The 64763-nt window shown below is 31.4% G+C and overlaps 6 protein-coding genes and 1 long non-coding RNA gene across 8 annotated transcripts; 4 read left to right on the top strand and 3 right to left on the bottom strand.

Moving 5' to 3' along the window:
- Positions 1-8141: 8141 nt before the first annotated feature.
- Positions 8142-8876, top strand: LOC133693248 (uncharacterized). The gene is made up of 2 exons (XR_009842105.1): positions 8142-8330; positions 8638-8876. It is a non-coding gene; the product is annotated as an uncharacterized LOC133693248 (long non-coding RNA).
- A 1281-nt stretch (positions 8877-10157) lies between these two features.
- On the bottom strand, positions 10158-15924 carry LOC133693392 (MLO-like protein 8). Its single transcript, XM_062114595.1, has 15 exons — positions 15429-15924; positions 14879-14936; positions 14520-14737; positions 13192-13308; positions 12890-12950; positions 12672-12760; positions 12463-12537; positions 12297-12385; positions 12148-12197; positions 12011-12051; positions 11761-11934; positions 11562-11597; positions 11391-11458; positions 11157-11217; positions 10158-10805 (listed from the first exon to the last, which is right to left on the bottom strand). Exons 1-15 carry the CDS (start codon positions 15615-15617, stop codon positions 10392-10394), a joined length of 1740 nt encoding a protein of 579 aa, XP_061970579.1. The 5' UTR covers positions 15618-15924; the 3' UTR covers positions 10158-10391.
- Positions 15925-37071: 21147 nt separating this feature from the next.
- On the top strand, positions 37072-42562 carry LOC133695288 (protein PIN-LIKES 7). 2 transcript variants are annotated; one of them, XM_062117205.1, is made up of 11 exons: positions 37072-37542; positions 40072-40362; positions 40446-40525; positions 40667-40791; positions 40886-41007; positions 41105-41320; positions 41418-41531; positions 41649-41749; positions 41836-41888; positions 41996-42181; positions 42269-42562. In XM_062117205.1, exons 2-11 carry the CDS (start codon positions 40228-40230, stop codon positions 42391-42393), a joined length of 1257 nt encoding a protein of 418 aa, XP_061973189.1. In that variant the 5' UTR covers positions 37072-37542; positions 40072-40227; the 3' UTR covers positions 42394-42562. The 2 variants fall into 2 exon arrangements, with proteins under 2 accessions (XP_061973189.1, XP_061973191.1); XM_062117207.1 differs by lacking the exon at positions 37072-37542 and adding an exon at positions 39615-39845.
- Positions 42563-42713: 151 nt separating this feature from the next.
- Positions 42714-43461, top strand: LOC133695289 (protein STRICTOSIDINE SYNTHASE-LIKE 4-like). Its single transcript, XM_062117208.1, has one exon. The coding sequence runs from the start codon at positions 42928-42930 to the stop codon at positions 43459-43461; it is 534 nt and encodes a 177-aa protein (XP_061973192.1). The 5' UTR covers positions 42714-42927.
- A 1431-nt stretch (positions 43462-44892) lies between these two features.
- LOC133693488 (protein STRICTOSIDINE SYNTHASE-LIKE 5-like) lies at positions 44893-48361 on the top strand. Its single transcript, XM_062114707.1, has 4 exons — positions 44893-45673; positions 47067-47374; positions 47612-47744; positions 47868-48361. The coding sequence occupies exons 1-4, from the start codon at positions 45224-45226 to the stop codon at positions 48144-48146; spliced, it is 1170 nt and encodes a 389-aa protein (XP_061970691.1). The 5' UTR covers positions 44893-45223; the 3' UTR covers positions 48147-48361.
- A 1904-nt stretch (positions 48362-50265) lies between these two features.
- Positions 50266-53214, bottom strand: LOC133694767 (isovalerate--CoA ligase CCL2-like). Its single transcript, XM_062116456.1, has 2 exons — positions 52654-53214; positions 50266-51926 (listed from the first exon to the last, which is right to left on the bottom strand). The coding sequence occupies exons 1-2, from the start codon at positions 52996-52998 to the stop codon at positions 50463-50465; spliced, it is 1809 nt and encodes a 602-aa protein (XP_061972440.1). The 5' UTR covers positions 52999-53214; the 3' UTR covers positions 50266-50462.
- A 3166-nt stretch (positions 53215-56380) lies between these two features.
- On the bottom strand, positions 56381-60572 carry LOC133695204 (isocitrate dehydrogenase [NAD] regulatory subunit 1, mitochondrial-like). Its single transcript, XM_062117082.1, has 4 exons — positions 59729-60572; positions 58749-58988; positions 58149-58227; positions 56381-57066 (listed from the first exon to the last, which is right to left on the bottom strand). The coding sequence occupies exons 1-4, from the start codon at positions 60242-60244 to the stop codon at positions 56792-56794; spliced, it is 1110 nt and encodes a 369-aa protein (XP_061973066.1). The 5' UTR covers positions 60245-60572; the 3' UTR covers positions 56381-56791.
- Between the last annotated feature and the right edge of the window lie 4191 nt (positions 60573-64763).

Below are 64763 nucleotides of genomic sequence, written 5' to 3'. Positions count from 1 at the left end.
AGAGACGACATATTATGTGCCCCAGAGAGAAAGACTATCCGTTAATTCCATGGGGGTGGAGTGTAGGCTCAAAACAACCCAGAAAGCATGAGAAATGCTAAGTAGATATTCTTCATAAAAAAGAAGGCAATGAGGTCTTCTAATTAGTAATTATACCTAATTTTAGGACCGAAGAAGAACTGTTATTTGTCTGGCATTCAATTAACGAGGTTGAAAGAAAACGGATAATGTTCAGTGAATTGTTGTTGGCAGAAATAGCCTTGCTAAACATGTGCAAAGTCTAGCAAACAGGCACTCTCTCTCCCCCTCCTTATCTTGACTCCCACTTCACATCCAATTGAAATTATCTTCTCCTCTCCTGGGCAAGCATTCAAACATCAGTTGGTGGATATCATGGTAAGAACATGTGCCAAATTTTCATAATTATTGGCGGGGGTTTGCTTAGGATAGAGGCGTGGTTCGGTTTTTGTTGTTGGATCACACGGAAAAAACAATAAAATAAAAAACATGTAGTTTTTATATTTAGCGAGGTGTGGTTTGTGTTTTAAGAAAATTATATCAAAAAAAAAAAAACTAACCATATTTTTGTCTCAAACATACACATCTAATGAATAGTCATTAGGTCATGTCAATATTGCCTTGATACATATCTTGTGGTGATATGAATATATTGAGTTGCATTTCTTAGGGCAAAGATGAATAAAAAAGATATAATTATGTTTGTTTTATAGTTGGAAAATATTTTTGTAAAAGTTTTAAATTAGTTTTTTAAATATTTTTAATATGTTGATATTAAAAATAAATTTTAAAAAACAAAAAGATATTATTTAAATATGTTTTTAAATAAAAAAATAAAATAACAGTAATTGCGCTCATAATTGAGGTGGATGTCAAGTCCAAAATTGACAAGGATGCATGAGACCTCAGTGTGTGACATGACCAATACCGTCATGATAGGTAACTGATGCCACGTGCATATCGATTCAACCGATAGTAACTAGCTTTATTAATTGAAATAGCACCCCCAGTTCCGTCTGTCGAAGGTAAAAGCTGATTAGTTTGTGTCATGTCATCGTGGAATTAAATCCTATGGTACGGTACTTTTCCGAACAGTTACTAACAGTTTATTTTTATTATTATTATTATTAATATAAATATTCATGTCAGTTTATACCTAACTCAATTAAACAACTGGAACTCATAATTATTAAAAAACAAAGACAAGAATTGACCAATTAATCTATTCGTTAGAATTAATTACTAACATTTTGATAATTATATATAATATCTAGTGTAAAAAAGAAAAAAATATCCGATTAACCAAATAATTTTCTCTACCCGGTTAGAAAAGAAATATACAGAAAGTACCATAAAACCGTACCATCTGCAAACATGGATTGAGAAGTCTTTAAAAAAAGAACTTAAAGAATGTACAGGGAACATGGGCTGTCATGTTCTAATTATTGTTGATGGATTATAATAAAAGTAAAGAAAAAGAAAATGCGGCTCAATGGTTTTTATTGGATTTGAGCGTCCATTGGAGGGATCAATGGGCACACAGACTACCTTTGAGTTCAGCTTTTGGATTCTAGGGATAGCGATCAGGCAGTTTTAGAAGCATCATGCGCACCAGCAAGGCTATGATATTTTGTCTACCGTGCTATTATCCCTTTTGTTTGTAATTTTTGTTTTAAATAAAACTTCGTATTTTTTAATTATTTTTTTTATTAAATTATCATGTCTACATGATATTACTCGCGAGTTTTAATGACCTCACTTGATTTTGATAATGCTTTGTTTTTTAATATTTTTATTTATTTATTGTTTTCTCAATTTTATTATTTTATAATTTGATTGGTGAGATTTGACGATTTTTTTTTTTGTTCTTTTTTTATTATGTAAAGTTGTTGAATTTTTTTTGCTCTTTAAAATACAATGATAATACTTTAGCATTATGTTTTTTAAGTTGCAAAGAAATTAGTACAGCCCGCGGCAAAGTGCGCTTTTAATCTAGTAATAAACTAAATTGTGACCTAGCACACATGTAGTTTTTAAATCAAAAGAAAGAAAAAAGAAGAAGGAAAATAGACGTAATAAAGGGAAAGAATATGAGATTATTAAAAGTGAAAGGAGTAAAATTTAAAAAAAAAAAAGAAATTTAAAAGAAATGGAACCGTGGCCATAAATTAAAAAACAAAATTATTTGGACATAACAAAACCATGGGTCTACAGTGTTAAAAAAACAAAAACACAAAAACTGCTAGCATACATAACTATTTGGGCCCAGGGCCGAAAGCCTCCTTCTGCCCCCCGAGGCCTCCGTCCCTGATCGTGCGGGTCTCCAGCTTGTGATCCCAAAGCTTTTATAGACTTGGGCTGGTTTTTGCAAGCTATGGTAAAGATTCTGTAACTCTAGGCTTAATGACTTTACACCCACGGCCTTAACTCATTTACTTTTTTATGAAATCAAGTTATGGTTTTGACTAGTTTTTTTGACTCCCTGGTTGTTTTTTTTTCCTGTAGAAAAAGAAAATTTAAGTTTTTTTAAAATTATTTTTTATATAAAAATCAAAAATAAAAATAAAAAAATCTATGTGTATATCTAATAAAACAAATTGAAAACTATATGTGTTACTAAATAAATAAAAAATAATTAATGATAAATAAAAATAAAATTCATTAATAATAAATAGAAATTGTTCAAAAACTTTATTTTTTATTTAATTAAATAAAAATAAAAATAGACATATATTAAATTGATTAAATAAAATAAGAGGTAAAAAAATATTATGAAATTTTACACATTACGAATATTATCTGAAAATAGATATATTGAATATACATCTTTTTTCAACGTGTTTTTTTTTACATATAAAAATATTAAGCAAAAACAAAATCTTATAAATGCATCTAATTAAATAAATCAAGAATAATTTGTGTCAATAAAAAAAATCATTAACGATAATTAAATACGTATCTGAAAAAGTCGAGAGGCAAATATATATCAAGATATTTGATCTCAAAACATGAATTATTTATTCGATAGTGTACAATGACTATGTTTATTAAAATTATTATTTTTTATTTAATAAAATGATAGTAAAAATAAACACACATAAAATTGACTGAATAAAATTATAGAGAAAAACAATGTCTCCCAATGTTTCACTTATTATAAATACTATAAAAAATAAAAATTTCAATAATATATAACATAAAATTTTTTAAATGAATTAAAATAAACTCTTCAAAAATTAAATACATAAAACATAATAAGAAAAAACCACTATTTAAAAAAAAGTTAAATACAAAAATAAAATAAAAATCAAAGAGAAGGGATGTTTATTGAAATATATTTTTAAAAATTATTAAGAAAAATAGATATAAAAAAGAATGATTTTTTCTAAAATGAAAAATTACAAAAAAAAAAAAAGAGGGAAAGAGGCCAAGTATTGTTGGCCTGGGTAAGCAATGTTGGTGCCTCGTCCATTAAAGGAAGAGCCCACATGCGGGCCTGTAAGAGAAAACTGTGCTTGAGCCCTATTTTTAAAATAAATGACACCAAGATTTAGATGGTCAGAATCGATGAAAATACTGATTTTTTCTCTGTTGCCAGATTTTAAAAACCTTTCATATTTCTAAAATAAGGGATTAAAAAATAATAAAAATAAACTTTTATACTAATGTTAAATTGAAAAAATATTAAGGGATCAAATATATATATATTACAAGTTGGAGGACTAATGTAAACATTTTGTGCGAATAGTAAAACCATCATCCATTAATAATGTTTTTTTTTATGCTTTATCTTTCAATTTTATTTTTTGTGAACAAATTTAATTCAATTGTTTTTGCATTTATCCCAAAAAGGGTGTCATCACGTCAAAGAATTAAATTCACACACACAATAAAACTGGAGTGAATGAGCAGTGTTATGTGTACCTAATATTTAGCCCACATGTTTTTTTATTTATTTATTTACATGGGGTGTCCGGACCAGCTTGCGCGCACCACGACTATTCCCCACGGCCCACTGGACATCCTGCAAGCCCAGGGGCAGGTTAGGCACCGCGGGGGTGACAGGCGTGCACATAAAGGGTCGAACTCGGGAAGGTCGAACTCGGAACGGGAACGGAACAAGTTACACGATTGACCATAGCAGCTAAGCCCTCAAGTGCAATGTTATCTCTTGCATCTCTAAGAAAAAAATAATTATTTGTTTGTTTCGATTACAAGAAAAAGGTTGGACCCAAAATCTCTTAGGGCCCACATGGATATATACGAATTAAATTTGGAGATGAATTCAATGGATACTAAATGTGATATTGACCATCATACGGTATAAAATTAATTTTTAAGAAAGAACCATATGTTCTTTCGATTGACAAGGAAGCAGCGCTGCGTATAAAATAGCATTTCTTTCCTGTTCCCAATTGTCGTGAGTTGATTTGATTTATGATCCCATCCAGTCTCCAATATTTTATGGCCATCGTTGATGAAATCACGAAATCTGGGTAATCCACCTGATGATGCTAATATGATCGTTTTGTTGATTAGATTATTGATCTGGAACCAGCAGCAGGCCTCTCACGCTGAAGTTTCTGAGACTTCTATAGTATAAAATTATAAGAATATTTTGAGCTTTAAATCTTGATCTGCTCACAAGAGCCAATGAGATTCAACCTTCTTTTTTTTTATGTGATTTAGTTCAGTTCAAAACAGGTGATATACATTAAAATATATCCTTCAATTCATTCTCGGCTGGTCTGCTTCTCGTTTGTTTTATAATTTATTTTATCTAAGTCAACTCTCTCTCTCTCTCTCTCTCTCTCTATATATATATATATATATATATATATATATTATTAAATAAAAAGATCGTATTGAATTGTGATTGATATGTAAAAACATATATAATAAACCAAGTTGTGATCTAGCACACATGTAATTTTTAAATCGAAAGAAAAAAGGAGGAGGAAAATACATGTAATAAAGGAGAGAGTACGAGAATGAAAGTGACAGGAGTAAAATAAAAAGAAAAGAATTATCTGGAGATAGCAAAACCATAGTCCTCTCTTACAAATTTTGAGCTTCTTTAATCATCATGCTAGATTCAGTCTTTTCGCTCACCGATTCATTTGTATTTACTTACAGCTAATTTGTTTTATAAATATAAAAGGTTCCTCATATTCTTTCAATATTGTAAATAAGCATAATACACAAATAGATATATAAAAAAAACACCCAAGTTATTACAAAAACTAAACTTCATTTTATTTATTATTTTTTTGGTTAAGGATTAAATATGATCGGAGTGTGGGATAATTGACGTGAAAGTAGCTTCCACATACCTACTACTCATTGACTCGTTCCAATAATCCCAGTGTCATTTTCAAGTGCTCGGAATTTTTTTGTTAAGGATAGTGATAAGATCTGACTTTGGGATAATCGACATGAAGATGAAGGTACATGACTCCTGCTCTTCTCGTTGACATGCTCCAATAATTAATTACTTTTAACACTACCAACATCCTTAATAAATATTATTACCATTCCAAACGTTAATTACCACTAGCAAACATGGCTTTCTTTCCAGGACAAATAAAGTCTGATATTTATAAAATGTCTGAATTAACTTTTAGCATCTGAATTATATATTTATATATATATATATATATATATATATATATATATATAAATTGATACCAAAATATTAACAAATATCACTTAATTTAGTAAATTTTGGCTGATATTTATACATTTGTTTGTTAAATAGTTGCTTATATAGCTGTCCTGAAACCATTAACGAGGTCAATTCTGTCTAAAGAATATATAGAAACCTGGACATAAAAGTGCTAAGCACTGAAAGCTCTCTCACGTTAAGATAAGAACGTATAAACATACTCTGTCCACTTTTTTCATAGGACCGTGTCAAATTAATTGTCCACTTGTTTTTTTCGGATTACATCTATTAGGCCTGTTATTTTTTGTATTTTAAAAGTATATAAAAAAATATTTATTTTTTATTTTTTTCTTTATTTCAAATTAATATTTTTATATGTTTTTAGATTATTTTGATGTGTTTATAGTAAAAATATTTTTTAAAAAATAAAAAAAATTATTTTAATGTATTTAAAAAAATATTTTAAAAAACAATCATCATTATACACTCAATAAAAAACAATTATTATCACACTCTCAAATAACCCTGTTCATCCTACCAATAACTTTAGCTAATTTTCCACACTCACAGTCCATGTCTATGGGTAAAAAAACTAAAAACTAAGAGCCATCAGTGTACTTATACTGTGTATCAAGGCTAATTCAATCATAAATGGCTATAGTGTAATGATTTTTTACATCATGAATTGCTGGCTATAGTATAATGGTTTTTTCCCCATCTCAACACAAGCTAAAGAATGTAGATTGAGAGGTAAAATAGTAATTTTACTTTAAAATAACTTTTTAACTTGCTTTTTTATTTAAATTTGATTCATATGCTTTTGATTACTATTTATTTTGTTTGAACCAATTAATAAAATTAAAATTGTTTTTCAATCTCATCCTTCAACTTTTTCATCTATCATATTTGATTCTTATTCTTTTGATTGTTATTTTTTTATCATTTTTTTGATTTATTTTATTTTTTAATTACATCCCTTGTTGTTTTATTTTATTTGATTTTTATACCAAATTTGATCATCGTTCTTTTGATTGTTACTTGTTTTGTTTTAGATGATTATATTTCATGATTTATTTTTATATTTCCCTGTATGAGATTATTCTATTCTCATTGTCGTGTGATTTTTAATATTTTGATCAAGCTCTAATGGATAATCATAAATTGATTACGATATTCATTTTGTATTTTTAAAACATAATAAAAATGAGATTTTATTAATTTTAGAAAATATGCATGAAAAATTTTCAGGATTTAGTTGTATGTATGAAAACAAAACTTTTTTTTTAATAAAGAATTTTTTAATTTTTAGTTTTTTTAAAAAAAATTAGATATTTTAATATCAATTTTATATTTTACAGTGTAAATCTAGGTAAGATATAATTAGGCTAGATGTAGACAATTCATCAACCACACAAATAAAGAAGAATGTGTTTTCAATTTGCAAAAAATGGTACAATTTTGTTAGAACCTAAACTTTTAGATATGATTGGCTTAAATGAATTTTTATGTAAGGTTAAAGAGAAATTAGGTTTTTTAATTAATTTTTTAAACTTTATTATAATTTTGATAAAAGTAAGATTCCAACAAAAAATGCCAATGATTTTCACTTATGTAAAAATCCTACTAAGCTAATTTAAGCTTATCGGTTGAAAGGAATTAGTTGGGTAAGAAAAGAAAAGAAAGAAAAGATGTAAGCACACTGCCTAGGTAGTAGGTGGTGGCTGCTTCTCAATGTCAACCAATATCTCTCGTACGCGTGTGACCGCAAAGTTTGAAAAAATATTGCTTAGATCCGCTTTTTTTCTTTTTAGACATTGTTTTTTATATTTTTTTTAAAATTTTAATGTTTTTAAAAACTTTAAATTAATATTTTTTTAATTATAAGATGTTTAAGTATAGATATTGTAACATGCCCTTTCTATTCTAAAAATAAAATAAAAAAAGACAATACAATTAAACAGGAAAATTAATCCAGAAAATTTATTATTTAAATTCTGACTTGGTTGATTTTAAAGTTAAATTTAAAATATATTGATTTAATAAAAACTAATTGATTTTATAGAATTTTAGAAAGCTAGTTAAACCATGTTTAAACCAACACAAATAAATAAATAAATAAAAAGAAAAAGAAACAACATTGTTTTATTGTGGAGAGAATTGAGTTTTATATATATATGATGGTATATATATGGTGGTATTTGGGAGTATAGTAGTGGCTACTTTTTGAAATGTTTTTGGCTTGAAAATATATCAAAATAATATTTGTTTATTTATTAAAAATTATTTTTGACATCAGTATATCAAAATAAAAAAAAATAAAAAAAAATTTAATTTGAAGTAAAAAAAATAAAAATTATTTTTTAAAAAAATATTTTTAAAATGCAAATATAACCGGACTCATTTTTTTTAATTTATAATGAGTCATGTCCGACCGAACATTTGGGTGACGTCCGAGTAATTAAATTAACTGCTGTGAATCCTAATGACTCCCTGTCTATATAAACCAAGCTAAGATGGTTGGGATTCACAAGCAAACGTGATTTCTAGCTAAAAGAAGCAATGTTTTTCCTCACCTTCAACTATTTCGTGATCCTCATCCTCACTGCTGCGGCGTTTCTTTTACGACAATATTATTTCTTCAGTGCAGGTTAGTTCTTTGAGATTCATTCAATGACCTGCAAGCATGTATAGTTCTTTCTCAAGTCACCACACAAAATGATCCTTTGTATTAATGCAAAGATGGGATCTTAGTGGTCTCGATCGGTAAGAATATTCTGATAAATAAGCTGCCGCTCTCCTTCTAATTTTGTTTTCAATACCTTGATTTCTTGATATATAAGCTGTAAATTAATTAAGCTGTCTTGATATATATTATGGGGTTGATCATGCAATTTGTCTTTAGTCTCAACAGAAGAGCTTTGTAAGAATTCTGAATTAACGGCATCAATTTGCAGATCGAGTGAGCAGGAGGCAAAAAGGAAATGGGAAGCAGGGGGTTCCTCCTCCATCTCCAGCTCCGGAGGCAGAAAACACGAGGCGAGCTTTCCCACCTCTCTACTTGCCTCTCGGACTAAATCACTTTTAGTTTAATTAGTTGGCTTCATCATGTTATTACATATAAGCCTCACTGCACAAGCAAATGTATTAGATACTCGATCTTAAATAAAAGATGCGTGTTCGGTGCTTAGTTCAATTTACCCCCCTCTTTGTTTTCTTTTTTATTTTTCTCCTCCTCTCCCTGTGTTCTTGTCGAGCTATGTCTATACATAGAAACAAAAAGAAGGGCTTCCAAGAGCTCAAGGTTTGGTAGGCAATTTCAGTATCAAGCTCTCAATGGGTATATGGTGGTGATGATAAAAATATTAAACAGGACGGGATTTTTAGCCAGTGGTATTTCGAGATATTAGCAGCCCGCCCTCTGTATATTATCGATATAGGAAACTCGGACGGAATTTTTTGCTCGGACACATTCGTTTGATTTTCAACGGTAGCGAGGAGAACGATAACTGTGAACATCATGGTACCGTCTGTATACACTGGTCCCTAAGAGCCACTCGTCATACTTCAGTAACCATCTTCGTCACAAGCCGACATTCCTTGTTTAATACCCTTTGGCCAATTTATGGAAGGGGTTATGGTAGTTCTTGGCTTTCTCTCTCTCTCTCTCTCTCTCTCATTCTCTCTTTTTAAAGGTTCTGATTTTGATCGTGATGCTCGTCTACATATTATTAATTGAATGCAAATAAATTTTGGTTTTTAATTATTTTATTTGTTTGATAGAAAAACAATTGTGGATAGAAAGAATAGAGACATAGACATAACCAAATTAACTTTTTGTTCACAAATGTTATTTTAAACCATTCATAATTTTAATCTTTATCCTTATATTTATATTTGGATAATTGATTTTAATTAACTTAATTTTTATTGTTAAATCTGAGAATTAAAAACTATAAAAGTGAAGGCCATAAATATATAAAAGAAACATAACAAGAGAGAGGTTATATTTTATTATACTTTATCTTTGATTTTATTTTTTGTTGTATTTAAAATAGATTAGTTGTATTTATATTATGTAATTATAAAAACAAAAATCATATATATATATAAGAAAAAAATATTTATATTTGTATTTATCTTTTACTTCTTATGAAAAATAAACTTTTCATTTTAATTTTCAATTAACGTTATATATATATAATTTGATAGTTAATATATTTTTAATTCATCATATTAAATAAATACATTGTATTTTCATTTTTCATTTAACAAATTTTATGATATCAAAACTATATTTAAAATATTACTGTCTTCTTTTTTATATATTTGAAATTAACTTGAAATCCTATATTGGTGTCTTCTTTTTTATATATTTGAAATTAACTTGAAATCCTATATTGGTTGGTTTAAGCTAAGTTAAAGAAAGAAGAAAATACCAATCAATTATATAAATATATAAAAAAAAAGAAAGAAATTAATGTTAAAGTAATTCAATTAACACAAACCAAATACAAACATGAAAGAAAAAGAGACTAGAATTCTCCTTAATTTGTATTGTTTAACCTAAATACAAAAAGATTTATATAATAAAACAAAATAAATATATTATTTAACAATTAAATCCTGTATTTCACTATCCCACTATCCGAATCTACAATTTTCCCTCAGAAATTGATACACAAGAGGATGATTCATCAGTTTATGCAAACTACGGTTCTTTTGGAGGGGCAGGCTTGACAAATGAGAAATCGTCTTCATTTCCGGTTTCTTCTTCCTCATATTGTTGCACGTTAACTTCAGTTGGGTGAACATCATCATGATCATCATCCACTCTTACGATAAAGCTGGTAGTTGCTGTTGTGGGTGACAATGCCTCAGCTTCTAAATCGGACACGTCTTGATCATCATAAGAGTATGATGACTGGGTTGAGTGCCCGATTGTTTTGAAACGTTGCAATGCGTGCGAGGAAGAGACGGTAGACACAGTCGGGCTCACACTTCCGAACGTCCGAGCAGGAGTCTTTCCTCCTTTCCCATGCCTCTTCTTCACAGCCATGTGCCACTTCTTAAGAGCCTTGGATGTTTGTTCGTCGAAGACTGATTTCTTCATCCGCGAACCCATCTGAGAGGTGGCCAATGATAAAGATTAGTCTCCAGGAAACCATAGAAAGCTTCGAGAAATAAGCGTCAGGAAACAGAACGAGCACATAACGGTACAGAGTTTATCTACGAATAATGATACAGGTTTTCAGGGGAAGAAAGCATTTTAGTTCCAGCATCTTTTAAGTTTTGAATGATATTGAAACAAACACCATCGTTTCTAGTAATGGGGACATGATTTGTTGGTTGATCAAAGGCTTGCTTTTGGGAACAAATAAACAATTTGAAATTAGAAGTTTCTTTTGTAAGATTGTACTTGGTTATGTTTGTTCCATCTCAAGCTTCTAAAGATACCAGAGGGAGTTGAAGTTACCTGAGTTACAAGGGCATACAAAGGAAGTGTGATGTAGCTGCACAGAAATAGAGCTCCAACCCTGCAAGGTCATGGAAATTTAGTCTATCAGTTCATTTTAAAATAAAGACTAATGTCCAGAGCATGGTCTTTTTCCATGCTGAAATTAGGTGACTGATCATGATATCTTCTATAACATGTTTGTAATGGATTTATCGCTAGAAATGGCCATCTGCTGAAATTACAAAAGCTTACCCCAAAGCAACTTTGGCTATAACAATATCGAAATTGTCATGGAAGCAAGACTTCAACCCAAATGAATACTGCATGTGTAAACATACATGTTAAGCAAAGGATGTAAGGAGTAAAGAACAGGAGCAGACAATACATTATTGCATAACAGAGTTGCTGAAAAGAGTGAATTACCCATATCCACAAGAAATATGTTATCTGGAATGCATTCTGCACTCACCATGAAATAAAGAAAATGGCAATTAGCATACTTACAGTTAATTCCTATGAATAAAGCAAAGAACCTTGATATTCAAAGAATCTTAAGCTAACAATTCCGATGTAATTATAGGTTATGTAAGGATTAGTATCTGTAGAGGACGCCATACAGTACCTGAAATAAAGCAAAATGGATAAGATGAAGAAGTAACTGAGGTCGACCAAACCAAAAATATTTGTCTGAGCCTTGCACAAGTGGCATCCCTTGGACTACTGCATGTCTGTCCTTGATTTCAAGAGCCATCTTCATCATAATGGCCTGAAGTTTTGTCCCAACTGCTAGGATAATCTGCAAAAATGAATGGTCAGAACAATGATGTTTGCTCTCAATCTGGAAAATTTATCACTGAGAATAGATTTCTTACAATCACAGGTATCATTGAAGCCCAGAACAAAGATTGCCATCCTGAAAGGGACACAGCACATCAACATATTAGACTGTCCTCAAATTCAACTTGTAAGTGCTTTATGCTCTAAAAATTTCCAAAGAAGAGGAACTTACCATTAACATTCAGGAGCAAGAAGATAACAAAGGATGCCCACAGAACAGGACTGCCAAAACATCAAAATAAATCAGGATATATAAATATTTGAAATCTTGTGAAAAACCAAAGAAATATAACATGAAGAGAGAGAGAGTTGAACCATTACCTTACTCCCACAACTAACTTGAAGTCATCTTCCAATGACCGTTTGAGGTATTTACGGAAGTTAAACTTACTTCCAGGAGCTAAATGGACCTACATAAACATGGCACTGTCAAAAATAAAGTGGCAATCCAGCACTTGAAAAATGAAATCTGTGTATGAAGACTCACTGTGATAAATCCATTGCGCAATGTCAAGTAGTCAGACCTGCTAACAGACCTGAAAAATTGTTGAAAGAAGCATCCCTGCAATAGATACAGACAAATTTAGACCATACAGTGCTACTGAACACACCAAACATATTTATATATATATATATATATATATATATACAAGGAAGAGGAAGAACTTGGTGCTAGTTAAGTGATATATTTCTTACAACGTAAAAGAAGAACGGAATTCTACTCCAGAAACTGGTGTGTGCTCTCACAAAAGATGTCTCGTGAGCAAGCCTGAATCTTGAAGGATCTGTGCATAAGACAATATCCAATTGAGCATACAAACCCAGATAAGCAAATATGATGTTTGGATTTAATGAAGAAAAGTTAAAGCTAGAATATAAAGGTGGAATCTAGCCTTTAAGATAAGACAGCATACCATTTGAGAACTCATAATCTTGGGACAAAGTCTCCAGCTCCCACCGCTTCCAGGCACGACTCTGTAAAAAGTAACTAATTACTACTAGCTAAGAATTTGACCTGGTACATCACATTACAGGTCAGGGAAAAGATAGTTTGTCAACTGGCTTGTCTACCTAGATTTAGACATTAAAATTTTTTTCTAGTTTATTCATTACTATAGATCTTATTTTCCAGTAATGCACATAACCAATTCAGGCAATTAGATGCGTGTAAATAGCATAGCAAAACAAATGTATTATAAAAAGAACATTTCCATACCTTCAGTCTCCCAAGTGTCATGGTAATAACACTAAATAACACATGAAAAATTGCTAGAAAGAATATGAGGATGTGTAATTGATGCAATCCTTCAACAGATATGAGCTGTTCATACCCCTGCAGGAAAAAATCAGAACGGTTATCATTTTGAGCAAGACATGTTTCAATGTTATTCTCTCATACGGTAACAAAGAGAAATTTTAGGATCCTACCAGATTAATGTGAGTAAATAAAAGTTAGTATAAAAATTGATTACTCTAAAGCAAGCAACACCAAGTAGATTACAGGAGTATGGCACTAACTAGTGGAATGGTTATCTAGTTACAACACTTGAGTTATTGTTCAAAGGCATGAAGCAATGGTACCTTCAAATATTTCATAAACCGAGACTTGGATAAACTGCGGTCTCTATTCTCACAACTTATCATGCAGCTCCCTATAAGATGCCTAAATGTTAGATAACATTAAATTTCAATACCAGGAACTAATATCATTTAGCAGCGGGCAGTTTCTTCTGTTGCTCTAGATTTATTCAAGATCCCACAATAGCATGTATACTTTTAATCAAACTTGGCATGTTCTAAGATCACTAGTTCCAGAAAGCCTATTCAATGTTAGTTCTGCACTATACCGAACAGCATCAATCATCAATCCCATTAAACACTAGAATGTGTCACTTCGATCAGCTTTCCCCCGCATTTTCTACCATATTTATCACTTTGTTCCTTCAATGTTAGTTCTGAAATGTCATGGCCTAAGTTGTGAAGGTAATTATCTCAAAATGCATCAAATACCAACCAATTAACTTCTGGAAATCTTATTTCACGAATCAAAATGTATTTCACGTTACTCTCAACATCAGAACAACTCTATTTCATTCCAAAAAACATGTGTGTGTAATTTGGCATGCCTCATATATGTTTGCTGGCAGGGGTTTTTTTTTCTTCTTTTTGTGGCACTTCTAATTATGCAACTAAACTAGGTGGCCTCATGCAAATACATATAAAAGCATCAAATATCATATAATTTAGTTTTGGCATGCCAGCACCTACTCCCCCACCATCCACAATCCAAAAGGAATTATTTAGAAAGCATTCTTTTAGTTGTTTCCAGTAAAATGATGCTTTTAATTGGTTGTCATTCAAACAATTTCCAACCCTTCTTTTATACAAGATTATTACTGATACATTTACAGCACACAAAACTTGCATGCTAGTCATGACAGAAACTTTCGTCAATAGTCTACCACTTGCACATTTACCTATAGCGATGAGAAAATCTTAAATTATCAACCATGAAGAACCAAGTTTTGCAGCATATACACTTACATCTTTGCATTTCACTGCACTCTCAGCACCAGCTAGAAATCTACGATCAAACCACAAAAGTGCCCTGCGATGTTCCCCTTCGGTGCTGCTACTTTTTTCACTGCCTTCTTTCTTACAAGGCAACATGGTGCCTGCAACATCTTGGGGAACACAGATTTTTGCAATATAACTCTGCCCAAAAGTCAGGAGCAGTGATATGAACCCTAGAATCATCAGCTCTGCAATAATCATTCCAAACTCAGAATTTCCTCATAACAATCCCACTAAAGGAGTACATAAAAAAGCATTAAGAAAAAAAGTTAAGGCTAAAGGAGAGAATCATGATCATTAGTATTAGTATATAAAGCTTAGTTCTTTACCAGCTTTAACCTTCTCCAAGGCTTCAAACAAAGCTTTCTTATGCTTTTCTGTAAACCACTGAATTGAAAAGAAAAAAAGAAAGAAAATCATCGAGTTAGGATTTAAAGACTCAAATAAAAAAAAATCATAAATTTGACAGAAACAAAAACAATTATTTTAACCAAGTAAAGTTGACATTAGAAGAAACAAGAATAAAGGAAAACAAAAAAAAAATCATTTTTATCATAGCAGTAGTGGGAAAATTGAACAAGATTCAAGCAGGAAAAAAAAAAGGAAAAGAAATATGCACAGTTTTATTCATGACTTAAGAGTTCTTAATTCTTTTTTAAATAATATAAAACAGAAATAGCATTAATGGTTTAACCCCACCCCCCGAACAGCAACAATGAAGAAGAATTGAAGCGAATTAAAGAAGCAGGATGCTAAAGAATTTGGTGATGTTAGTATCCAACAAACTCTGCTACGAAGAAGGCAAAACAGTAAAAGAACATCAAGTACAACTCAGAAAAATTAAAGAAAAGCATTAAAGACACACAAAAGAAAACTTACTGTTCCGACTTTGTGAAGAATTTTTTCCAAGAGAATAGAAATGATGATGATAACAGCACAAATACCAGCAACAGCCCACGTTGGTGTTTGATCAAGCTTCCTCGTTGTATCACTACTCTCACTTGCTGCACCAACCACTACAACGCCTCCATAAACAGTCCATAAGGACAGGCCTAACAACACTTTCATTTTAAGACCAAAACAGTGGAAAGAGACGTAAAAAGAGCGGAGAAACGAGTGAAAAGGCCAGATAAAAACGATGGGGTTGTTTTGTCTGAAATGAAAATGAAAGCTTATGTCAGAACAGAGAGCATATATAGCTAAAGAACTTTGGATCCAGAGAGGTTCAGCGCAGCCAAGGCAGTTCAAACAAACACGGTTTGATTTACCATGGAGATAACAAAACAGCTGCTGAGATTGTTATGTTTTGACTACCTTTTATTGTTGATAACTTGGATTTTTTTTATTGAGCTAAAGACTACCTTGGCTGAGCCGATGGCTTCTGTGCATACATAGTGCACAGCTAGTATTATACGTCATACTTTTTGTCCAATTCCACTCAGTTTTTGGACCAGCCTCGGGAGCAATCATTGTGCTCTTCTACCTGAAAATCAGCCTAAATAGACCACGACCATGGATAAAGCATTTAATGATTCCATCTTAAGAATTAATTAGTTTATCATCTTTGATATTTCAATATATACAAGAACTATTTGTTACGATTAATTAATGACTTGGAAAGAATGATTTTTTTTTGGTAATTATAATATCAATACGGATGGATAACTTGCCCAAAATCTGAAATGAAATAATTTAATTTCAATTTACAAAAACTACTTTGAAGATATGTACCATTAAAATAGAAAAATCGAATGAATGCAATTTTTTCTTAGATGATTGATATTAAAAAATAAATTTTGTAAAAAATAAATAAAAGGATGAAAATAAAAAGAAATAATGAAGAAAAATAAATTTATTACACCAAAATGCCATGTGAATTTTGTTTAGTCTCAAAATATTCTGAAAAAATCAATCTTAAATGATGCAACTTAGCTTAGTAATTAAAAAAAAGATATATTTTATATTTATAGGTTTAAATTTTAGGATAATATCTAAAAACAATTATTAAGTTCATTTAAATATATCAAACAAATACTTATTTGAAAAGAGATTAAGATACAAGTTTTTTTTTTAATTTACATAGATTATTCAGATCAGCTTATATGTATCTTAATTAAATTGACTCAAAAAATTCATCTAAGTTGATTAAATCTCAAACTAGAAAAAAAATTATAATATATTTTTAAATGAACTTTTTATGATTATAATTATAATTATAAATTAATTTATTTATTTTTCTCATGGTATATAATAACTCAGCAGCGACATCTCTAAATGTTTTCTTGAAATTCTTGTGGCAATAACCCAATGTGTAGAATTGAGGACAATAATTAATGTACCAGAAAAGGCTGTCTGTGCATATCGTCTATTATTTTGACTTATGCTTCTCTGGGTGGTCCACATCTCCTGACACATTATTATTGTTATTCTTATTATTATTATTATTACTATTATTATTATTATCTTTGGTCAGATGGTCTCCCGAAGGCTCTGTCCCGTCAATCTTGCTGCTCAGTCTAATAAGTTGGCTCTAACAATGAACCAAGCCTTTTATTCCATTTGAAGCACCTGATATGAATATTTGGTATTGATGGAGGTTTTGTTGTTATAATTTGAAAAATAAAGTTTGAGAAAAATATTTTTAATTACTGTTACTTGAATTAAAATGTGTTTTGTTAAAATTATTTTTATTGAATAAAAAATAATTCAAAAATATTTAATTAAAATTACATTTTAAAGTGCTATTAATAACAAAATAACTAAAAACGACATGCAATATTCTCATAACTTTAATTTCTATATGAAGTATGGAAATATAGCAAAACAACATTAAGGTCTTAGTTATAAAGAAATAATAATTATGTTTGTTTATTTTATGAAAATGGTTCTTTAAATTATTTTTTAAATTTTCATGTGTTTGTTTAACATTAAAAAAGTTGACTAATGAAAAATATTTTTCAGTCAAAGAAAAATTTGATTTTATTTTTCCGAAAGTGTTTTCCTTTTATTTTGGATAGAAAATACTTTTTAGAAATTATAAAAAATTCAAAAATATCTTGCTATTTATTAATTATGTCAAGTTTAGTCTTCAATCTTTTGATTGATATATATTTTGTTTTGAATCTTTTTTTTTTCAATTTCATCACCTAGAATTTGATTTAATTTGATTTTTATACCAACTTCGGTCCTCTTTTTATTGTTATTTATTTTTTTCTTATCTTTTTATGAATTTAAAATTTTTATCTATCAGATTTAGTCTTCATTTTTTATTGTCATTTATTTTATTTGAAATAATTTATGAAATTAAATTTTTATTTTTATTTTCATCCTCTTTCATTATTTTTTATCTGTCAGATTTAGTCTCTATTCTTTTAATTTTTATTTATTTTATTTGAAAAAATTTATGAAATTAGATTTTTTTTTTTCCTTTCAACTTCATCATCCTTCAACTTTTTTATCTGCAGATTTGGTCCTCATCCTTTTAATAAACTTGAAAAAAAATTAAAACATTAATAAGTTACTTTTCATCTCATTCTCCATGACATAGCCAAACACTGAAAAATATTTTCTAATTCATTTTTCATGACACTACCAAACATCAAAAAATATTTCACTTTTCATATAAACCACTTTCCAAAAAAAAACTACTCTTCAACAAACAAACGGGGCATAAATATACCAATTACAAAGTTAGTCGAAGTAAAAATGTAATAATAATAATTATTATTATTTATACATATCCCAAATATAAACTAGGGGTGTTTATGGATATAGTGGGTCCAGTTTTGACCCATGATCGTATCCAACCCAACTTTTGATATTTTACAAAATATAAATTCGATCCATTCAAAAAGCTATTGGACCCTAGCGGGTTGAATATATCGGGTTGGGCTAAAATCTTTATGAATATTACAGATATTCAAGGTTGGGTATATTAATTTTCTTATTCTTCGACGATCATAAAAAAATATTGTGAAAGAAACTTCAAAAGAAACAACTATAATTTTTGTGAAAGTTGGGCTAAAAAAATATTGTGCGTTAGATAAGACAACAATCAGGTTTTTTTTGCCACCAGAAGTGTTCACACGTACCACCAGAATAGCACGAAGGACTCTGACATGCTACCGCGTGTATGGCATACGTTAACATATTTTAGTGATTTGTTAATATTTTAATAAGTCAAATTACAAAAAAAAAATGGCCCAAGTATATATCATTATTAAAAAAAAAAAAACATGAGACAGAGACAAAAATGCCCTCCAAAGTCATTTTTAAATTTTGAAAAGTCAAAGGTTAAATGTGTAATTTTACTGTGCAAAACAAATTTAAAGACAAATAAACCCATCTCTGCAAGGTTATTTTTTTTAGTAGTCAAGGGTATATGCGTTATTTCACTGTGTAAATAAAAAAAGATGAAAAAAACCCTTAATGAAAGACCTTTTTTATATTTCAAGGGCGAAAGAGTATTTTTACTGTGCATTTTCAAAGTTGAACAATAAAATTGTCCCTATTCAATCTATAAATAACATTTGTATCTCCTAGAAAAAATTATCAAGAGCAATAAAAGGTAAAATAGTCATTATACTGTTTGAATCCATAATAATTTTTTTCTTTTTAGATTTTTTTTTAATGATCCTATTCTGTTTTCATATACTCAACCACCATCTATTATCCTTTTAGTTGTATTACAATGCATCTTTCAATCATGTGTTTTTATCATCCCAATTGTTTTGTCGTACACCTCTCGATCACATATTTTGTCATCTCAACTATATTATCATTCCACTTTTCTATGATTGTCATTATGACAGAACATGTGAGAAAATCTAAAAGTAAGCCAAAGGTTGATACCTTTGAAATTCAATATAACCACTCTGGCATTGTCACATGTCCATTAGCAATATATGTGTCGACATGCAATTGGGTTGGCTATGAACAATGAACCTCCCCTAAATGGTTGTTTGTGTTGAAAAAATTGTTTAAAAACATAGTTAATGGACATATTTGAGACTAAATTAAAAAAACATTTCATTCACATTTTGGGTTAAAAATTTATTGCAATTTAATTGTCAATATAAACTCTTTAACATGGAACAATAACATGATTTAAATAAATTATAAGTGAATGAGAAATTGATTGTAAAGAACCCTTTGTTGACATGTTTTGATGAAACTTAAAACTCTCTAAAAGCTTTATTGCACATTGAAAAGAAATATGCTTGTCTTGTGACTTATTTAGTGGAAAGCTGATAAATTAAAATTGGGTACAAAGAGTACCTAAGCTTTTAGTGGAAAGCTGATAAATTAAAATTGGGTACAAAGAGTACCTAAGCTTTTAGATTGGAGAGATCCTAAGAAAAGTGAATTTTGGGATTAAACTCACACACACATGTATGTCAACCTAACCTGATGAGTTTTTTCATAATTCCTTCGACAACACTTGAACAAAATTTTCAACTCTAAAGTCATTTGATTTACTCCAGTAACTTTTAGGTTTAACTCTTGTTTAATAAAGGGTAATCAAAGTTGTTAATGAAGGAATTCCATGAGCTTTTGATTCCTAAAATTATCTATATAATTCCGTATTGTTTTGGCAAAATTTAACACTCTTCTTCACCTTAATTTCTAGCATCTTTTTTTTTGTTTCAAAACTTTTATTTTCATCTATATATCTTCTCATAATATAGATCTTCGATTTAGTCCTTGTAGAGGAATCATTAAGTAGTATTTTTCATGGTTCATTGGACCATGTTTATAAGTGTACCTAAACAAGATGATGTTGTTGGAATTCTAAGAGGCTTATTGAAAAAAGACTTTTTACACAAAGTCAGGAGTAATAAAGTTTTGAAAATAAAAGATTGATCCTTAACAACAACAAAGCTTGAACAATTTTAAATTGTTTCAACAAGCAAATGTTTTTCTTTGATTTTGTTCTAATTTATTAAAAATGATATCATGTTACTAATATGTGTACTAGGATTTTATTTTAGTATTAATTGTAAATTTGATATATACTTATTGTGTATTTTAGAATTTCTATACACATTTTTTTGATATGATTGTCATAATCTATTTTTGGGTTATTTCCACATGCGACAACGATAAAAAAAAACACCATGATATAAAAAATTACATGATTATAAATGAAACATGTATGCTCAGTGGTCTAATTTTTATTTTATTTTTTTGTGAATTTATGGCTTTCTCTTCAAATTATTTTTATTCGAGAGAGAACCGGGTGTCTATAATCTCTGGCCGGCTATATTTTGCCTTGTGAATTTAATTTTCTCACTTGACAAAGGATTGGGATAGATGAGCTGAATCACAGTCCATGTCCTTCGGAATCAATCAATCAAGAAAATTCCAAACGCATGTGTCCAAATAAAATGGCATAAGTTGCTATTGTACCGATGTGTGGGTTCATCCACCACAAGAAGCACCATGCTAGGTCCCTGGAGATTTTTTTGTGTTTATTTATTTCTTAGATCACTTTTTTTCTTTCATTTTGGTGTTTTTTCATTTCTACTACCATAATAAACCTCTTAATTCTTCTTGGATAAGTTGTGAGGTCACTTCAATCACTATTTATGGTCTTTTCTTGTAATTAAATTCATATTAATAAAATCTTTTTAGAAGGCATTTGTCTACGCGGCTGCGACTGTATTTTATTTAAAACGCAGTTCGTAGCCGTTTGGTAATAACAAAAATCACTTTACTGTGCATGGAGTCCACGTATTTTTTGCGTTTAAAACGCTGGAAAGGAAAAGCTACGAAAACCTGCTTTGCATGCACTGTAGCGGATTAAAAACCTGCGGACAGTGCAATCCGCTACAGTGCAATTCACTGCATTGTTCACGAGTGAATTGCAGTGTTCATGTGAACAGTGCAATTCACTTGCACTGTTCGCAGGTTTTTTTTTTTAAGTATGTTAATTGTATTAATTTAAAAAAAAAACTAGTTGAGAGAATTAAATTCATTCGCGATGTGAACAATATTTTTTTCTTGAAAAACTAGTGTAGAGTGAATTAAATTCACGCGCACAGTAATATCAATTTTATATCTGATAATATTTTATCTAATTTTATTACATGCTCAAAAAGTTATGAAAACTGTAGTTCTTATCGGATGAATTTTGAACGTAATGGAATTATAAATAGTTTAATGGAATAATAAAAAATATTTTATATAATGTATTATTTTTTTCATGATGTAATAAGAGTAATTAATTTTACAATATTTAAATTTAAAACTATTAATATTAATATATTTTTAAAAAAATTATTTTATAACCTCAATTTCAAAAGCATTCTTAACCAAATACATTAAACTACTTTTTCTTCAACATCAATTTCAATCATAGTTTTAACCAAATATCTATTTTTTTAAACCAACCTCAACTAAAAGTACTTTTTATAAAAGAATTAACAGTTACTGAATACCAAACATATTCTTAATCGTATTGATCGGAACGCATTTAAATTTTTTTTTTTCTTCCTTTTGCTTTTTCTTTACAGATTACAAGGAGAAAAGAGATTAAATAATTAAAAAAAAAAAAACCTTGAAAGCATCAAAACTTTAATGATATCATCAATATCTTTAAAAAAAACTTAACAAAATAAATCTAACAATATTAAAAAAATCTTCAATAGTCACTTGAGTGGATTATACAGGTTTCTCGAAAGCAAATAATCCATGCCATCTTCGGGCAGCCGTGCGGCTCCTTTATCAATTATCAGTGGTGATTTTAATTGCTATTTATTTATTTATTTATTAAAAAAAAGAGAGAGGCCTTGCTCCACATGGATAGGTATGCTAGGATGATATAGGCCTGCTTGCAAAACTGGATAGAAGTGGTGGCTGGAGATTGAGTTTGATCTCCAACTGAAAAGGCAAAATCAGTTCCTTTATTACGTGCTGTGCTGTATGTGTAGACTTTTTGGGCTTCACTCATGCTATTGTAATGACCTGCTTCCTCTTACATGCGGGTTGTTTATGGAGGTATTTAACTCGTGAGTTTTAAAAAAATTATTTTTTTATTTTAAATTATTTTTTTTATTGTTTTGGTATATTGATGTAAAAAATAATTTTTTTAAAAAAAATATTATTTTAAAATATTTTTAATAAAAAATATTTTAAAAAACAATTATTACTACCTCCCTCCTCAACATATTTACTTAGATTTGTATAACGTTTGATGTCTCTTGCAGGCTGGGCTTGGTGCGATCGGTCCAACCCCGTTGTTGCAATTGCATCATTCTCAGCAAGAGGAACAAGCCTGTTGCTTGCTCTTTGTCTACAATCACAGCATGGTTTCCTGGTGGTCGCCATCCAATCACTAAATCTGGGATGGGATTCTCATTTGGGGTTTTGCCTATTTGATCCTCTTTAATGCATCATCATTCCTATCCGCCGGCATTCCACCAGCAGCCACTAGATTCAGCACAGGAACTGAAACAGAAGCCAGACCTTTAGCTTGTACAATAACATGCAATGTGCAATGTTACGTAGAATGCATATGGATCATAATGATAAAAAATAATATAAATTATATTTTAAAAAAAAATTTATTTAATAATTTAAGTTATTGAGTTAAGATAGTTTTTTGATATAGTATTAAAGTCTTGATAACCTGATGCCCACACAAGAAAGATTCGATGAGGAAGCTGCCTAAGTTCATATATGATGAGGATAAAGCTTTGGAGGTGGGAATTTGCTCTCTCGTTTATGATTGATGTAAATCATGGTTAGTAACAGTTGAAACTTTTAAATGGTTCTTCGTGGTAGCTGTGGCTAGGGGAAGAGAAATAAGTTAGCCATCCCATTATCTAAGAATTTGTTGCCTGCGTGTGGGCGCTTGTGTTACAAGTCTGTAAATTGTCATATAACAGAGAAGGCTTTTCAGAAGTAGAACCATGTATAATGCTCCTGCATGTTAACTTCCTCTTATTTTATTTTTTCCCCTTCTTGTTCACGATTTGCATTGAAATTTCTCTGGTTTTCATGTTTTGATAACAGAGGACCGGCCAAGTTCTTACTGACACAGCTGAACTCTGCTATAGATGAGGTTTCCGCTCAGCTACATCCAGAAGATGCCGCCAGTGGAATTGCAGTGGCTTCTGATGAGATCCAAGCTTCCATACAAGAAATATCTGTCGAAATCTCAATGCAAGCTTCCATTATAGCTCAAAACATCTTATTCTCTATTGGTTTGTTTCTGTGAAATCTTTTCAGCTCTTTATGTTTTTTGTGGTTGAATTTAGTTTGCTTTAAACAATATCCATAATCAGATACTCATTGTCGCAGCATCATGCTCTAGTTTTGCTTTGTTATTGTTGGAAAGTTGCCCGCCAGGAAGTTGACTCCTTCTATAGCTGGCCGACGGTTTCCGGTCCATCTATCTGGGCCTGAAAAATTTTAGAGGACGTTCAACAGTTTATGTTGCGGTCCATCAATGAACCTGTGGGCCTATTATTAATTTTTTTCGACGATGTTTTGGGCTCGGCTTTCTGGAAGCACTGGCTTGCCCTAGAGTAAATGGCTATGTTTGGATTAGTTATGCTGCCATCCCTTTTATTTATGCCTATAAGTAAAATGATGTTTTAATTTCAATATTGTGTTGGAATAGTAATAAGAAATTAGAGTGAAATTAAAAATTTCTAGTGCCCTATTTTTAATATGAAAATGAATAATAATTATAAAAAAAGTTGATTTTGTTGACAGTGGTGGCAGTAAAAATAATAAAGATGATTATGATTGTAAAAATGGATTAGTAAATGAGGGGATAGTGGGTGGGGTGGTGGAAGAGTTGTGCATTAATAATAATAATAATTTTATTTAGAAAAAATGTTATCACTATCACCAATAGTTGTGATATGACAGTGACCGAGGTAATGATAATAATAAAAGTATTTAATATATAGTAAATAAAATAATATATCATTTTAAGAACAAATTGTTCTTTATTTTTATTCACATTTTTATAAGAATGAAACTATGTATAATTTTTATTTTTATTTTATTTGTTAAGTTTCTCTGTTTTTTTTTTTCACTCGTATCTTTCCCTTTCTTTATTAAATTAAATCCAATGGTAAAAAGAAATAATTCATGCAAGATGAACGGTCCATGGTAATAAGTGAAATTTATAGCTTGAAATTTTGATGAGTTTACAAAGACAAATATGAATTAAAATTTTATGTAATTATTTGTCCATTATGTCTTCTTATAAACAAGGTATAAAAAAATCACTCAATTTTCTTTTGTCTTTACGAACCAAACATTTTCATTTTTGTCATTGAATGCATCAATAATTCTCTTGTATTCCAGAGTAATTGCAAACTAATTGAAAAATATGCGAGGAAGCGTAGCATAATCCATAGTATATTGTTCATCAACTAGATTTTGGATATATATATTAAAAATCTCATCAACTAAAAACATGATGCTTTGTCATATCAGTGGACACTTGCTTTGTCGGAAGTGACAGCCAGTTTGTGTCATTGAATGTATCAATATGATATTATATTGTCTGATCTTTCTTCTTTCTTCCTTTTTTTTACACAAAAAAAATAATTTAGAATTTGCTAGTGTATTTTTTTAACATATAAAATTAAGAAGTATATGGTGATTGATTTCATTCACTTGTCAAATCTAAAGATAATAATATTTTAAAAAATATTGAATAATTTATTAAATTAAATTGAATTAACTCGATTTAATTTGTTAAATTTACTATCTAGATCACGAGATTTTGATAACTCTATAAAAACAAATAAAAAAATAACTCTTTTACTTAAAAATGAAATGTATGTGAAACTTAATTCTCAATCAACTTAATATTGAAAGATAATATTAAAAACAAAATTCAACTAAAAAAATAAGTTAAGTATGTCCAGGTTAACTTACCAAACCTGAATCATAAGATAAGGATAACCCCATATAAAGCAAATCAAAACAAATTATGAATCTCAATTCCAAATCAACTTTAAGTTGAAGGATGAAATAAATTTTTTTAAAAAAAGACACAAAGAAACACTTGAGTTAACCGACAAAATATATGACCCAAGTCATGAGATCGAATAATCTTATAGCACACAAATCAAAATAAATTATGAAACTTAATTATCAATCAACATAATATTGAAGGATAAAATTGAAAAAGTCAACAAAAATAGGACAAAAAACCCGAGTCATTTGGCCTAACACACGAACCGAGTTAAATAAAAAAACTTATAAAACTCAATTTTCAATTAACTCAATGTTAAAGGATTAAATCAAGGTTGATACATGGACAAATCAAAACAAATTTAGGAAACAACAAAAAATCCGCAGTTGAAAAAAATCATATAAAGAAGATAAAGAAAAAAAAGTTTAATCATTAATGATATATATGTTGAATGATATAATTGAAAAAAAAATCATCTTTAAAGAAAGAAAGAGAAAATAAAGAAAATCAAGCGAATTTTTTAAACTTGGGCAAATGTCTCAAACACGTGACCTATTAAATTTTAGACCTGAGTTTAATCAAGAAACTCAATTCATAACCAATTTAATATTGATTTACCAAATTAAATCCAACAAAAAGCAACAATTAAAAAGATCCAAGAAAACTCAGGTCATTTTCAAAATCAGTAGAAAATCATAGAGAAAAAAAATAAAAATAATTTTAAAAATTTATTTCATATAAAATAAATAGTAATAAAAAGGAAACTAAATTAAAAAAAATAAAAGGGTATTAAATAGAAAAAAATTCTAACCTCATAAATTGTTTAAAAAGGACCATTTCAAATATTAAAGGAAGCTATCAGGAAAAAAAATATAAATTTAAATAATTAGCCAAAAAAACCTCAACAAAAAACGATTAAAAAAATTCAATATAACTAGGTCATTTTCAAGACTAACAAAAAATTTCATAAAAAACAAGATAAAAAAGAAAAAGAAAAAAGAACCCAGTCTTCTTGAATTTTTAAAGGGTTGTTCTTGAATTTTCAAGAAGTTAGAGAAAAAATCTAGGTGAGGAGAGAGAGAGAATGAGAAAAAAAAGAGGAAATGGTTGCTAATACCAAACCATTATAAATCTTGGAACACGTGTCATCTCATCAGGTTACGGAGCCGAAATCTTCCAAAAGTCACACTGGAAGGTGGTTTTTGGTAGCCGGACTGCCTCGCATACATTGTTTAAAAACTGTGGGGTTGTCCACATATTGTTTGCACGAGCCTACAAGTTTTTTTAAAATAATATTTAATATATATGAATAACTATTATGCTATTGAGCAACCTCTAAATTTACAATAAAATTAATGTAAAATAACTAAAAACCCCTTATAAGAGAGTTATATTGTTTTTGTATTCGATGACATCAAAATAATTACATTGTTTCAAAATAAATGAAATAACTAAAACAACCATGAATAAAAGATATTATATTTTTTATTCTAGGGTTGAAATAGTAATTTTATTGTGCAAAAAATATCCTTATATAATATATTAAAGACAAATATATATATATATATATATATATTGATAAAAAGACAAATATAATATAATATTTTTTTCAAATAATTTTTATAATTATATTACTACAAGGAATAATAATTAATGAGAATTTATTTCCTGAGAAGATATATATATGTATTAGTGTTCCGGAGATATTGGGCAAGTACGTATGCCACGACGACTAATCTTTGTAGCTGCGTGAACATGTCGCTGCCAGGGACCCAATATTATTTATTGCAATAATGCTTGGCTGGTCCAGATTATCGTGTCTAATATTGATCACGTGCGCAAGCCGAGCCTGCATTGTATGGTCAATAAAGTAGATGGAGTGTCGTTTCTGGACTCGTAATGAATAATGGAAGGAGGAGGCCCTTATGCCGTGGAACCTTTTCTGCATTATCGGTATTTTGCCCTAATTTTTACATATAAGAATTTTAATATCAGGTTCCCTGTTATAAAAATTACGGCAAAAACTCAATTATAACAAAAACAATAACCTTAATTAATCCTTAATAAGAATATGCCCTTAGAGTTATCATGCTAACAAGAATTAAAGTTCTATCTAGTTAAATATGACCATAAGTGTTTTATAACCATAGTATTCAGGTTTTATTATGAGTTTAAGATGATTAATCAAAAATTGATAATATAAAAATTAATTCTAGTTAATATCATAATTAATTCTCTAATTTTTTAACTTTCAAAATCAACTATAAAAGGGATGAATGAATAGTTTAAGACTTTTTCTTATTTTACATACCTTTTCTTACCTTAAATTTGAGTTTTTTTCTCCTTGTTTTTAAAGCTTCTATAGTCCTCTTAAATTTAGAGTTTAGGTTCATTTTATTAAAAGATTATTAAGTTCATCTACTTTGGTTAAAAAAATTTGTTTAGAAGTTCATCTAAATTAAGATGATAATGTTGAAACCCTGAGAGACTTATTCTAAAAAAATTTTGCACCAATAGATGGACAACAAAGATTTAAGAACAAAAGATTCAATCATTGACAACAATAAAAGCTTCACTATTTATAGTACTTCAACAAGTACCTTTCTATATTTTAATTTAAATATAGATATATTATTTAATTAATATGCATGCTAGAACGTTGTTTTGATATCAATTGCGAGTTTCTTTATACCTGGTATGCATGTAAGAATATTTATATATGTTTTTTTTTATTTGTGTTGGTTACATGTTTGTTATGGTTTATATATGTTCTCACAAGTATGATTTAGTTATGATAAACTAAACAATTTAATCTATGCTTATTTTTTGGATTACAATATTAAGAGTTTGCTTATTTATTTAATTTGCTTAAACAAACCTATATTACCATGATGCATATTAATATGATCTAAAACTATATTTATTTTTTATGTTGATTTCTTGAAAAAAAAACTTTTAGTATGCTTTAATTCATGTATTAACATCTTTTAGAACTAGTTTTTTAAGAGATTATTTTGAGTTTATACATGTTTTGCAAACTTGTTGGTATGATCATTCTTTCTATTGATCTTCCTTATACATATTATTTTGAGATAATGTATTTTTTATTTGATATATTTTGAACTAAAATAAACAAAAGTATTTATATTTATCTAAAAAAAAAAATAAGCTAAATTCTGAAATTCAATTCAAAATCAACTCAATGTTGAAGGAAGAAATAAAAAAATAAATAAAATAGATAAATAAAAATATATTTATCTAAAATAAACAAAAATAAGCTAAATTCTGAAATTCAATTCAAAATCAACTCAATGTTGAAGGAAGAAATAAAAAATAAATAAAATAGATACAAAAAACTACTTGAGTCAACCGATTAAATCTGTGACCCGGGTCATGAGATTAAATAACTTTATAGCACATAAGTTAAAATAAATTATAAAGTCTAATTCTCAATCAACACAATATTGAATGGTGAAATTAAAAAGAAAAAGTCAACAAAAATAAATAAATAAAAACCTAAGTCAATTGGCCTAATACACGAATCGAGTAAAAAAAACCATGAAACTCAATTCCCAATAAACACAATGTTGAAAAATTAAATTAAGATTGATATATGAACAAACCAAAACAAATTTGGGAAACGACAAAAAATGCGCAGTTGAAAAAAATCATATAGAAAACAAATAAAGAAAAAAAAACCTAATCATTAATGATATATATGCTTAATGATAAAACTGCAAAAAAAAAAATCATGTTTAAAGAAAGAAAGAGAAAACCAAGAAAATCAAGCGGACCTTTTAAACTTGAACAAAGACCTCAAACAAATAATCTATTAAATTCTAAACCTATGCTTAATTAAGAAGCTCAATTCCTAACCAATTTAATATTGATTAGCCAAATTAAATCCAACAAAAAGCAATAATTAAAGAGATCCAAGAAAACTCAGGTTATTTTCAAAATCAATAGAAAATCACAGAGAAAACAAATAAATAAAAATAATTTAAAAACTTTATCCTAGATAAAATAAATAGCAATATTAAAAGAGAACTAAATTCAAAAAGAAAAAAAAAGGGTATGAAAAAAATTTTTCTAACCTCATAAATTGTTTTAAAAAAATAATTTCAAATATTAAAGAAAAGGACCAGGAAAACAATATAAACTTAAATAATTAACCAAAAAAACCCAACAAAAAACGATAAACAAAAAGACCCGAGATAACCGGGTCATTTTCAAGACCAATAAAAATTTCTATAAAAAGCAAGCTAAAAAAAAAACTCAGTCTCCTTGAATTTTTAAAGGGTTGTTCATGGATTTTTAAGGGGCTAGAGCAAAAATCTAGGCGAGCAAAGAGAAGAGGGGAGAAAATGGTTGCTGACACCAAACCATTATAAATATTGGAAAACGTGTCATATCATCGAGTTAGGGGAGTTGAGATCTTCCAAAAGTCACATCGGAAGGTGGTTATTGGTGACTGGAATGCCTCGCATGCGCCTTTTGAACAGCACGGGGTTGTCCACACATTGTTTGCACGCACCGACAAGTTTTGTTTTTAAATAATATTTAATATATGTGAATTACTATTATGCCCTCGTGCAACTTCTAAATTTATAATAAAATTAATGTAAAATAACTAGAAAAACCCTCATGACAGAGTTATATTGTTTTTGTCTTCGATGGCATCAGGGTAATTACACTGTTTCAAAATAAATAAAATTACTAAAACATCCCTGAGTAAAAGATATTGTACTTTTTAGGGCTGAACATTTTCGGTTCGGTCTGGTTTTGGATCAAAACAAACAACCAAACCAAATTTTTTAAAAAAGTTTTTTAACCAAACCGAACCGAACCGAACCGAAAATCAGTTCAAACAGATTTTTTTCAGTTTGATTTTTTTTCAGTTTGATTTTTTTCCCTTCCAAACCGGTTCAAACTGAAATTATTCCGATGAGTTTTTTCTAGGCTTTTTACTAACCATATTTTTCACAATAGCCCAAAAGAGCAATAATATAAATACATCAACAGAAGAACAAAGATTGAATGAAACATCATCCGGAGGCTAATGACAATTTGACAAGGAAGGAAAAAATGAACTACAAGCACCATACATAAGCAAGCTAATTTCATATTCAATCCACTCCTTCTCCAGGGAAGTTACAAGACCTCCCAATTGCAAACAAATAGAAAGCAATTCCCAGTTGCAACGCCTCCAACTTGTTCACAATCCCAAAAAATCCTTATGTCGAAGAAGGCAACTAAAAATCTTTCTTGTTTGGGCATTCTAATGCTCTGTGCCCCGATCGCCCACAATTAAAACAAGAGCCTCCAAAGCTTCTGCTACGCGCAATAAAGATGTTATGTCAGTTTCAACAATCTGTATATAATGGATGGCTGAAACTCGTATGAACAAATATGTCCAAACCCTTAGCCACTCAAGTCAGTAAAAGATAAGAAACACAACAGAGGGGAAAGGGGGGGATGAAAGGGAAAAAAAATCCACCACTTGCCCACATCATGCATGCACCCAAATCTCATCCTATTGAGGTCACCAAAGATCTGATCGAGTGCATGATTACTAAATTCAACCAAAAGCATTTTCAAAAGCAATTACCATACATCGCCGCAGGGAAAGAATTAAACAGAAGCGTAAGCAGATTTTGGCCAACAAATAAACTTACTAAAACTGTCAAGCACCACAAAACCACAACATTTGGACCAAGAACATGTAGATCTTATTTCACTAAATTACAAGAGCACTGATATCAAATGAAACCCCATAAAGCCTGTAACTTTAGGTTTACAAAGAGTAAAGGGAGGGGAGAAAAATCAAAGAAGAGATATGCAAAGAGTAAAGGGAGGGGAGAGATGCAAATAGCAAAGGGAGGGGGGCGACTGAATGCTACTTTAGGTTTAGGGTTAGAAAACATCCTATTTATACTTGTTTTTTTTTAAATGTTGGCCTGGTTGAACCGGTTCGGTTCGGTCCGATTCAATTAGTTTCAGACTTTGAAAACCGAAACCGAACCAAACCGGGAATTTTTTGCAATTTTTTAATCAATTAATTTGATATTTTTTCGGTTCAGTTTTTTCAGTTATTTTTTTTCAGGTTTTCTCAGTTTAACGGTTTTTTTGCTCACTATTTTTTATTATAGGATCGAAGTAGTAATTTTACTATGAACAAAATAAAATAATAAATTTAACCTTATATAATATATTAAAAACAGTTATATCATGATAAAAATTAACCTTGTCTTCCAAGATATAGTATAATGTTTTTTTTCAAAGAAATTTTATAATTGTATTACTACAATGAAAAATAATTAATGAACATTTATTCCCCGAGAAGATTGTTTTTTCCTTTTTTAGTGTTCCTGAGATACTGGGCAAGTACGTATGCCACGACGACTAACTTTGTAGCTGCGTGAACATGTCGCTGTCAGGGACCCAATATTATTGCAATAAATGCTTGGCTGGTCCAGATTGTCGTGGCTAATATTGATCACGTGCGCAAGCCGAGCCTGCACTGTGTGGTCAATGAAGTAGATGGAGTGTCGTTTCTGGACTCGTAATGAATAATTAATGGAGGGAGGAGGCCCCTCTGCGCCTGCGGTGGGGCCTTTTCTGCATTATTGGTGACCCGACTGGGGCCTCATTTGGTCACTTTCTTGCGCATCGTGCCTCTCTGTAGGGCAGCTGCATTCATGGCTTGGTTCCCTTCACCACCATGCGATATAAAGTTTGTTAAGATCTCATCATGACCAGTAGGTTTTTATAGTTAAATAAATCATAACACACAAATTTATGGTTGGTTTTTTATTCATAATGGATAAATTTTTAAATCTCGAGATGATCATTAAGATTAATAAATTCATATTTTTTTAATAATGACACCAAAAATATCTGATTGGTTTTATTCATGTATACAGCACAATTCATATATATTAGGGGTGTTCAAAAAAACCGAAAAACCGATTAAACCGAGAAAACCGGAAAAAAAATAACCGAAAAAACCGAACCGTGAAAAAAAACCGATTAAAATTTTGAAAAAATCGACCGGTTCGGTTCGGTTTCGGTTTTTTAAGTCTGGAACCGGAAAAACCGAACCGAACCGAAACCGAAAAAAACTGGAAAAAAACCGAGCCAAACCGAAAAAACCGAGCCAAAACCGAGCCAAACCGAAAAAACCGAGCCAAACCGAGCCAAAACCGAGCCAAACCGAGCCAAACCGAAAAAACCGAGCCAAACCGGTTTGAACCGGTTTTTGCTCTAAAAAACCAAATCGAACCGAAACCGGTCGGTTTGAACCGATTTCGGTTCGGGTTCGGTTTTTTTTTTAAAAAAAAAATTTCGGTTTGGTTATTTTTTTTGATAAAAACCGAACCGAACCGAACCGTGAACACCCCTAATATATATGTTATTGTCCACATGTATAGAAAAATCAGTATCATGAATAGATACAATCTAAAAAATCTTGTATCAAAAGATTGAATTTTAAATAGAATAGTTTATGATTCTTTTAATTTTTTATGAAAACTTATTCAATTAAATTATTATTTATATGATACTATTTTTATATACATTATATTTTATAAGTGAAATGATAATAATTGAATAAATCATGATTAACAAAATATGGTAACTTAAGAGAAATAAAAGATTACCTATGGTATTTTTCCGATTTTATTTCTTATCTTCTAGTTTGAAACTTTTATGTTTTTATTTAAAATTTTATTTTGTTCATATTTAAGTTTTTAAGCTTGAAAAAAAAAGTCATAAAAAATAATGAATGAGAGAAAAAAATAAACTAATTACCCAAATTTTATGAGAAAAAAAACCAAATTTAATGTAAACGTGTTTTTATGTCTTTTTCTCGATGGAATCTTCCATCCATCGTTGCTTTGATTGGGGAGTTCAGATTTCACATGGAATATAACGTGGCTTGGGTCCGGTCCGTGGATAGGCTTGGGGTTGTCGTTTTGAAATCAACAACCCCATTTTAAAGATGAATTAACTGGGGAAGGTTCATATATCATTCAATGCCCACCCAGTATCGGTGCATTATTGCAGCCTAGATCTGCACATTTTTCATTAATTTTAATTTTCCCTAAGACCATGACTGGATAAGAGCTGTCCATTGTCAAAAAAAAAAAAAAACAAAACAAAAACAAAAAAAAAAACCGAGAAAAAAAAAGGTTTATCTTGTTTATTTTTCAGCTAATAATGAAAAGGAGAATCTTTGTATCAATACGTTCCTCCTCAAGAGGATTTAATTCAATAAATATGGTTTTTTTCTTTAAATATTATAAAAAAAGGTAGATTGAGTTTGGTTTGTATCCATTATATTATTGTTTTAATATTAAAAAAATTAACATCTAAGTTTTTTTAGGATCAAGCTATGCTTTTTATTAATCATCCAAATTATTTTTAAATTTATCAAGTTAATTAGGTCACGTCAAGATAACTCTCATATGATTTTATTTAAAATTAGTGTTAATTAATAAGTTAGGTTGAGAGTTTTAAGATTGATCCGCTAAGTATAATTTAATATCAATATCAAATAATTCTCTACGATTTAAATGTATATTTTGGGTTATGTTTTTTAAAAAACTATTACGTTCAAATTTCTTTTCACTTGAACAACAGCATAGCACTGCCTGTAAACTCATAATATTAGATTTTGGTTCATATTTGTAATAAAAATCAATTATGAATGTACCTAAATATCTAAATATGAATGGTGAGCTCGGGATCTTGAAAGTCTTTACTAGAAAACACAAGAGGCTACCAAAGCACTGCAAGCAATAACTAAAATTTACAGAGAGAAATCAAAGAGTATACGTGGGCTTGACGAAGCCTCACATGCAAGGCATAATTAATTTTCTCTGTCGTTATTGGACGGAAGTTCTTAGAAACATCGTATTATTAACTAAAACCTATACCCCGTGGTTATTTTACAATAGCACTAGAAACAAGATATAAATTACTGTGTATTATTATTATTATTATAAAATTATTATTTTACCCTTCACTTCGTAACTTTGGAAGCTTTGATCAGGAATAAAATAATTTTTTCCGCATAATAAATTGGTCATTATGAAATTCATTGAGGGCATAGTGGCCCATGCATTTTTTAGCACGGTATAATTAATATATTACTAGCAAAATTTTAATAAACTCCTTCCAATGGCCTTCTGACATTTCCCTTTTATTTGCAGAATAAAAATATTGATTTGCTCTTACAACCAAGATTTGTTGAACTTTGATTAATGGGCATTTGTCGTTTTTCTCATAGGTTTTTTGTTATATGCATGGTCGTGTCTTTTTTCTTATGGTAAGCCATGTGTCGGTAGTGGTTGGCTGATTTGTTGATCATAATCTCTTTTTTTTTTTTTTTTCACTCTTATTCCCTGTAAATAACAGGCTGATCATCTTTGCTATGGATATTTTAATTTTAATTTTTGTTTTTTTAATTTCTTGAAGCTTGCGTATTCAATTTTTTTTAATAGAAAAATCTTTCCCCAGTGAAGCACAAGTAAAATAAATATTATTTTAAATATAACATGTGCGCATTTGATCTATGCGATAGAAAGACAAACGGAGGATGACTGCTATGCCAAGCCAAGACCATGATGGGTGTAGACAGTTCAGACATTTAACTCTTTGTTTGGAAGGACAAACTTGATTTTGTCTGTCGAAAGCTAATTAATTAATGTTTCTGTTCTTGTATACATTATAGATTGTCGTATTATAAAGTGAATTAATGTTTAAACATCTCAAGGAAAAAAAAAGATTTGAATGCAAGATCTCTCTCTTATTTTATGTTTTCTTGACGACAAATCTTTGCTTTCAATCTAATTTTCTCACATCAAGATCATGCATTGATCATCTTTTCGATTTGATAAATAAAGATAATAAAAAAATTTCGAATATTACTCAATTCGTCAAATTGAAATAACCTCCAAATTGGAACCCCGTGTTCAAATCTTGAAGAAGCCATTAATTATTGTCTCTTGGTTAGAAAGGCAAATTCGAATTTAATTTGTTATTTGAGAGCTAATTAATGTCATAATCAATATTAGGCATAAGTACAAAAATGCATGGCGAAGCAATCCTTGAATGCTTGAAATTCATGAATCTAAGGTTTACATGCATGAATTCTCTACCTTAGCTATCATTTTATAGATTAATTTCCATGATCAATGACTTCATGTCACAAGATTACAAATAGCTAGCAAGTTGCCATGATATATATATATATATATATATATATATATATATATATATATATATATATATATATATATATATATATATATATATATATATATATTCGTCAAGAAAGGGGTAATTGTGGAGCTCCGAAGCCCACGTGGGAAATCTTCTCATCGTATTGACCAAACGATGACGTGAGGGGTTAATTAGTCTAATACTACTTAATTAAATTATTAATTAGACAGCTCATGCAGTTCTAGCATCATTCTTTTAGAGGGACGTCATCATTTGGAAGCTAATGAACTAATCTAGGTTAAGTTAAATACGTACTATATGTTTTTTTAGTTCTGTCATTGATAAAATCCTTTGGAGTAAATATGAATATAATGTTGACGTGTACAAGATTCTTTTTTTAAGAACACCACCTTGCTGTGAAATCAAGAAAAAAGAATTTCAATAGCACAAATAAACTTGAGCCCTAGAATTAGTCAAAATCTTAAAAGACGGCTAAAAAAATTAACACGCAAGCTTAATAGTTAGCCATTCCCGCGGATGCAGGACATCGCCAAGTAAGAAAAAGCACAATCTAACAAGGAACTTGCCAGATTGGATTGTCTAGTCAGGGCCAGTATAACTTACAAGCAGAGAATAAGTGGTTTAAATTCATTTAAATTAAATGATTTTAAAATATATTTATGATATTATTCTATTACATATGGTTCACTTTTTACTCTCTTTTTTTATGAAATTATTGCATTTTTTTTATAATATTAGCAAGTGCTAATTCTATACAACCCTTCAAGATTTTTTTTTAAATTTTTTCTTATTCATTGTCTTTTCTCCACATGCCCTTCAAAAAAACTATTACAAGAAACCCCCCACCCCCCCAGTGGCGTGTTGTTTTTATATATTTTTTAATATGCTTCTTTGAAATTATCGAAACATTGTTTTTTATAATTAAAAAATTACGGTAGGTTTTACATAACAAAAAACTTGATAATATCATGAAAAGGTTTTTATAATATAAAATATTTCAATTATCTATTTTTATTATCAAATAATTAAATAAAAAATTACTTAAAAAAAACAAACTTATTAAAATGAGCTAGTAAAGTCCATGACTCGGCAAGTAGGATAACGAGTAGTGACCAGATCAGGATACACTTGCTTGGGCACTTTGTGAACTCCTAGCATAACTGCAAATTTCAACAAATCAATTTATTGCTGGGTCGTGGGATAGCACTATTATATATATATATATATATATATATATATATATATATATATATATATATATATATATATATATATATATATATATATATATATATATATATATATATCAGGCGAGACCTGAAAATAACACAGCAAGTTTTATCCTTGGATGGCCCAAGGATAAAACTCTTTCCCTTCTCCTTGATGATACGAGTTCAAATTGTCATGCTACGATGAGATATGTCTGAATTCGATGGCACCCATCTTCCCCTTTCATTATTTTAGTTGACCTAGAATAATCAAATAGGCATTGCCACACCATATATGAACTCACTCATTATTGAGGTGTATGATTTTTGCTCCTTTTCCCATTATGTTTTTCCTATAAATAGAGAGAGCGCGGATGATTTTCTCTGGCCATTACACATGTGGAGCAAAGTTTCTTCCTTCTTTCTGCCCTTAATAGACTTTGATTTACGCTTTCCCTTACACATATACCTCCCCTGTAATACAGGCAATTTTAGTGCGTTTTGCTTGTCTCTCATTTAGTCTCAATCTCTCATACTCAGAGTCTCCCTGGCCAATCTTCTCTTACACTCGCTACTCACACCCCAGGCTTGATTGCAGGTTAGTTTGTCCCTCGCTCTCTCTCTCTTTTCATTTGACATTCCTGCTTCAATATGTATCTTTCCTTCTCTGTCTTGTTCTTGCTGTGACCCTTTGGCCTCAGTAACATGATTTCATGTTTACTTTTCTGGTGAATGATGGAGGAGCTACTGGTGTTTATTCATGTTTCAGACAACCATTGAAAAGCTTTAATTGGTTGTGTTTTCCGGTGTTGTCTTGAACCCTAATCTTTCCTGGCTAATATCATTTATGTTGTGGAGATTCGGTTAATTGTGGTGCTTTCTCGCTTCTACATCTGTGTTGTTGTGGAAGCACTTCTGGTCTATTCTCTTTCTTGTCTTTGTAGGCCTAGTTATAATCTATTACTTAATTCTAAACCAATCCAACTCTAACTCTTCTAGTCTTTTAGTATCATATATTTATTGCCGTCTCCATGAAGTATATACCATTTTCGCACTTTATCTCATCGAAGAGTGGAGAGCAGAGTCTTTAAATCTGGAATGTTGGTTGACCCGGCTCGAGATTTGGGTTTTGATCAGGTTGTTGGGTTGTCTAGATCAATTCTGATTTTTTAAAAAAATTAAAATGACATGTTTTAGTATAAAAAAATAAAAGTTAACGGGTTACAACCGGATTTTTGATCGAGTCTTGCAGGGTCATCGGGTCAACCTGGATTTTGATTTTCTCTATTTTTTTCTTAAACCCCATTCAGTTCCAGCCCTGGATCGACCCGGGTTTCAAAACTATGGTTGAGAGCATATCTTATCAGAGAATAGTTAATGTGAGCTTCTTTTTTTTTTGAGAAATCACTTTGAACAATTTATGAAATTATGAGCAATGTTTATACGAGGATTAAAGGGTATTTGAGAATGTGATAATTATTACTATTTAAAATGATTTTTTACTCGAAAATGTATCAAAATAATATTATTTATTTATTTTTTAAAAATTATTTTTGAAACCATCACATTAAAATAATTAGAAAACATAAAAAAAATTAATTTAAAGTAAAAAAACAAAAAAGATATTTATTTATTTTTAAAATACAAAAACAAACAAATTATAAATCTTTTTCAAGAAGATCATTTAAACCCAGCTCGTGCATTAATGGTATTATATATATATTTTTAGTTATTTCAACCATTTTATCTACTAGGTACGTAGGGCAAAGAATAAAAGAAAAACAAAAGGAATCAGTCAGGGCTAGATCGATGTCTTGCAAGTTGCCATCATTTTGGCCTTTTCCAGTCAAAGCTTTCAGCTTTCATCTCATAGTAGATAACCATGGAAACCTTGCGTCTTTTTTTCTTTATCATGCTGGTCATTATAAAATTCGTAAGAGCATAACGATTCCCGGCGTAACGTGTTGAGCTTTCTATATATATTTTTTTATTATTTGTATTTTACTTCGTCAGATACTTGCTGTCTATCCATTCTTGATTCTTATTTTCCTCTTCTTTTGTTGCCTTATTTTCTGTAATAAACATGTATTATTTTAGATCTCGAACAATTGTTTTTATTTATTTGAACAGTATTGATGGATGCAATTGTCACATGAGAATTCTCGATTGTTAAATATGAGATTAATTGTGTTATTTGAGGAAGAATATATAAGGTGATTGATTATTCATTGAGGAAACAAGAAAAACCACACTAAAATAATTCACACCAAGGAACATGCTTTGTCACTTTTTCCAGCACTAAGATTGTGATTTTGCTTTTTTTATTGTTTTAATGGCCGAATAAAGAGCACAAGCAGCCAGCCTCGACAAAGAGTTTAGAATGGCCGAATTAATATATTCGTGAGTCGATTGTTTAACCAAAAGAAATGGAAAAAAATATATAAGAAAGCTGATTAGGTAGCATTCTTAACTTTTTTTATTGTTCTAATGGCCGAAGTTTCTAGCCGAATGATCTTGAGTGTTTAGAAAGGGCGCACGCCCTGCTATGTGTGGTGTCAGTTGATCTCACCCAGTGACCCCAGATAATTATGGCAAGGGGACCCCAAATGATGGAGACGGCGAGTAGTTTTTTTTTTTAATGTTCGGAAGTATAATAATTATTTCATCCATTACAGTTTGTTTCTATGTTACCTATCTTTGCTTCATGTTAAAAAAATAAAGGGAGGGGGGAGAGAGAGAGATTTTTCATAATCCTATCATTTTGAATGTGAATAGGCACCATAAAATGCGAAATTCAACTCCAATTACCTTGATCATCAAAATTAGAGAGGGAAAACTGGTTTCTACAGGGACCCTGTGACATGGTGGTGCTATATCTGTACCCTCTAATGAAGACAAAGGGTTGTTACCTTCTTGGTTCTTTCCTCCCTTGGCTAGGCTTTAATTTAGATTCACATGCACATGTTTTTTTTTTTTTTTTGAAAGCTCGATATATAGCTTTTCATAATTGTGTCACAACAAATTTCTGTTGTTGCATTTTGAATGTGTTTTGCTAGTCTTAAATTGGCTCTCTCTTTTGTCTTTTCCTCATGTTCCTTCTCATGATTTTCCTTCCTTTTCTCTTTAGTATATTAAATACAAGGGCAGGCAGACTAGCAAGATAGGCACAGAAGTACAATCCTGCAACAGAAGAAAGAAGATAGAAGATAGAAGAGAAGGAATCATTTTACATATCTTTGATCCTTTTCCAGCGAAGTTTTTGAAACGAAGTTGAAAAGAGAAGATGGGTTTCTGGACACTTTTTGAGGTGGCATCTTTGCCAATCATACAAGTCCTACTTATCAGCTTCATGGGAGCTTTGATGGCAACTGAGTATTTGAATCTTCTCCCTAAGGATGCTAGAAAATCCTTAAATAAGGTAAGAATCAAGAATTTCATTGTTTTTATTAAGGTTGCTCTTTGTTCCCTCTACAACAACGAAACTTCTTTTTCCCAATGTAGCTCGTGTTCATGGTGTTTACACCCTCTCTCATGTTTGCTAGCCTGGCTAAAACTGTTACTCTCGAAGACATTATCTCATGGTAGGCTAACAGAAATTTAAGCTCTTCACTTTTTGACATGCTGCCAACAGGTGCAATCCTGCACCTTTTGGAACCAATTTGAGGCAATTCTTTTAGCTGGAAAATTGATTCATGCTCTGCTTTGGTTGATCATTTCCTCAGGTGGTTTATGCCTGTTAACATTGGATTCACATTCTTAATTGGAGGCATTCTTGGATGGATACTTGTTAAAATACTGAGACCAAAGCCTTACCTAGAGGGCCTTGTTATTGCTACATGTTCATCAGGTTAGTTGTGGTTGGACTATTTAACTTGTTGCATTCATGCGCGTAGACTGTTGAAACCCTGATTGTTGTGTACTTTTGGTGCTTGTTAAAATAGGAAACTTGGGAAATCTTCTGCTCATAATTGTCCCTGCAATCTGTACTGAGGACGGAAGTCCATTTGGTGACAGTAGCATCTGCACCTCCGTTGGACTCTCATACGCTTCTTTCTCTATGGCGGTAATCTTCGAGTTGAAACTCAACAATGCCATGAGGCCAAGCATTGGGAAATCATGTTTTCTGTAAAATCTCATTTTGTTTTGGTTTGCCAATGCAGCTAGGAGGTTTCTTCATCTGGACTTATACATTCCATCTAATACGAACGTCGGCTGCAAAATTAAAAGCACTTCAAGCAGTAGTAGAGGTCTCAAAAGCACCCAACAATGATTTAGACGCTAGCCAGGAAACTCACCTGCTAATAGGACAAGATCAAGAAAATGTTGCAATAGTTGTTGCGTCATCCAAGTCTGCTGAAGATACAGAAAGCCATGCTGTTAGTACTTTTACAGTAGTCTGTCCTCTTATATTCCTATATGCACACTAATATCTACAGGCCTGATATTTGGACTTCTGAATCTCTCTGGTTTCAGATTGTTTCCCAGGAATCAGAACATGGAAAAGGGAATGTATCATCCTGGACTAAATTAATAGGATTTCTTCATCAGATTTTAGAGGAGCTCTTGGCACCCCCAACTCTAGCTGCAGTGAGTTTCCTCGACATTTCACCTACTTTTTTTTATTGAGAAGAGCTAAACACCTTTCTCTTTGGTCATCAAAATACCGGATAGTTTACAAGCTTAATTTTGTCCATCTTCCATCAGATTTTGGGATTCATCTTTGGAGCAACTACATTTTTGAGAAACCTGATAATTGGTTCAGAAGCCCCTCTAAGAGTGATCCAAGACTCCATCAAATTACTTGGGTATGAATTTCTATCTTTCGACTTACAATTGTTCCGTTTAAATTCAACAATTTCAGGTATCTAAAAGTGAAAACACTCTGTTGCAGAGATGGAACCATTCCTTGTATAACTCTCATATTGGGAGGCAACCTAACCGAAGGTAAATAAAAATTAAAAAAAATTCAAGTACTCGTTCGAAATTTCCAAACCAACATAAATGGCAACACGTTCTGACAAGCTTCTATAATGTATATTCTACATAAAAAGGCTTGCGCGCATCCAAAATCAAATCATGGATCGTTGTTGGGGTGATTTGTGTCCGATACATTATACTTCCTGCAATTGGTATGTGGGTTGTTAAAGCAGCTGGTCATCTTGGTTTTCTCCCATCAGACCCTCTCTTTCACTATGTTCTGATGATTCAGTATACCCTTCCACCTGCCATGAATATTGGTAATCAATGATATTCAACCGCATTTTATATAATCTGGAGATGCTAACTTTGGCTGCTAAAATTGCTAATAATCTTCATATGTGCAGGTACCATGACACAGTTGTTTAATGTGGGACAAGAAGAGTGCTCAGTCCTCTTCTTGTGGACATACTTAGTTGCAGCCTTGGCACTCACTGCCTGGTCTACAATTTTCATGTGGATGTTGTCCTGAGTAAACCTTCAAAGTAGGATGCAACCACTACAAGTCAAATAGTGTGAGATTCATCATAGATTAAAATGGCCATATATAGCTATACACCACCGAGCAAGTGGGATATTTTTGTACCTGTTCAAAACAAATATTTCTTGATTATTGGATTGCTTTATCGAAGCTTTTGCTATATAGTTTATTTATGTGTCGTTGTTGCATGTTTCAAGTTCTTGTAAACACGAACAGAGTCATAAAAAAAAACAGAACAGGCCCAGGATGTTGCTATTCTGGGCGTTGCATCTTCATGTACAAGAAATAATTCCGGGATACCTGTATTTATAGGAAATCAAATTTTTACAGTCCGATGTACCTCAATTGGCATTAGTATGTGTGTATATTAAATGTGGTTTTAGTGCATGTTAAAAAAAAAAGGGAGGAAAAAACCGATCTCCAAAGGATTTCAATTTTTTACTTACAGCCAAGTAGTGATTAACTGTTTTATGACATCAAATATTAAAATGTCCTTGATTTGAAACAACTTGTTTCATAATTTAAATGCTTGCGGCAGTATTTAGATATAATTACAGCTTCACTCTCCATGTCATGGCCACTGACCCCCCTATGGCAACGAAGTCTAGACCTGCAAGCTCACCATCTTCTCCGAAACCCACATCGAGAAAGACCTCGTGGCCTTTCTTTACTGTTATTTTAACAATTCTATCTCCTGTCTTGGTAGCTACACTCGTTTGCCAACGTGCCTCGTTCGAACCAGCTAACTTGCCGATCCACGAGCTGACTCGGCCACCATTGAAGGCTTTGAAGAAGAATGATCACATGCTTCAAGGATCAGAGCTTGTGGGCTTCAAGCAGTTGATTGGACCAGAAGATATTGCATATGATAGCAATTCTGGTGTTATTTACACTACCTGTGCTGATGGGTGGGTTAAACGAGTCACGATTAATGACTTAGTTGCTGACACTATCGTGGAGAGCTGGGTTAACACTGGAGTTAGGCCTCTCGTTCTCGCCCTTGGACACGATAATGAAGTTATTGTAGGCGATGCTTACAAGGTTGGTAACGTTAATTAATCAACTTAATGTTCCATTACAAGAAATAAACTAATACGCCTACCGTTTTAAATGTTTAATTTACTTTGGAATTACTGTTCGGCTTTTTTTTTCCTTTGACTTAATTTTTTCGCCCTTTTATTCTTTCTTTTTGTGATTAATTCACTTACACTAATTTTTCAAAATAAAATAAAAAAAAACTTTAATGAATAGTTCGATAATAAAGCATAACTCCAATATTCACTAATGAGTTAAACCATGTTCTACTGTTGTGGTTTTTTTCTCCACCAAAAGCAATAAAATGCTGCTTTTATAAAATCTGTGGCACCATCTTTATTTTTAATGGTCCTACTACTATAAATTATTATTTTTTCTTAATTAAATAATATTATATATAACTACGGGTGAACTTCATCCAGTTACCAAACGTGGCACTATAGTACACATGAATGCTGTGCTTGCCACCATCCTAGAAAATATCACGCAATACACGATGTCTTGTTTCGATGAAGAACAAAAGAGTACTTCTATGATATTTATTATCCTTCATTAATTTAAAAAAATCAGCATAAATGAATCTTAACCGAATTTTTTTAATTAGTTTTATTAATTTAAGTTTTCAAGAAATAAGTTAGAGAAAAATGGACGTTAATATCTTTTATAACTATTTTTAAAAAAATTTCTAACATGAAATTAAAGAAAAAAGTGGTTAAAAATATGTTATATTGATCTTTAATCTTCTCAGACGTATCATTTGTAGTATTATGTGTTTGTCTAAACTTTCTCACGGGCACAGAGATTAGGCTCGTTAGGCATGAAATTGATTTCATTTTAGGTAATTCGAGGAAAGAAGAAAAAAAATATCACATTTTGTTTATTATGGAGTGTCAAATGTGAAAAATAATATAAAAGTATATGAAGCTAAGATTTACAATGTTTTTTTTTGGTACTATAATTATTTTTATTTTATTTCTTAAAATATTTTTTATTTAATAAAAATAAAATCCGTAAAGATAAATTGAATACAAGTTTATGACCCTCTAAATATTTATTAAAAATAAACACTTGAAAAAATTAATCAAGTATCAATTAAATATAAAAAATTTATTTGAAATTACTATAATTTCATATAAAAAATTTAGAATAAATAGATTAATAAAATATTAAGAAATTAAATTGGAGGAAAAAAATAAAAGGTTGAATAAAAAAAATAACTTGACAATAAAATCATATAAATGACGTCTACGTCATCTTCCCCATGCATATAATTGATTATTTTTGCATAAGATGACTTTGTGGTCGATGACTAGGCATCTTCCTCGAAAGTCATCTCCCGCTCTCATGCACTTGTTGGAAGTATAAATTAGAATTGAATGTATATAATTTCTTATTGATGAATCGAGTTCTGCGAAGAGATGTTTTTCTTTTTTAATCGCAAATCTCATCAACGTTCCTGTCAGTTCTGGAAAGAAGGCAGATGCGTGGCTCCTTTTCATTGTTTTTGTTGTGGTTAGAAGAGCCCACATAAGAGTTTGACTCGGATAAACTTGGGGTTGAGTTGACAGAATCAACTCAAGTTTTGATCTTTTAGGAGAAAAACTCATGAAATAATGTGGTTTTGGTATAAAAAAAAACAGAGAGAGAGTTTATTTCATGTGTTTTTTTGAACTTAATAGTCTTTATATTGTTTTAGATTTATGACATCAAATATTAAAATATCAGCGATTTCAGACAATAATATAAATGCTTGCTGCAGTATCTAGATAACATTATCCAACCCCCTATGGCAACGAAGTCTAGACCTGCAAGCTCACCATCTTCTCCGAAACCCAAATCAAGAAAGCCCTCATGGCCTTTCTTTACTGTTCTTTTAACGGTTCTATCTCCTGTCTTGGTAGCTACACTCGTTTGCCAACTTGACTCGCTCGAACCAGCTCACTTGCCGATCCACGAGCTGACTCAGCCGCCATTGAAGGCTTTGAAGAAGAATGATCACATGCTTCAAGGATCAGAGCTTGTGGGTTTCAAGCAGTTGATTGGACCAGAAGATATTGCATATGATAGCAGTTCGGGTGTTATCTACACTTCTTGTGCTGATGGGTGGGTTAAACGAGTCACGATTAATGACTCAGTTGCTGACACTATCGTGGAGAGCTGGGTTAACACTGGAGGTAGGCCTCTCGGACTCGCCCTTGGACACGATAATGAAGTTATTGTAGCCGATGCTTTCAAGGTTGGTGACGTTAATTATTCTTTTGTTTTTTCAATTTTTTTCCTTTAGCAATTGGTTGGATTGAAATTTGGGTTTGGTGTTCTTGTTTGATCTCCTTGATATAAGATTCTTTGGAGACACAAGAAATTCCAGCTTTCAGTTGACTCTAGATTTTATGCAAAATAGTTAGAATTTCTCGTTTTCTAACGAATTAAAACTTAAGGGACTAGAATTGAAAATAAAAAAACAGAGATCCTTCTCTTTCCAAGTAGATAGAATATGAGAAAGGAAAGAGAAGAAAAAATAGTATGAGAAAAGAAAGAGAATAAAAACAGTCGCTAAAGCGACATACTCCTTCTCAGCCATGCTCTGTTTTTGGAGATGAATCTAATAGTGGAAAGAATTACCTTTTTTGGAGATGGGAGGCTGTACCACTAGACCATGGTGGTCCGGTTCACATGGTGGTATGTTTATTCCACGCGCCAACCCTTTTTCTTTTTCTTTTTCTTTTTTAATCAATATTAATTCTTGAATTGAGTCTTGAATTTCATTTCACCCGGTCTAGTCAATTTTTTTTCAACTTAATATGTAATTCTCTAATAGCTCATATGAATTTAATCTCGCATTTCATCTTAAACAAAGAGAACAAAGACTCAAATAGAAAAAAAGCTTACAAGGGTAAAGAATGTGACAACTAGCCAACTAAATTAGCACTTTCTTGCTTTATGGTTATCTTTATTACTTGATTCGTGAATTTTATAATTAACCCATATTAATACGGGTTATAATCTCAAAATTAAAATCACATATTAAATTTAATTAACCCAAATTCATTGTTTTTTTTTTTTTTTAATTTTGTTGCCATCACTAAAGATGCTTGCACATTTTTTTTGTCATTAAAAAAATTGCTTCATTTCACAACAGAGCCCCGGATAACTGGCTAGTTGCTATAGTTAGTTGGTATCTTTCATTGTTTTTTTAAAAAAATCACATTTTGTAATATTATGTGTCTGTCTGAAGGATCTTATGGGCAAAGAGATCAGGCTCGTTAATCAGGCATGAAATTGATTTCATTTTAGGTAATTAGAGGAAATTAAAAAGAAAAACAAATATCACATTTTGTTTATTATAATATATTCTGAATGAAATCACTTTTCCCTCAGAGAAGTAGAGCGAATGCGACCTTTTTTTCAAAATCATTATAGTTTTTGGAAAATTAGCTTTATTTATTTTATATTTAGTCTTATATATGTCTATAAGTTTAATTGTCTTGAAATCAACTCTGAATATATGATCATTTTTCAATGTATTTTTTCTCATGTATTTAATACAAGTTTAGTAATGTCTTGTGTGTAGCACTGGTATTACGCCAATTACCGCACGGGCTTGTTATTTACAATGTTGTGTCTAACAGGGACTGCTAAAGATAAGTGGAGAGGGTAAGGTGGAGCTACTAGCTGATGAGGCCGAGGGTGTGAAATTTAAACTCACAGATGCTGTAGATATAGCAGAAGATGGTACCATCTATTTTACAGATGCTTCATATAAATACAATGTGCTCGAGTTCTTCTGGGATTTTTTGGAGGGTAAGCCATATGGTCGAGCAATGAGCTATGATCCAGTTACCAAAGAGACCAAGGTTTTGGCCCGTGACCTCTACTTTGCTAATGGAGTCGCGGTCTCACCAGATCAACAATATGTGGTCTTCTGTGAAACATTCATGTATGTTCCGATCGAGTAATCTTATTTACGTTCTTGCAAACACGCATACTAGTTTTCGAGAAATTAGCTTCTTTTGTTCAAAATATTTCTTTCATTCGTTCGGCTTTCATAAAGGGATAAGGCTATACGCTAACAAAACGTTGAGATAATAAATTTTATAAGTTATCCAACACCACCAACTATCTATGAATTATCATTAAATTATTGCAATTCACCTTTTTGAACTGGTTATTGCAGGATAAGGTGTAGAAGATATTACATACAAGGAAAGAAAAAAGGGAGCCTAGAGACATTCATTGACAATTTGCCGGGCTTGCCTGATAACATCCATCATGATGGGCATGGCCATTACTATATTGCATTTACCTCGGTAATTTAATTGCGTTACTGCTATTCTTCACTTGCATTAATCTTCTTTTTCCCTTCACTTAGAGACCTCTATAGTATGACTGTTGTTTATAACACCATTAATGTTGCTGCAAAAATACAACAGGGAATCACAGTTGCACTGGACCTAGCACTCAAACATCCTTTTCTTCGGAAGCTTATGGGAATCTATACGAAGTACATAGGGGAAATTAATGTGGTGAAGAATAGTGGTGTTTTCATCGTAGATTTGGAAGGAAAACCAACGGAGCATTACTATGATCCGGGTTTGGCATTGATTTCAAGTGGGATCAGGATTGGAAACCATATATACTGCGGTTCCGTTGTCAGTCCCTACATTGTCCGTCTTGATGTCACAAAGCATCCTGCACGAGCCACAGTATAAGCAACACCCCTATGAAGTGATGTTCTTTGCACTATCCCACACCCTGTAATTATTTTTGTCATATTATTCTAATAATGTATCCTCTTCTTTCTTGGCTATTTATGGTATTGGTGGCTATGAAATGGTCAGAGGACAAGATTTGTTTCTTTTTCAACTATAGAAATTATTCAGGGACAGAAAATGAATGTTAAATAACTATTTTCTAATTGTGGCAACACTCCCAATGGTATTTTCGGCTGCTGTCAATGCTCAAAATCTTATCATTGTATTTTTTTTTTTATCAAAGTTTTCTGAGAGTCTAGAAGTGAGATTATTCTTCCCAGATCGGACATCAAAATTATAAACTTGGTGGCCCTGAGCTACATATCATCAACCCAGATCGTGTAGGTAACCAGGGAAAATTACCCACCTTTAATATGTCATCGTTTACTCCAAAAATAAAGTTAGTGTTTGTCTTATTGTTCAATTTAAAGTTCAAATAGAGTTATTCATTTTATAGATAAAAAGCATGCTGTTCTTGGGGAAGATATTGCAATCTGTTGAAGATGAAGACTTTATAAAGGTGTAATGTCGTTCGGTATAGATTTATATGCTTCGTTATATTAGGAATGGAATGTACATTGATTTCCATGTTTGATTATGTTGAATTACGTATTGTATTCTCTTCAATCATAGCTCTTTCCGATTTCAACTTTCAATGTTTGCCATGTTCTCATACATCTCTTTCACTACCGAAATTTGATTTATAATTTGCTGTCCAGCTTTGATATTTTGGTTGTTCGTTGTTCTCTTATAAATGTTGATTTCCAAACCAATTGAAACACAGTGTCATCCTTCTTCTTTTCTTGATTGTTGCTCGCGACATTGCTGCACGGCAATGTCTCCGGATGTCATGTCTAAGCAATGCTGGGAAGTGGAAACAAATTGTTGTTACTGTGTTTGTTTCCTTGCTGCAGAGTTCCATTCATGCCCACCTTTTACTTTTTATTGATTCTTATTACATTGTCAACAACATTGAGGTGATAATTAATGGAGCTTTCAACCAAAGATTATTAAAGAAGAGAAAATCTGGCGAGTGACCTTTGATCCATCCATCAACCAATATTTGAATACATTATTAGACTTCATTTATAGCTATACCAGAGTTATTTTAGAAAGCTATACATGGCGAGTTAAGTGTTTTCTTTTATACACGAGAGTATATACAGCCTTAATTATAGCTATTGATGAGGTATAATTTATGGTGTTCTATTTAAAATTTAATATCCAATGAACAATTAAAAAAAACACCTTGTTTGATTTGATTATTAATAATGGTAGCTGTAAAAATATTATTAGCAAACAACACATAGTGCTAATAAATTATAATTATAATTAGAACTCGACCTTGAACCATGTAAAATTTGAGGGATAGAAGTTATACGAGAAAAAAGGTTAAGCAAATGTTATAAAGTGCTTCTTTTCGTTGGAAGTTTGAAATTTTGACAATGAATTATGAAAACCTTATTTTTTATAGGATTAAGATTTTGTTATTATCAGAGCTCGAAAAGGCTTTCAAATTAGGCTAGATGTTACTGTTTGGGATTTTTTTTTAATTTCTTAGTTGATTTAGAATATATATATATATATATATATATATATATATATATATATATATATATATATTACTAGTTAGATTATGATTTTTTATTATTATTTTTTCACTTTTATTTAGAAATTTTAGCCTAGAAGAGTTGTAACAGGGAGTTATCATTAAAGATTAATGAAATAAACTTTTATGAATTTATTTAAATAAATTTTAAAATTTGGGATTTTTATTTTATTTTTTTAGTTGATTTAGGATTTCTTTTACTAGTTAGATCATAATTTTTTTATTGTTTTTTCAACTTTGTTTAGAAATTTTTACTAATACATAAGTACTCTAAAAGAATTGTAATGAGTTATTATTAAAGAATAATGAAATAAACTTCTATGAATTTATTTGAGTAAATTTCAAGATACTAGTTTTTATCTGGCTTCAATTACGGGTGAAGATTGAATTCATATATACCGTGGTTCTATCGTCTATCCATACATCGTCCATGTCGAAATGGGAAAGCATCCTGCATGAGCCACAACATGAGCAAAACCCCTGTAAAATCACACATTCAACCAGTTTTGAGTACATGGGTCTTCAAGATCAATCCAAATGCTAGAAAGTTCTCTTTAGTTGTTTGATAAAAATAATCATCGCTGTATTTATCGATTGAAATAATTTTGCAAACATTGTGTACGAAATTGCTTTACAGTTTGCTGTTTTTGACTGAACTTCTAATATCAGCAGGTGGTTTGTGTCTCTGACCTAAAGAGGCTACCCAATGCCCTTGCCTTCTCCCTCAGAATAAACTTCTGCACTTTTCCAGTAGAGTTTCTCGGCAAATCCTCAAAAATGACAGTTTTGGGAGCCATATAATGTGGCAAACGATCCTGGCAAAACTTAATTATATCTTGAGCATCAACGTCAAATCCCTCTCTTAACTTCACAAATGCACAAGGGGTTTGTCCCCAGAGGTCATCTGGCCGCCCAACAACTGCGACCTCGAGAATTGCTGGATGATTATACAGAACTGTTTCTACTTCAAGTGTGCATACATTCTCTCCACCAGTAATTACAATATCCTTTGCTCGGTCCTTCACTTCAATATATCCATCAGAATGTTTCACGGCAAGATCCCCACTTCTAAACCAGCCGCCTCTGAAAGCATCCTCAGTTGCTTTCGAGTCTTTTAGGTAGCCACTCATCACAGTGTTTCCTCTGAACATAATCTCTCCAATCGTTTTACCATCTGCTGGTACACTTTCCATGGTGACAGTATCCTTTACGTCAACATCTTCCAATCCAAGATGTTGTACCCCTTGTCGAGCTTTCATCTTTGATCTCTCGTTGAGAGGAAGTGAATCCCATTCAGGTTTCCATGAGCAATAAGTCCCTGGACCATAAGTTTCTGTAAGGCCATACAAATGAGATACACCAAAACCTAACTTTTCCATCTTGAAAAAGATTTGAGGGGGTGGTGGTGCACCTCCTGTCATAATTTCCACTTTGTGAGGAAGGGGTTTTTTGTCACTAATTGCTGAATTCACAATCATGCTCAAGACAGTCGGTGCTCCTGCCATGTGTGTTACCTTGTGCTGATCAATGCTGTCAAATATGTCTTTTGGGGAGACTTTTCTCAGGCATACGTTAGCACCACCCTGTGCTGCCATACCCCAAGTGAGGCACCATCCATTGCAATGAAACATGGGCACAGTCCAAAGGTAAACAGGCGTTGTACCAATGCCATGGAGGAAAAGCGTCGCAAGGGTGTTGAGATATGCTCCCCTGTGACTATAAACAACTCCTTTGGGCCTTGACGTTGTGCCAGAAGTATAATTTACACTGATAGGATCCCATTCGCTTTCCGGTTGCCTGATCTCAAATCCACTGTGTCCATTTGCCAAGAGGCTTTCATACTCGTAACTACTTGAACTGAAGCCAGTGGGAGAAGAAACATCAGATTCAGAAATCAAGACCACCATAGGTGGTTTTGTCCCTGTCTTTTCTAGAAGATCAAGCGCTCCTCTGGCAATATCAAGTAACTGGTGGTCCACGAAAATAATCTTTGCCTCCGAATGTTTCAGTAGGATAGACACCATATTCGAGTCATGGCGAGTATTAAGAGTACAAAAAACTGCTCCAGCCATTGGAACTGCAAAGTGCAGCTCATACATTGCTGGAACATTAGGGGCCAGAGCAGCAACCTGATTAAATTTATACAGTCTCAAGACATGAAAACAGTTGTGACTTGATAAGGTAAGCATATATGATTAATGATTCAACCACTAATACCTTCAAAATAAACAAATTCACTCCCAAAAGTATGATAGAACTACAACGCAAAACAGAACATCTCAAGCTGACAAGATTGAAAGTAATATCTCCTTTTACTCCATTTTGCTGATTAGTGATGAATAAATTTTTGGGAAGCCCACTGTAATCTCATCTAATGAGACTGTCATCTCCTATTAAATTAAAATACCATGTCCTCGTTGTCTATGTTCTATAATAACGCTTGGTGACTGTAGCATTCAGTAAGCCTTTATCTAACTCAATCAAATGCACCATGCTTGATGCTATTTTCGAATTATTTCCGACAAGAGCTATTGAACCATGCCAAGTAAAACAGTGAAACCATATCAAACAGAACCGACTAACATTTCAATAACAAACCTAAAAACTCTTACTGCCTAGAAATCTATGTAACCATGCAATGATCAAGAAAGTCTCATACCATTGTAACCCACGAGATCAAATTTACTCTCAATAGCAGGGTAATTATATACAAAAGAAAAGGGAGAAAAAACCAGAAGGTGAATCCTTGTCAGAATCAAAGTATTGGTGTGACCTGGAGCAGCCTGTGGAAAGCAGCGGACAAACCCCACTGCTGGAAAAAAAATAAAAAAATAATAAACAGAAGAACAGACTTACCACATCACCACGAGAAATTCCCAACTGGGATAAAGCAGAGGCAAGTTTGAGGCAACGTTGATGAGTTTCAGCCCATTTAAACTTCAAAGAACCATAAACAACTGAAGTTCTGTCCCTATAAACTGTAGCTGATCGCTCCAAGAAGCTTATAGGAGACAAAGGGGCATAATTTGCCTTGCAACGTACAAGACCCTCCATTGATTTCCATGAGTCTGGTTCAAGAAGATCACTGGCAAAGCTTGAGAACAGTGCACGAGGTTGTTTACTTAAATTTGAACTGACGAATCTGTTGAAAGTGGATGTCAAGCGAGTTAAGTGTTTATGGTTCTTGAAGAAGAGATTCATTTTGGAGTTTTCAAGAAACTGAAGGTACTAAAGCATTTGTTCAAAGGTCCATCTAGAATTTAGTTTCCTCAGGAGTGCTATCATGTTTTGTTGGGATAAACCTCAAATAATATACAAGAATGTTCATAGCATCCATCCACTTTACTATTGGTTCTTAACATGTGGCTTGAGATGTCTTGGATAAGTGTTTTACGACATTTTGTCAAGAATTAACGATGAGATGAAAGAAAGTGACAAATGGACCGCATTAATAAATCTTCTAGGGCGACCTATACAAAGAGAGCAAAAGGACAGTATTTTTATAAAAATAAAATAAAAAAAATTGCCAAGAACACTGGAACCAGGTATCTGCTTGATTGTAATTGTGAAAAAAAAGTAATTACCTGTATGCGTGAAAGTAATGAAGAAAGCGATGTAAATCTTTAAGCTTTTTTACAAAGAAGTGAAGGTCGGAAAGAATGATTAATAGTGGTGGAGCCCATCATAAGAAGATATACATGCTTATCTATCGCGAGAATGATTTTTTTAAGTAAGCTGTTGTGTAGATCCGTGAACCGTAGGGCACGCATGTGGAAATTGATTGTACGACTGATTTGGTGCCACTTGTCTAGCCATTGGGCTTGACTTTTTTTCTTTCTTTTATTTATTTTTTTTTTATCAAAATCAGGCTTTGATGAATCCATCACTTTAATGGGCTCATTTAAATTGCGTTGTTATCACTAAAAAACATTAGTGAATTGATATAGAAGCAAAAAAAAAAAAAATTGATGAAATAGTATAATTTTATCATATTATTTGTTATTTTTAAGCATGATAAAATAATTATCTTGTTTTAGAATAGCAATATTTTATAAATATTATATTTTTAAAACACAATATGGTTAAAATATGTTATTTCTGACTCAACTGGTCAACTGATTTATAATGATTAATGAATCCGATCAATCAATTTTAAAAATAACAAAAAAAATTCTCAAAACTACAAAAATATTCTTGAATCATGGGCCTTGACCCAACTCTTAGGGATTTGGTATCTTTCATTATAAAACACTTCAATAAAGCAGCACAAAAAAACACTTTGAATCTCATATTATTTTATTTAATATATTTTTTATTTTTCTATCTTTCTATGAGTTTATTTTACATTAAGTATATTAGAGATAAAAATCTTTTTTCAACAGTACTTTAAATAAGAAATAGTTTTCAGAATTTGATAAATAAAAATGTGGTGGCTATGTTTGAAAAAAAATGTGGTAGTATGATTATGATTATGGTTTTAAAAAATAATTCACCCTTTTTTCATGTTGATCAGTGAAAAATAAAATTAGAAATAATTAAAGTTTATTTATGTGCTAAAAAAATTAAAAAAAAATTAACAACTTGGATAACTGCTAAACAAAAGCATTATCCATTTAGGCCAAGCTAACATAGACAACTAGTTTGTGTGTTATGGACAATCATGTCCTCTAATAGACCTTCACCCAAGCAAATCCCATATTCGTTAAATCATAAGCCTCGACCTAACTTTTAGGCTCATAACCAAAGAGCCCAATATTGATGGATACAATAATACAATGTAGTGTTACGATCTTTAAAAAGTCAGTATGAAATTGTATACCTACTTCTTTAACTATGTTTTGCCAATCTTTTGTGTTTATTGTTAATGACTATCACCCGCCAACCTTTCTCGCCAATCACCTACGGGCACTAACATTTCTCATCAATAGATGCAATGTCTAACATTCTATTATGGTGCCTGCACATCTTGATCAATAAGAACAGGGTAAAGGAATGATTAATCTCTCATGGCGCACCCACCATCCTCCCTTGAACACGTCTATTGGAATGATCATCCTCCTTGAAGCATGCCTAATATGATGATCATGTTCCCTTAGATCTAGCCTAGGGGAATAGTTCAGTTACCATGGACTCAGCTATATTTGATGTTTTGAACCCTAATCTTCCTATACCTTTTTGTGTAAAAAAAGTCCTCTAGTAACCCAACATATTTTTATCAAACTTTAATATAGATGTAATGAATATTTATACCTATCAAAGTAAAATTACACTCCAAACACTCATCTTCACAGAAAAACAAGACTCGTGGGCTATAAATACACTATAAGACCTTCAGAACAAAGGTTCACAATCTTTATTCTCTATTGCATATATATTTTCAAGTATTTCTCTCTAGAATATTATTGTATTTTCTCTCTCTAAAAATATATTTATTTAAGCATCAGAGAGTCTTCGCCCTCACCAAATAAGACATTTTATAGGTACTAGTCACAAGTTACCTTGGCTTACCAAGTATAAGGTATTAACTACCTTGGTTAGGAAAAATAGATAAAATTATTAAGGACCAATTGATTAACCAATTATTCAAACCGGAACCCTATTCCTAAGATATTTGAATTTTTTGGGACTTAATCAGAATCCTTTCACATTCCTAGACATAGTTTGATATCCTAGCTTGTGTTCTTAACAGGCTATCTACAAGGGAACTTCTTATGGGAAGAAATATCAGTGTTTTATTGCCTTATTTGTAGTGCTGCTGATGAGGATCGTGATCACCTTAATTAATTTATTTATTTTAATTGCTTATACTCTTAAATCTGTTTGGTATACTATCTTGCTTAAATGTGGCTTTTCTAAGCTTGTTGGTGGCTAGATATTAGAGTTTTTGATGGACAAAAGAACAGCTGCGTAAGACAACTTTCAATCTGTGATTACGAGAATAGCATGGAAAGTGTAATACATGGTATATAGAAGCAGAGAAATGCGAGGAATCATGGAAGTGCCGGGATCTCTCCTGATGCATTAATGAAATTGAGTATACCAGCTAGCATGTTGTAGAGTGTGCAAATCCAAGCTTCTTGAAGAAGCTGTTTTGAATCCTATTCTCTCTACTATATGCAAACAATGGACGTTGATATGGCTGTTTATGCAATCTGATAAGCATTCTTGCTAGTATAGTGGGGCTAGCTAGCTCTTGATTTTGATCGATGAAACACTTCATTTTTCAACCAAAAAAAACCCAGTAAATTCTTGTGAAAATATGGAGATCAATACACCAATTAGTTGAATAAAGATGATACATACTTCGTCCATTTTTTATGCCAGCACGCAAGCTTAAAAAAAGATCAAAAAAATATTTTCATTTTCACGAAAATCCATTTTTCTCACGAGTTTCTTGAACATGAATTGTGTTACCAAACTCAATTGATAGGAGACCCTACTGAGGCAGGCAACTCAATCCGCACATATACTAGCAAAACCCCTGCCAGCGCAGTCATAATGAATTCCACATGCAAAATACACAGCAGACATCAAATACTAATTAAGGAAACAAATTCCTCAAATCAACAGATAATACCACAAGGAAGAAAAGGGTTGCTTCTTGCATATATCCATAAATTTGATTGCTCTTCAAAACCTTGTGCAACCATGACACATACAGAGTGGTCTTTATCAGTGTAAAAGGTAGACAACCATATTCAAATTCGATTTCCCTGGAATGTTGCCATGACTTCCACGGTATTATAATACAAATTAGGCTTCAGGAATCTGACCATCTTTTCGCCTTTACAGGTATATAACTCAGATAGCAACATCATTTATCATATGGGATTGACATTTATTAAACGTAAGGAATTAAAGATAAAATCTTGTGTGTGGTTGACATAAAATCCAAAAATGTAGACACGTGAGAAAGAATACTGGAAGGTGAAACTTCTGAGCAGCACCAGCAAATCTTTTAGTGAGAGGAGCAGCTAAATGAGTATCGACCCAGTCAGTCTAAAGCGCCTATGACTGCATCAACAACCTCTTGGGTGGTGCTGGATCCTCCTAGATCTTTTGTTCGGTAACGGCCCTCTGAGATTACCTGTTTGACTGCAGTTTCTAATCGATCAGCAAAAGAAGGGAACTGGAGATGTCTTAGCATCATGGCAGAAGAGAGAAGCACCGCAACTGGGTTTGCTGTCTTCTGTTCCAATAGTTTCTCATTTCCTACATTTCCTGCTGAAGCACCTTGCTCAAATATAGCATGATCAGCCCCAACATTGCCTGCAACAATAATTCTCATTCTTAGCATTCCCAGTGATTCTGAATGTAAAAAGACAACTTTGGGCAAGTGGAACAAAATGTTTCTAAGAATTAATTTTCTCCTCCAACTTTCTTTTCTTATGTAGAGGGAGGAGAGGGGGGTGGGTGGTTTAAGAACCAAAGAGATGTTTTAAAATGAATGAAGGCAAACAATGATCCAAATTCACACCAAGGATTAGAATTTTACAGTGCATCTATAAACATTTGCCTGCTTGCCTAACTAGTAGCGCTTGTCTCTAGCATCATCATATGAAAGACATATGATATATTCACCGGACTTTTATTATCATGTGAACGGATTTAGCTATGGAGAGGAGTGCTGATGTTGTGAACATCTAGTTTTACATCAAAGACATAAGATACCCAGGATTGGTGAACAGCAAACTTATTCAACCCAGAGATCTAGGCATATTAGCAGACTTGGTAGGGAATAATCTTAACATTTGAAGCATCAAATGTTCAAAGGTTATCACACAAATGTCACTTTGAGCACAACATTCTACAGAATAAAAAAAATTCCACCATGGGCCATTAACTGCTGTCCTGAATTCCCAATAGACTGATAGCTCAATTCATGACCTCAAATCTCCCGTTGAAATGCTCCAACACTACTGGGCTCTCAAAGGAGCCAGTGCCACGAGATGAACCTTTCATTTTATAATCAAAAGAATACAAGTATTGTGTTGACTTTATATCCACAAATGCTATCTGGTAATTTAAAAAAGCAGAAACCAACTAAAATTCACCAACACCAAACTTTTTACACAGCAAAGAGCACCTATTTTCATATATGTTGTCCTAGTTGAGATCCTCTATCAAATATTTCGCAAAGCAAGCAATGTTAAGGTGGCTTAAAGCAATCCATTTGGATGAGCTCATGACCTTGAAGTAGACATTAGATCAGGAAAACCTATGATAATCATTCATCAAGTTGGCTTCACAATCACCTACTTCTTGTGTGTTTTCTATCATCAGTTATTCCAACAGCACATAAAACTACAATAAAGTAATAAGTTAGGAGGCAAAATATATCGACAAATTACCTCCTGGCATGACTCCAGAGCCACCAGCAATACCTGCAGCTGTATTTGCAACGAGATTGCCATAAAGATTAGGCGTCACCTGCAAATTGTAAATCCAGTGGTATCAGCTAAAGAATGCTCCATTGTTATCTATTTCCCCATTACTATTTCAGAAAAGGAAAGGGAAAACTGAAAAGTATTGAGATTTGAAAGAAGAGCTAGCAGAGCTTCACAGACCACTATTGATTACTGACAGCAACAACCAAGAAGGATATTCTTCTTATATATAACTTGTGATAAAGGTAAAATGTCACTGTTGCTGTTGCCTCCAAAGATCCAAGACTTGTTGACGCAGGAGACAAAACTAAGTTTATAAACTAGATATCTAAATTGAAAATCTTAAGTCGGGAAAAAAAAATTAAAAAGAAAACTCAAAACCAAACAGCATTGTATTAACTAGAAGATGTAATAAAACAAAAATAAAGTAGATCAGAACAGTTAATCAAATCTCGGAAAGCAAGTGAACAGATGTAATGCAGTTGATGCTATAGTATCAACAGCAATTGATTAGAAATAGCTAGGCAAGTCACATATAGAATTTTCCAGGTGCTTATTCCATACCATGACATCAAATTGCTCAGGCTTCGAGACAAGTTGCATGCAGCAATTGTCCACGATAATTTCATTGTATTTGATTCCAGGATATTTTGTAGCAACTTCCCTACAAGATTCCAAGAACAAACCATCTGCGAGCTTCATAATGTTTGCTTTGTGCACAGCGGTCACTTTCTTCCGGTTATTCAGGTAAGCATACTCAAAAGCATATTTTGCAATGCGCTCTGAGCAGAACTTTGTTATCACCTATCAAATTAGTAAGTATGAGATGCAAAAATAATCCCTAAAAATGCAAAATTGGACGAGGTAAAGGGAAAACTAGCTCTGTAAATAATCATGCAGTCCAGATTTAATAAAAAAAAACTACATAGTTAAAACGATATTATGGGATAACAAGGTATTTTTCGTTAATGTATTTCAATTCTGCTTCAATCATAATTAATCACCCCAGTTTCATTCATATTTCAAAACTCACAACCCAAAATTCCATATTCCCAGGATTTAACCATAATCTCATTAACAAAAAAAAATATTCAATAATAATTAACACCAATTCATCCAGATTTCAGTTTTCCACCCATGATTTGGAGCCTCTGTGGGACCCACAAACACCCTAAAATCGATCAAAACACAAACCACAATAATACTTACATATATTTGTGTTGGTGTTTATTTTTCCGATACAACATGCTTTTCGCGCATTCAATTGATACTTTTCAGATTATTATTTTTTAATAATTTAATATGCTGGTGTAAAAGATGAAAATACAAATCTGAAAAAATATCATCAAAACATTTTAAATTAAAAAACACTCTTCAACGTAATAGCAAAGCACACGAAATCCCAAAGTTTAACCATAATCACATTAGCAGCAACAATATATTCAATCATATTTAATTCCAAATCATCCAGAATCTTCGACCCCGTCATTTGGCACTCTATGTGGGACCCAAACAATTAAAAAAAGAAAAGTAAAAGGAAATACCTTGAGACTCTCAACAACACCAGGAACCACTTCATGCTCCAAGCCGGCATACTCCCCCTCCGTATTCTCCCTAATAACAACAATATCAACATTTTGGTGTCGCGTAGGCAACCCTTGCAGATTAAAACAGTTCACCAGCGACGCATACAAATCCAACTCCTTCCTCAATTGCAAGTTCAATGAACTAACTCCTCCTCCCATAGGCGTCGTCAAACCTCCTTTCAAGCAGACTTTGTTTTTCTTGATCGATTCCATCACTTCCGATGGCACTCTCATCATGTCGCCATGGACCTCGTATTTCTCGAAATATACTGGCGCGTGCATTGCTTCCATGACTTGTTCGACGGCGTTGGTGACTAAAGGGCCGATTCCATCGCCGGGGATCAAGGTTACCGGTCGTGGTTCCCCGTCGCCAGGGCGTGGCATATAGGTGACGGATCGGCGGAGGGTGGGGGTGGTGGAGGGGGAGGGGGGGGACAGGAGGTGTTTAAGAAGGGGTAAGGAGCGTCTCGCCATGGGTTCGGGTCGGGTTTAGGGAGGGGTTTTTGGTATTGAATGATTACTCAGAGGTGCAAATTGGCATAAATGTGTCGGGGGAATTAAATTGAGGAGGAGGAGAGAGGTGAGTCCCTCAGCGACTGAGTCGTTCCATACTTTAATTTAATTTAATTTTTAGTTATGGTCAATAAAACCGAAGGTTGGCTCAGATTTTCTTCTTCTTCGGAACGGAGTCCTGGTAACTAATGCGTCGGGTAAATTATTGCCTTTTTTTATTTTAAAATTTTCGATTATATACGTAGTTTTTTTTTAGTTACCTGTAATAAAAAAATAAAAAAATAAATTCACCCTACTTGTAGCGGGGTTTTTGTTTTAGAATCAGCATTATATGAATGTCATCGTTAGCAACATCAACAGCAACAACAATTTTGGAATGAAAAGAACTATGATTTATCTTTCTGACAGAGAACATCTAATAACACTTGTTCTGTTATTACAAAACCCATAATTCTCCGGTTTAAATTCCTAAAATAATTGATCGGCCGTGACGTCACGCAAGGCAGAGTACCTATCTAGTTTTGCTACTATTTTTATTTTATTTTCTTAAATAATATGGGTGTGCTTGTAAAATACTATTGTGACGTGTTGTTTTTTATGGCACCGAACGCCAAACGGTGGGACCATTCGGGCTTAGCCGTGTTATGTCTTTCTTTTTTTAACGAAAAAACAAATGCTCGTTTCAGCGCTGCCAATAGACGGGCGAAGATGTGGGACCTGCTTAACGGGAGGCGCTGCTTATAAGTAGGGTTGGAAATATCCAAATTAATATAGCAATATATATTATTAAAATATTTATTTATTTAAAATAAAAAATATTATACAATTCCATATTTAAATGCTAAATAATAAAATATTTTGCAGGTCAGCCTCTTACCTCCTCGTAGTTCTGCCCCTGTTTATAAATAATATACAGTGGTTATGATTTAAAATATATTTTGTTTAGAAATATATTAAGATGATATTTTTTTATTTTTTTAAATTATTATTTATTTCAATACATTAAAATAATTAAAAATATTAATTTTAAAAAAGAAATTTTAATTTTTTTTTTGAAAACAACCCTAAATATTAAAGTTGTCTTCGTGACACCTTACAACCAATTATTAGTTTTGGTGAGCCGACCAGTACAAAAATTGATGGTCATTACTCATTATATTGGCACGATTAAAGGTAGGATCGGTCCCATGGGCACCGTGCAATATTTATTAGTAAAGTTCCATGTTTAATAATGATTATGGGTGTATTTGGAAGTGCATCTGTTTTTTAATTTTTTTAAAAAAAAATTATTTGAAAAAATATTAAATTAATTTTGTTTTTAGTATTTTCTTGTAGTTTTGATGTGTTAAAGTTAAAAATTTAAAAAAATATACGAAAATAATTTATTTTAATGTATTTTCAAGTGAAAAATTATTTAAAAAAACACTTTACACCATAATCTTGAACACACATTAAGTTAAGTTGGCGTTTGGTTATTATCTGTACATAAGAAATGGAGACAAAAAAGACAAGATAAAAAATGAGATGGAAACATAATTATATTTGGCAGTAATGTACAAAAATAAAGTGATTATCTTTGTATCATATTTGGTTATGATGGACAAAACAGAATAAAATATAAAAAAAATTTACCTTTAATATGTATTATTGTCAAAATTTTATATTTTTAAAATAATTAGATATTATTCTTTTACTTTAGTTTATATTAAGTATTGGAATTAATAATATTGTAATAATTATGTTATAAAAGCAAGACTTGCTTGATTGGTTGAACCATAGCTCTAACTGGTCTAATTTTAAGAGAAAAAGAATGATTAACATGATATGACTTGATCAAAAACAGTTCAATCCGGGATAAAACACGGGTTAAAAGTTTGTTGATTTTTTGGGGAAAAAAATTTGGTTAGAACAAGGTTGCTTGATTATTTTTTTTGTCAGCCAGGTTGACCCTCCTTATTAGTGACCTGAACCTTATACCGGGTTGACTATCGAATTGAGTTTTAAAACTATAATAATAATTATTTTTATCCACATGTTGATTCAAGTTAACTCGTGTTGACCCTCTTGGACTATGCTCTGGGTCTTTCCTTTGTCAATTTTTAAGTCAAATTTTCAAACTATAATAATAATAATTTTTATTATTGTACTGGCTCATGTTGTCCTCGGTTAACTTTTCTGATTCCTAACCCAAGCTATGCATCGAATTGACCTTGTATCAAGTTTTAAAACTTTGATGAAAAACACTTTTATTTTATACTAACTCGGGTCAACCTGAATTGACCCTCCTAACATATGACATGTGTCTTATCCCGAGTTAACCTCTAATTCAGATTTTAAAATTATAATAGTGGCTATTTTTTTTGTATTGATACGGTTCAATAATCAACCTCACTCGTGATCTGAATTTTATCCAAGATTGACTCTTAAATTAAATTTAAAATTACAACAATAATTTTTTTTATTTTTTATTAATCTAAATTAACTCGTAATAAATTTTAAAAATATATTTATTTTTATATTTTTATTCACGTATCTTTAATAAAACTTCATTTTTATCTCAACTGTTTTTTTTTCCCTCACGGTAATCAAATGCTACCTAGATGTAAAGATCAGGGATACCGTTAAAGTAATCATTGCATTGCATGGCTCGATGAGATTGATGAGCAGCCACGAGGACTCGACATTGGATGCATGCTTTTCACGACATCCAAAAGAATATTCCCTTCAAGCACGTTCACATCTAACATCCTCCCCCGTAAAGACAAAGTAATTGTTTAACATTACGATAGATTCAAGGATATTTTTTATTTGAAATTAATATTTTTAGATATTATTTTACAATTTTAAGGGGTGAGTATGAAAAGATTTGAAAAAGAAATACTGATTAATGCATTATAAATTAAAAGTTATTTTTAAAAAATACCACCGTACCAAATGGGAACCAGAGAGCACTCACAAAGTGATATGATACGACAGGAAAGCAAGCAGCAGACGCGTATGTGATCTCAGAAGCAATGATTCGCAAGGTCAAATAATTGAGGATGTCTCTAGCCGGGTATTTGGGCATGTACAAGGCCATTGCCCTTCTAATTCTCCTTCCCACCTGACCCCTCCACTTTTTTATACACTCACCTCAACTTTTTGCTCTTTCAACCTCTTAACTTTTATCATAGATATTTAATAATTCAATTTTTTTATTGGCCCCGTTAAAAAACCTGAATTTCAGATCACATGAATTGACTTGGATTTAACCAAAAAAAAAAATGATATTTTAACATCCAACATGAAAAAATCAAGATATAATTCATGTAGATATAATCTTGTATATAGTTATATCACATGAAAAAAATTTAAAAATAATACAATTTGGATGTGGACTCTATATATAATTATCCCATATAAAAAAAAAGTTAAAAAACACTTAATGTGAAAATAAATAAATATATATATATATATATATTCCATATCAAAAAAGTTAAAAAATAATTTATATAAATATAATGTATAGTGAAATATTTACGACTAAGTATTTATAAATTAATTTTATATTTTTAAGTTTATTAAAAAATATATATAAAAAAAATAATCAATTCTTACTCGAGTTATGAGAAGTCACCTAAATTTATTTGACTCAACCAGTTACAGGTCTAAATTTTAACTATTTGAAACTGAACCATGACCCCATACCTCTATTCCTATGCTGAGTCATCCTCTGGGGTGGGGCCAGGTTGTATATCAATGCTTTTTATTGGTTGTTTTGTTCTGTTTTCAGATCAATTTATATATATTGTCAGACAAATCATCCGTACCAGAACCAATAGATTTGCAAGAGAATATTAGAGCGAAACCTTAGCATTTTTTAAAAAATTATAAATTAGAGGTTCCAGCTTGAAATACAGGTGGATGCTGTTTTTTTTTTTTCAAGGAATATCGTGGGCTCATTTTTATTCAATTTTTTTATTGTTAAAATAATTATTGAAATAATTTCAATGATTTAAATTATAAAATAAAAAATATTTTTAGCCAATTAAAATTTTATCTTCTTATTTATGTATTTTTTTTCACATGGACATTTTTTTTTATCAACATCTTGGTTTTTTCAATAAAAACTTAAAATAATTAAAATAGAAATTTGTGAGATTTCAGATGATTTAAATTTAAGAGAAAAATATATTCCTTTCCACTAAACTTTCTTTTTGCAATTCATTCATTTTTTTTAAGAAAAATTCTTTTTTTTTTTTATCAGAAGTTTAGTTTTCCATGTAAAAACTTATCATCACCTATACAACAATTTTCAACTAAGAAATAAAAAAAATAATGTCTCAAATATTCCTATTTGAATTTATGAAAAAAATCAAGTTTTATTTATAGTTATTTGTAAAATAATTGTTAATATTACCAAAAAAAAGTTATAAAATCATTTTAAAACTATGACACGATCATTTTTAAAAAATATCATTTTAATTATTTTATTTAGAAA

The sequence above is a fragment of the Populus nigra genome, chromosome 5, assembly GCF_951802175.1.
Source record: "Populus nigra chromosome 5, ddPopNigr1.1, whole genome shotgun sequence".
Lineage (NCBI taxonomy): Eukaryota > Viridiplantae > Streptophyta > Magnoliopsida > Malpighiales > Salicaceae > Populus > Populus nigra.
Note: the sequence above shows the minus strand (reverse complement) of the source record. Positions and strands in the feature narration are given on the sequence as shown.

Excerpts from the sequence above, each read along its gene's own strand:
- LOC133695289 (XM_062117208.1), top strand. The coding sequence starts at position 42,928 with ATGCTTGCGGCAGTATTTAGATATAATTACAGCTTCACTCTCCATGTC.
- LOC133695204 (XM_062117082.1), bottom strand. The coding sequence starts at position 60,244 with ATGGCGAGACGCTCCTTACCCCTTCTTAAACACCTCCTGTCCCCCCCC. Across the intron at positions 58,989-59,728 it reads GTGTTGTTGAGAGTCTCAAG|GTGATAACAAAGTTCTGCTC; the intron begins GTATTTCCTTTT and ends CTAATTTGATAG. Across the intron at positions 57,067-58,148 it reads CTCTGGAGTCATGCCAGGAG|GCAATGTTGGGGCTGATCAT; the intron begins GTAATTTGTCGA and ends TTATTGTTGCAG.
- LOC133694767 (XM_062116456.1), bottom strand. The coding sequence starts at position 52,998 with ATGAATCTCTTCTTCAAGAACCATAAACACTTAACTCGCTTGACATCC. Across the intron at positions 51,927-52,653 it reads GAATTTCTCGTGGTGATGTG|GTTGCTGCTCTGGCCCCTAA; the intron begins GTAAGTCTGTTC and ends AAATTTAATCAG.
- LOC133693488 (XM_062114707.1), top strand. The coding sequence starts at position 45,224 with ATGGCAACGAAGTCTAGACCTGCAAGCTCACCATCTTCTCCGAAACCC. Across the intron at positions 45,674-47,066 it reads TTGTAGCCGATGCTTTCAAG|GGACTGCTAAAGATAAGTGG; the intron begins GTTGGTGACGTT and ends TGTGTCTAACAG. Across the intron at positions 47,375-47,611 it reads GTCTTCTGTGAAACATTCAT|GATAAGGTGTAGAAGATATT; the intron begins GTATGTTCCGAT and ends TGGTTATTGCAG.
- LOC133695288 (XM_062117205.1), top strand. The coding sequence starts at position 40,228 with ATGGGTTTCTGGACACTTTTTGAGGTGGCATCTTTGCCAATCATACAA. Across the intron at positions 40,792-40,885 it reads TATTGCTACATGTTCATCAG|GAAACTTGGGAAATCTTCTG; the intron begins GTTAGTTGTGGT and ends TTGTTAAAATAG. Across the intron at positions 41,321-41,417 it reads AAGATACAGAAAGCCATGCT|ATTGTTTCCCAGGAATCAGA; the intron begins GTTAGTACTTTT and ends CTCTGGTTTCAG.
- LOC133693392 (XM_062114595.1), bottom strand. The coding sequence starts at position 15,617 with ATGAAAGTGTTGTTAGGCCTGTCCTTATGGACTGTTTATGGAGGCGTT. Across the intron at positions 14,738-14,878 it reads CTTGGAGAAGGTTAAAGCTG|AGCTGATGATTCTAGGGTTC; the intron begins GTAAAGAACTAA and ends TGATTATTGCAG. Across the intron at positions 13,309-14,519 it reads GTGCAGTGAAATGCAAAGAT|GGGTATGAACAGCTCATATC; the intron begins GTAAGTGTATAT and ends TTTTTCCTGCAG.